The sequence below is a fragment of the Mus caroli genome, chromosome 18 (assembly GCF_900094665.2).
Source record: "Mus caroli chromosome 18, CAROLI_EIJ_v1.1, whole genome shotgun sequence".
NCBI lineage: Eukaryota > Metazoa > Chordata > Mammalia > Rodentia > Muridae > Mus > Mus caroli.
The window spans coordinates 82826770-82898858 of NC_034587.1; the positions used below are offsets into that span (position 1 = coordinate 82826770).

Sequence of the window (72089 nt, forward strand, 5' to 3'; positions counted from 1 at the left end):
AAGCCACCAAATCTTTTCTCACTTTCTCTCTCTTTTTTTTTCTTATTTTTAACCTAATAATGTGTTGATTGCTTTGAGTGTTGTTGTATTTCATGAACACCATGTAACTGCTGTAATTTTCATAAATTGGGTACTTCAAGTAGATTTATGCTCTGCTTACTAAATCCTTCTTAAAATATCCCCTTTATTCATCAGGATAGTAAGATAATATTTTATTTTGCAGAGTTTTCTCAAAATTGATATTTGCTATTCTATACAACAAGTCTTGGCTTCAATGCAGTGCAATGCCATTAAATGTTGTAAATTTCATTTTTATTTCCTTAGAAGGTAGGATGAGATGAATGCCATACACGAGCTGTCTGAAGATATGGTTTGGGCTGAGACAAAGTGATTCCTCCTCTACCCCTTGGCCCAGGCCTAGAAACTTCTAGCTTTCATAAAATGTCATCTTCCATGACGACTGCTTTAATCTGGCTTCTCTCAACTTCTCAATTAATGAATTGCTCTTCCTGGCCTAATCTTCTTGCTCCTCCTCATTCTCTGTCTTGTTCTGTCTTCACCCACATCTAGCTTGCTCTCTCTGCCACCTACCACTTTCTCTGGAGCCATGGATCTCTTCTTATATATTCTTTCGTTGGTGGTTTAGTTCCTGGGAGCTCTGGGTAGTCTGGTTAGTTGATATTGTTTTTCCTATGGGGTAGGAATTCCCTTCAGCTCCTTCAGCCCTTCCCCTAGCTCTTCTATTGGGGACCCCAGGCTCGGTCTGATGGTTGGCTATGAGTATCTGCATCTATATTTGTCAGGTTTTGGTAGAACCCCTCAGAGAAGAGTCATGCCAGGCTCCTGTCAGCAAACTCTTCTTGGCGTCTAATGGCTGTGTGGCTTTCTTGCTCTATGTCAAAAGTGCCAACTCCATGCAGCCACCCAGTCTATTGTAGTCTATCTTTTGTATGTTGGACATTTTGACAATTAGTTTCACATAAAGTATTTTAATTGTTTACTTCACATTGCCATGTGTATATGATAATTAAAAGCAATGTTGTCTATGCTGCTAATCTGAACCTTTTATACCTCTTCCTGGTTTCCTGGCATCAACTCTTTTTCTCATGTTTAATATTTATAAACATTCAGTGTTCAGCACTTTACCTGTTAGTAAAGCACATTCAGGATGAATAGCAAAATACCTGAATTTATTTAATTATATCTTTGATCAGTTTACAATTACTTGCTTATCTCAGAGGTTGTTGTAGGAAATAGCACTTAATAGTTTAATAATTCAGTTCAAATATATTCTATGTCTCTTTCCCAAAATGCAGCAGCAATCCTGAATCAGCCTAATTGCTCATTGTAAAATTTGCAAGTAGCATTGGCATTGAAGTAATTTTAGTAAGCGTAGAGTTGGATGCTCCAGTGCTTTCCTTTGTTAAATAGTATCTGTATACTCCAAACTTAGTATTTGTCCTTGTGCTGCATCTGGAAACATTTCTTTCCTAAAAATGTTATAAAAGAGTTTAGCTTTAGCATATAACACACATTTAATATCTGATTTACTTTGACAAGTATGGATTAATAATCTGCAATTTTCTTAAATCTTTGATGTCAGCTAGTCCTAGATCCTTCTAGAACAATAAGGCCAGAAACAACAGTTATGAGACAGGTTTGCACTTAAGACTCCTCATATAGATGTATGTCAACACAGAGAAATTTTTTTTTTATATTTGCAGTCATATGGAACCTACTTTTTAAAAATATCGTATTATATCCCAGAGTCAAACTATATGTTACTTACTTTTCTTTTTAAAAAGTAAAATTAGACCTAATGGCTAAAATCCAAAAATGAAGAAAATTTAAGTAAAAACAAAACAAAACAACACAACACAAAATGTTATGGGCTGGTGAGCTGGTTCAGTGAGCAGGGCACCTGCCACTAAAGTTGATGATCTGAGTTTAATTTCTGGAACCAACATGGTAGAATGTGAGAACCAGTTCTACAAGTTGTACACACACACACATACACACAGACAAACACACACACACACACACACACACAAATAAATTAATGTAAGTTAAAAAGATATTATTAAAAGCAATGTTATCATTATATTAACATCAGACAACATACTCTCAAGATAGGTGCATGAGAATTATCTAGCTTAGAATTATGACTCTATATACAAAAGTATACATGTTTGTATGTTATATTACATATACATGTAACTGTACATGAATAGTATGTTTTTTTTTCTATTTGCCATTATTTTCTGTATAGAAGTACCACAGCATGTACCACAGAGTACAATTGTGTGGAATTTGTTATCGACTTTCAATGTGCACTCTAGGGATCAAATACATGATTAGACTTTTATCTTTGAGCCATCTTGCTAGTCTATAGATAAGTTTCTTGTGATGTCAGGGATTCAGCCCAGGGCCTTGATTTCTTAATTGATAGTTGGTATAAATAATAAAGAAAGGTGGAAATCATCCACCCTGCTTTTACATCTGTGAAACCCTCTTTGTCATCTAAGCTTTGTTCCTTCTGCACCAGCAAGAGTACAGTGCATGCATTTGAAACTGTGACTATAAATGTAGACATCCATGAATGACTATTACTGAATAAATGGACTGTCATAGACAAGCATTCCTAGAAAGAGAGTTTTTAAAAAGAAAAAAAAAAGAAGCATTACAAATTATCCCAAAATAGATTACCCCCTGCATTTATCTAACACAAAATTAATGATGGTCGTGCCTGAGTACCATCTGTCTAACAAATGCCCAAGTGATACAGTTCTAAAGAAAAGTAAATATTATTGAGAGTGTGAAGTAAAATTTTTCATTGAAAATTTTCCTGTCTGTAAGAAAAGCAACAAAATGACAAGTATATAATTTATAACCAAGACTTTAAGAAAATCTGATAAACGAGAAGTTACAGATATCATTCAATTGGGTAATTCCATTTCAATGACTTAATTTAGGGCTCACGGCATGCAGTCCGTTGAGATTTAAGTTGCCATGGGAGTCGTTTATGTAACATGTCACCTGAGATATGATGGAACTGTCTGTTCAGTATTTAACATATGCCACAGATGTCACTAACAAAGTTGCTTTGTGGACTGGAGATACAGCAGTCAATTTTGATAAGTATCTGCCATGAGTTATTTATATTTTATTCTATTTTGTCTGGTGAGTTGCAAAGGTTTTAGGAGCTCATTGGGTGGCAGGAGATATTATATTGATCCCTTTTTAAAGCAGGAATGAGCCATTCATAGTTAATCATTAACCATGGAGAACTCTAAATTCTTACCATGGGCATGCAAAAAGCAACCCACGGTAACTGTCAGAAGATTCCCTGACTGTATCTCTCTGCTCCTTAAGTATTTACTCTTCTGCATTAATATGGTGTTTCCATAATAATACACATGACACAGGTCTCCAAGCTCAGGCTTCATTACCTACAAGCCACTTATTTCCTACCTTTTCTTCTCCTTCTTACTCCTTCAAATGCTTTTAGTGTACTTTCAAGTGCTTCATTTCTTTAAAGTCTTATCTACAGACTTCTTTAAAGCCTTATCTGTAGAACATGGGTCTAAGTTAGGCCATCTGGCTTACATTTCAAGCCATCAAAATGTTGTTTACGGAGGTAGACTTGGGGATTCTATTCCCCAGCCTGAAACAAACCATGAACACATACAGTAATTGTACATTAGGTAAGTTAATAAACAGGGCATAATAAAACAGTGCACACTGAACTTAACAGAGAAAGGTAGAAGCCCCAAATATGGATGCCAATCAGGCTGGGAAGAGGAAGGATGGGGAATGGGAGTGGTGCAAACAGGAAATGCATGTGTCAAAGTGCATGAAATGCATGTGTCAAATGTCATAATGAAATTTATTATTATGCATAATATACTAAAATGAAAATTAAAATGGACCTTTATGCTGATTACATGTAAGAAATCATTGAGTATATATTCCAGAAGATGTATGCTTCTAAAGAAATCAAGGAGGGAAAAAGCAAAAGTTGTATTGGGATAATTATTGTCACTAACCTTTCATTATAAATACTAAAATTTCATTGAAATAGCATCTTCCCCTAAGAAAATGTAGTGTTCCATGGGACCCCTTGTTTTTTGTTTGATTATTATTAACTTGTACTTCTATAATGTCTCATTAAGACAGCCCAAGCTGGCCTCAAACTCATGACTACTACATGCACATTCTACTGCAAGGAGGAGATGGGAGAAATGTGTCTTCCTGCCTTGCAGAGTCTCATCAAAGAAACAGAAAGAGCAGTATGGACATTAGGAGTAATTAACAGTATTTGTCATAGAAAGTGGTAAATAACACCATAGTGTTTAGTTTCTGGAGCACATACACATCTGTTCTCTGGTACTCTAAACCTAATTATGAATATGGAATGGCTCGAGTTTCATTATTAATTAATTTATTATTTAATTATTTAATTAATTAATACATTAATGAATTTAATAATTAATTAATGTTTTAATTAATTAAAACATGAATTCTAAATATCTAGAACAACTGTACAAAATAACAAGTATTTAGTTTACCAAGCAATAACAATTCTGAATACCAAGTTGTTTGTTTGACTTCTTTTCTTTGGAAATATCTATACTCCTAGTCCAGGTCATGTTTTCAATGACAGTGTACCATTATGTACTTTCAGGGTGTGTGTGGGGGGGTGCTAATTATTTATAAATAGCATTAGTTTTATAATGAAATCAACAGTTATTTGACCCATCTGAAATTTTATAGTAAGAGCTGACTAAATAAATCTCATTTACCCTTATTAATAAAGTTTGTGAATTGAAATGTCTGCAGTCCTTAGACAGCCTGTACTGACAGTTGTTTTGTTTCAACGTCTCAGACAATTCATATCAAAGATATGGATTCTGACCACAAAGATCCCATCATGAAACTTACTGACATTCATAATTTTATCTATATGTTTTTTTATGAATAATAATTGGTAAAATTAACATTAAACCCGTCACTATATGATGTTTATTCAAATAAGGTGTCCAGCATAGGCAAAACTATAAAGACAGAAAATGGCTATTAGTTATTTGGGGCTGGGAGTTAGAGTGTATTTGGGTTTAAGCTTGGATTGGTAAAACCTTCACAATGCTTCTTAAAACTGGTAAAATTATTTTAAAATATAGTGATGCTGAAAGTATTCAAATTTAGTGAGAAATATACTAGTGAGCAATATAATTTAAATAAAACTAACACCATAACATGTATATGATTATCCTAATAGGATATTGTTTTTGAAAGCATGTCTGTTTCTGCTTCATTTGTTATATCATTTTGTAAACAGAAATGAAGAGTGCGTGCCTCCTTCAGGTCCAGATCTTCTGCCTGTGCAGGTGTCCTCACCTGTGCATCAAGGATGCAGCAGAGAATAAACAATAACCTGTTTTTTCCCACAGAGATGACAGTGAAATGATAATTCAGAAACGTGCCAAACTCAGTCAGACATGTTACTGTAAAATTATTGTCCTATGGTCTGATTTCACTTTAGACAAAGTTGTTTTTGTATTCGCTTATCCATTTTCAGTGAGCTGTTCCATAAATAACTATTAAGTTTTGAATACTTGTGAAACACTCTAGCAGTGTAAGTAGATGGTTATGTCTCCTGAGGTTGGATTGGATAATTAATTAAAGCTAAAGAACAAATGTGAAAACAGAATTTGTTCTGGGTGTGAGGAAGAAGGGTATCTTTTATACAGCAGCTAGTAAGTTATACAATGCAAACTAAAATTTGCTGGCATGTTCAGTGTTACTGTACCTCTGGGCAAGGGTTTGATTGAATTTAGGTACATTCACCTGGTAAAGCAATACTTATTCTCAATATCATATTCATTATTTTATGTGATTTGGGACCCACAGAGTCTCTACCCTGTCTGATAATTAGAAACTCAAAAGGCTTTACTTTTTTATTAGAAAGACTGGGCTAGAAAGACTGTCAATGGGTCGATTTCAGAGGATGTGTTTTATAAGTCAAGAGACTGAGAGGACAATATTAACCCTGTACTACCAGCAGGCAGAACAACAGCAGCGGGAAATCCTGATCTCTTGTGGAACTAGAATGTTCTTTCTCTGTCCTTGGAAGTCAGAATGCTGAACTCTCCTGTTTCTGGACTCCAAGATTCCCATCAATTACTTGCAGTATCTTTGGTCTTCAAACCAGACTTGTAGCTGCCCATGGTCTTTTTTTTTTTTATTATTTTAATGTATTTGGATTTAGACATGACCATGAAGACAATCTGACATGAAATTTACTACTTTGTCTCAATAATTCTCTTACTAAATTCTCCTCAGATATATATTTGTATCTCCAACTATCATCTATGTATCTATGTATCTATGTATCTATGTATCTATCATCTATCTATCTATCTATCTATCTATCTATCTATCTATCATCTATCTATCTGCCTTTCTATCTATAATCTGATAGATATACACAACTTTCATTTCTATTATTTATTTTGTGTATTGCTTATCTATACTTATTATTAATTTTTCTATCAATTTTCTATAATTTACCCATATATTTGTCTATCATTTTTAATCTCTATATATATCATCAAAATTATCATGTATTTCTTCTGGAAAATACTGGATAACATACTTATTATTTTTCAAATAAATGTACTGAGTGTCAAACACTACCCATCTCACAGTGCCCCCTTACAGAGTCCCTTCCCTTCCCATAGTCCCACCCTTTTACCTCTTAGAGCATGGGGACCCCATGGAATTTTCCCACCCTGGCACATTTAGTCTGTGCAGAATTAGGCACATTTTCTGCCACTAAGGCCAGCAAAGTTAGCCATTGGCTACATATGTGCCAGGGCCTTGGCCCAGACCTTGTATGCTTTTCTGTTCACAGCAGCTCAGTGCTCCCAGTAGTCCAATGTTAGGTAGCACTGTTGGTATTTGGGTGGCATTGCTATCCCCTTCAGGGCCTTCTATGCTTCCCCTAACTCTTCCATACGGGTTTCTGACCTCTGTCCAATGTTGGGCTGTGGGTATCCTCATCTGCTTCAGTCAAGTCCTTGGTACAACCTCTCAGGAGACAGTTGTGCTAGGCTACATTCTGTAAGCACAACAGAGTATCATTAGTAGTGTTAGAGATTGGTGCTTGCCCATGGAAGGGTCTCAAGTTGGGCCTGTTATTGGATGGCCATTGCTTCAGTCTCAGTTCAGTTTTTGTCCCTGTATTTCTTTTAGACAGAACAAATTTTATGTCAAAAGTTAGGTGGGTAGATTGGTGTCCTTATCTCTCCACTGTGGGTCCTGCCTGGCTACAGAATGTGGCCTTTACAGGATCCCTGTCCCCATTGTTAGGCATCTCAGCTAAGGTCCCCCCTTGACTCCTTGTAGCCTATCCCAATCCAGGTGTCTGGAACTTTCTTTTTTTTTAATTTTTAATATTTTTTTATTACATGTTTTCCTCAATTACATTTCCAATGCTATCCCAAAAGTTCCCCATACCCCCCCCCACTTCCCTACCCACCCATTCCCATTCTTTTGGCCCTGGCATTCCCCGAACTTTCTATTCTTCAAGTGTCCCTTCACCCCTCCCCCCACAGCTGCATTTTTCCATTCATTCTCCTGATCCTGTCCTCCCACTCCCTGCTCCCACTCAGGTTCCTCCTTCCCTCTGCCTCCCTTCACTATTTTGTTCCTGAGTGAGTATTTTGAGCTTTTGGGTAAATATCTACCTATCAATGAGTACATACAATGCACAGCCTTTGGGGTCTAGATTACTTTACTCAGGATATTTTCTACTCTCCTCCATTTGCCTGTAAAAATTTATGATGTCTTTGTTTTTATTAGGTTAATTCCATTGTTTTTAATAGTACTCCATTGTGTAAATGAACCACATTTTCTGTATTCATTCTTCCCTTGAGTAAGATCTCAGTTGTTTCCAGTTTCTGGCTATTATGAATAAAACTTCTGTGAATATAGGAGAACACATGTACTTGTGGTATGTTGGAGCATCTTTTGTGTATGTGCCTAGGAGTGGCATAGCTGGGTCTTCAGGCAGATCTATTGCTGATTTTCTGAGAAACCACCCATCTTCCCAAAAGCAATGTACAAAGTCAATGCAATTTCCATAAAGATACCAACACAAATTTTAACAGACCTTGAAACAGCAATTCTCAACTTCATATGAAATTAAAAAAAAAAAAAAAAACCAGACAGAAAACCTAGGATAGCCAATATAATCCTGAACAATAAAAGAACATCTAGAGTTATCATCATCCCTGACCTCAAGCTGTACTACAGAGCAATAGTGATAAAAACTGCATGGTCTTGGTAAAGAAACAGACAGCTTGATCAATGGAATAGAATCAAAGACTGAGAAATAAACCTATACACCTGTGTCATCTCTTTAAGACTGTGTTAATCTCATAAAAATGTAGTAGGTGTTTTTCTCTTCCAGAGATTCACAATCCAACAAACAAATTTTGTCATTCAATGTAATCACAAAGCAATGAGTTTTAAAAATTCCAAGGGAGGGACACACAAGTTTACTTTTAATGTATAACTTTTCAAATTAAATATTTATTTAAAGACAAAGATGTGTTCATCTCATGAAGATGATATTAATGAGTTATAGCATGGCAAACCCAGACAGCTCACACTGGCTGTCCTTTCGTTATACACTTCATAGAGAACAGAACCTGCTGGTCGTTTCAGTCTCCTAATGCTGAGGGAATTACTCTGTTGCTGAGGACTGTCTTTTCGAAAGCCACATACAACATCCACTACAGCTTATAGTGCTGTGTATGGCTTGTGTTCTTCTCCAAACAGTGACAAGTAATACTCTTAGCAAATGTTGACATGGACTTATAGCCCTACAAAGATGGGAAAATTAGAAATTAGCTTTGCTTTATGAGTGTTCAAGATCAGAATTTAATTCTTAAATGAAACAGATGGATGACTGCCCATGGTGTCAGTATTCAGAATTCCTCCTAAGTGGAGAGCTTCCCGAGTTGAAAGGGTGGCAAAAAAAAGGCAAAAGATTCCTCATTCTTGCTTCTTAGATGAGTTTAAAAGGTTCTTTAGAACTGTGCGAATCTGAAATTATGCTACAGAGTGGTCTTAGGAAATTAATCAAGTTTGATTAGAGTGTTTCTTTAAAAGAGAAAAGTAATAAATTAACTCACAAATCTAAAAGAAATAGAATTTTATATGACTTTAATGCTACATTTCCATAAAATTGTTCACCCAAGTATCAAAATGTATGATATGAATTTAGACAGTTTATTTCTTTTGTTTCTGTCAGTCTTTCTACATATTCACCTCACTCATGTTGTCATGGAGACTGCATCTGGAGATCACATCACAGCTGAGAGCTTCTATTCTACTTCTGATCTCATCACTTCTTCCAATTTAAAAAGAGTTGGGTAATTTAAATATATGTTTGCTACATTCCCAGACTGAAAGTATAGTAGAATTCTTTAAATATCTAAAGTACATTGTGAAAGTCAACTTACATGTTAATATTTCTTGACAAATATAAATGTTTATAGGCAGGGTATTGCCTAATTTCCTTGATGTCAAGGTTGGGAATTACATGTTTAGTAACTTGTCATTTCCAAACTATGTACCACACTTGAAATGGAGGCACATTTGACATTATATCCAAAATTGTCTCAAAGGATGGGCACAGAAACTTTCTCTATTTCTCAGAAAAAATAAATCAATAGTTTTCTTTTAAACATCAAGGCTCCTGTTAGAAAGGAATTTAATATCAGCACTTACAGATCTGGAAAAGTATTTTCTGTTTCCTTAGAAAAAAGAGCAATAGGACTGCCCTTTGAGATATAAAGTATAAATTTAGATAAAATGCAATAACAGGAGGATCGGCAGTTCTGCTTTGTAGGAAACACAAAACCGCAGCAGCAGCAGCGGTAAGACAATCCTGCTTTATCTTACCAGGAAGATGTGGTGATCACTCATAGATAATAACTCCCCCTTAAAATATTAATGCGCCTATGGTGCTCCCTGTCCTGGAAATGCCCAGGAAGTCAAATTGGAGAGCCAACATCCACTTGTTTATGTTAAAAGAGTGAGTCATTTCCATGGCTGTTGGTGATTTTCCACATTTTACAAAAAAACAAAACAAAACAAGAAAAACTCTTTTAATCTTCATGTAATTTAACATATGGTTCTTCAAATAATTGTCATTATCTACTAACTTTATCCAAAAACTGTGTATGTGCATGTGTACATGCACTGCGTGTATGTATAGCACGTATGTGCAAGTACTGGTGGAGGACAGAAGACTGTTGTAGATCCCCTGAATTACAGACAGTTGTGAGTCACCCATGTGGCTGGCTCCTAAGCCCAGCTGCAAGTGCTCTTAACTTATGAGCTATCTCTTCAGCTTTGCCATTGTCCTTGATTTGTCTACTCTTAGAAGATCCTGTAAGATTTCTGTAGGACTTCTATAATAGAACTAACTTGGGTGGCTTACATAATCAGAAATGAATTCACTAGAACAGTTTATGTCTAACTGCAAGAAACACAGCACATCTCTTACCTTCTCAAGCATTCTTATATTAAGTTTAACTTCTGTACATATAATGGTTTAGAGTCACTTCTGAGTGTAGAGCTTTTCCCGTATTTGATAAGACCTGAATAGAGGCGAATTAAACAAGGAAAATACAACAATCAGTGACTACAAACTCCTGTTTATTTTACTTCTTAAAAATTTATAAGAAGATATTATACTGATAAAGGTAACCCACAACAAAAAGATAAATTCTTTTATTCTCTCCTATTTGTGATGCTAGCTATGGAATTTTAGACACAAGTAACCTTGAGAAACTGCCCCAACAAGGAAAGTAAAAGTACCATGGGAAAGAACCTCTAAAGGGAGCCTGAGAAGCAGGAAATGGAAAAACTGGAAGAGAGAGATTTAACTGGAGAAGAAGACAGAGGACAGTGAAGATAGAAGAGGGATAAATAACACTAAGAATGTTTTAAGAATGTTTTAAAAGGTATTTTATATTTATTTAATACACACACACATAATGTCTATGGGTATATGTGAACATATATCTATATTGATTTTATCTATCTATAACCTTTCTATCTATCCATCTATTATCTATCTCATCCATCTACCATCTATATCTATCTATCATCTATCTATCATCTATCTATCTATCTATCTATCTATCTATCTATCTATCTATAATCTATCTATATCAGGGTGTGTGTGTGTGTGTGTGTGTAGTCAATTTCTGCCACTTGTAGTGTTAATGTTCCCTCAAATAACTACAAACTATCTAACAAAAACTCCAATGCCAGGCAATTCAATTCCCTCTTTGATATGATAGTCAGAGGAGCCAATGAGAACCCAAAGTACTAAAACATATTGTTGAAGATAATGGCAAGCATTTTAAGGAAATGTAAAACAGAAACTGAAAAACAAAGGGTAAACACATTTTACAGATTTCTTTCTTGAGTAGAAATATTCCCACAGTTTCTTTCTCAGAAAAGTTCATCAAATAAGTTGTTTCCCTAGATATACTTCACTATAGTTTCTCAGAAGGCAATATACCCATGTTACCAAAGGGCCTGGATGTTAGTTGAGCTAGAAGCACCCTTTGAAATTTCATTACTAGTATTAGGAGTAAGTTTGTATTTTGAGGCATGTGAAATGCAAAAAAAATATGGGATCATCTCATCTTCCATCTAGATATCAAAGAAAAGTATATGCTATGAAGTGTAATATAAAGTTAGTGCCCATGAAGCAGCCCATAAAAGGGTGATGTATGAAGCTCTTCCAAGGAAGCCTAAACTGCACTTGAGATCGGTAATGTTGAAGATGCCAAGAACACAGCTCATTCTGATAAGGAATGTCTCGGTCAACAAACAGGACTGATGCAGGAAGGAAGCTATTTGAGGTACAGTGCCAATTGCAGTGTCAATGCCCAGGCTTAAGTACCGTTCACATGAAAATGCCATGCACACTGGGCAAGACATGAATCAAGAGAGATCGATGCTTTCTCGTCTAGGGTTTGGATCTTAGTTTGGGATCATCTCTTTTCCATGCCATTTCTCCCAGCAGGAATTGAGAAAGTACCATCAAGTATTAGATTTACATACTATTTTAAAGAGTTTTTTCTTTAATATTTATGTGTGTCGGTGTACGACATCTCTGTGTGGGGCTAGAAGGGGGCATTATATCCCCTTGTGAGTGACCTGTTAGTACTGGAAACCCGAACTCTGGTCCTCTGGTAAACAGCAAGAACTCCAAGACACTGATCCAACTCTATTGCCCCTATACATTTTATACTTTACAGGCTTACAGCGCGCGCGCGCGCGTGTGTGTGTGTGTGTGTGTGTGTGTGTGTGTGTGTGTAAGAGGATACTTTGGATATGGAGTATTGTATGTTTTGAGAGCTGGTAAGGTTTTTAAGGCACTGGAGATGGGAGAAGTGCGCTTTGGTTCTATAAAGTAGGCATGAACTTTTAGTATGAAGTATTGCTATAAGCCTTTTTGATGAGCAGTTTGCCTCTAAACAATTGTGAGATTCTAATGGACATCAATATTAATGGAAATCATCATGGATGTTTCTACTCATGTTTTCCTTGATGTCTGATTTCTCCTCCCTCTGTTCTTCCATCTCACATGAGGAAATGAACCTCTGTGGCAGGTAACTTCCCCCATGATATTCTGTCCAAGAAGGTAGCACCAAGAAACTATGGGTTGCACCTTGTGAGAGCATCCAATACAAATCCTTCAACCTCTATACGTCTGTCAGATATTTTGTCACAACAAAGAAAACAAACAGAAGAAACAAATACAGCAACAGTAGCTACATCATGGAATTTTACCTGCAAATATTTCTCCTAACTTGTACACAAAAGACAGTTTATAGCTTGATGTATGTATGAAAACAATCAGAAGGATGGCTCATTCTCACAGCAGTTAGAAAACAAGGCTCTTTTCCCCTAATAGTTACATTTCAAAGCAATCATCCCCATGTATTAAAGAAAGTTGTAGCTTGCAAGTCAGTCAAGATGCTTCTAGGAATGATCATATTTAAAAAACACAAAGAGCCACATTTGCAAGAAAAAATGCTTAGAACCCTTATGGAGGGCATCTTTGAGGAAAAAAGAAAAGAAGGGAAAAAGCCAAAGGCAGTAAAAGAAATTTGAAAGCTTAGTCCAGTTGCAAGGATGAGGTGAGTGGATAATATCTTCCTTCTTTTGAGACACCACAGTTAAATGCACCCTGCTGCCACTAAACTCCAGAAATTTGTGGATATTTGCTTAGTTTTACATTTATTTGTGATGTTCATTATATTTGTCTCTCTCTGTGAGTGTAGCAGTGCACATGTGTAAATATATGTGCATATATATTATATGTGTTTATGTAAATGTGTGAAATATTGTGGACATGTATGAATATATATATATACACACACATATATATACATATATATATATACACATATATATGTGTGTGTGTGCACAAGTGTACATGTATATATACATGTGTTTATACATTCTATATCTATAAATGCAAATATGTATATTCAGACATGAATGTACATATATGTATATGTGAGTGTTTTTATATATATATATATATATATGTGTGTGTGTGTGCATATTTACCAGTTTTATAGGAAAAATATTCATGAAAATTTTGTCTACAAAATAATCAAATAAGTGCAGATATAGTATGTTATAGCCTTGGGATAGTGTACTGGCTGGTTTTGTGTCAACTTTATACAAGCTGGAGTTATCACACAGAAAGGAGCTTCAGGTGAGGAAATGTCTCCATGAGATTCAGCTGTAAAGCATTTTCTTAGTTAGTGATCAAGTGGGGAAGGCCCCTTGTAGGTGTTACCATCTCTTGGATTCTATAAAAAAGCAAGCTGAGCAAGTCAGGGGAAGCAAGCCAATCAATAACATCCTTCCATGGCCTCTGCATCAGCTCCTACTTCCTGCCTTTTGTTAGTTTCAGTCTTGATTTCCTTTGGTGATGAACAGCAGTGTGGAAGTATAAGCTGAATAAACCCTTTCCTTCCAAACTTGCTTTTTGGTAATGATGTTTTGTGTAGGAATAGAAACCCTGACTAATACAGGTAGGTACTAGACAAAGTGTACTAGATCTCTGTATGTTCAGGGTTAGAAAATGATGTAAAATGTCTCTTGTGTTGGCAATATTATAGAATAGATTGTGACAGTGGTTTAAAAGCTGTTCTAAAATTATCAACTGTATCTTAGACTATGCAGTTTGAGTGGGTGAATTCTGCAAATCATGAATTACATCTCAATCTTTTTGTAAGTGAATAAATCTAAAAGGTGCTCATTGAATTCAGATCAGATGAACTGACATCTCAACTTTTTCTGAAAAGTGATGGAGCTCTTATAGCCAAGGATAAAATACTAATTCAATACCAACTATTTGCTTTCTGCCCAAAAGAATCTTCAGGCATACAGCTATCAAGTCGATAATGTGCTTAATGTCTTGGTACTTACAATAATATGGAATCTAAATAGCTGTAAAATATTGATTTATTGTTAATAATTACTATATAATACATAATATGTATAATATCTTATACATAATAAAAATATATAATAACCTAATGTTAGTATCTCAAGAAATCTTAGAGGGAATTTCTGAGACAGCTGGACATTATATTAATGATAGGAAGAATAGCATAAAATATGTCAGGAGAAAGGGTAATCAGTATCATCACATGACATAAACAAACAAAAGTAAATAAACTGTGCAAACAAGTTGTGTGAGAAATAGCTTTAAGTTGTTGGAAGACATCTGAATGCTGTACCTACACATTGCTACCTGTAGGAAGGATATGATAGAGGCGTTTCAAATAACAAAAAGGCTTTAGCTGGAAGCCAGATGGGAAAAGTTTTCTCTATGTAAAGACTTTTCAGTAAATTAAGCAGGAAGTAAAAGGTGCTTCACTGTGATAAGCTTTTGTCTACTGTTCAATTAACACCCACCATGTCATCGAAATGACATCCTGCCACAGGTGATCATCATGCTCAGCGTCTTGGTTTTCTTTGGATGAAAAATGAAAATCATCCCTTTCCCGCTTCTGTTCATTCATCTCCCATTCCCTGAGGATAATTTTGTTCTAACCACGACTTCAGGGACAGATAATGGCAAAGTGTGGAGAATTTCCCAATGATATTAAGTCAAGGTGATTGGTGGATGCATCTGAGATGACTGCCATTTTGTCCTGGTGCAAAAATCAAAGCTCTCTATTTAAGGAACATAATAGAAAGCCTGTTCTGGAAGCAAATATGAATGACCACAGACCAGGAATACAGATTCAAATTCCACATTCCACTGTGGAGTTGTAGTAACTGGAAAAAGAAAATCATTAAGTCAAGAAGAGATTCAAATATATTGGGGATAATATTAAGTCGGTAGGTCACAGAAAAGCAGAGAAATCTCAGCCATAACTTCAAGCACTGTCTTATGGCAACCTTAGCCTTGTGGTTAGTGGGAAACAGAGGTCAGTTTGTCCATTCCAGAGAAGTTAGCTACTTTTAAAAAGAAGTTTAGGTCACATACAAAGGGGATACAATGAATGACTATTAAGAGGGCTAAGGATGGTTAAAAAAAATAATGCTCTAACTAGACAAACAGCATTCATCTTCCCTCCATTACTAAAGTATGAGCCCTACAGAAGATTTGAGGTAAGGCTTGGTTCTTTTAAAGAGCTTTCATGAGCATTGCAAAGACTCTCTTGAGCCACTTGCTGAGTCATTGTTGTGATTATTGTGAAGTTGTATTGTTCACGTGTTTTTCTGCAGTGCCTGGCTGAGTATTTGGCTTTAGATTTGATGGAGTTTTCATCTCCAGATGGTATGAATACCAACTGGACTCATCTTTGTTGTTATTGTTACAGAATCCTGGGTTTTAAAAGTAGGTAAGTAATCACAACACCAGTTGTAATGAGATAAATTATCTTTGAATAGCTCTGCTTTCTGATGTTTAAATCATTATTTGTTGTCAGAAAAAATTAAGAATCTTAGAAAACATTTTACAATAAAGTTGGGTAAATCTTTGAGATTTGCAGTTTGCATGGATTCACATGTTAAATACATACTCTTGTAGAATATGAGGAAAATCCCTCCCCATGACTCCATTTTTATATAAATTATCTATATCAATATAACATTTTATCAATGACGTTCCATAATTTTCAGGGTTAGGCATAATTGGTCTGATGAAAGTTGAAAATACGACAGCCATACCAATGAGACCAATGTATAAATGTAACTTTTATTCCCCTGTAGTAATTGTTTTCTCAGAGGCGTCCTGCCTCCCTCTGCTAAAGTAGTCCTAGACCTAGAAGTTTCTAGTCTCCATATAACCTAGTCTCCATATAACCTAATCTAAGCCTCGAATCTTTTCAAACTCTGTGACTGAGTGCTGAATAAGTTCACCTTTTCTAGTTCTTTCTGAGATCTAGCTTGCTGGATGTTCTTGTTCAAAACTACTCTCCAAGCTGACTGATCCAAACTGGCTTCTTTCTGCTTCTCACTGAATTGCCCTGCTTGGCTTCAACGTAACTCTAGCAATCTGTTTTAATCTTCTGGCTCCTTCTTATTCTCTGGATCATTCTGTTTTTACCTGTGTCTAGCTTATTTTCTCTTCAACCTACCTCTGTAAAACTTGCTGCAAAACTGCCTCTGAATTCCATGAGCTAACTACCATGAACTTAACTCCACTGCATTTTCTCTCAACTCACTGACTCGCCTCAACAGAACTGACGAGAACTTAAAGATCTGCATGCCTCTGTATCTTGAGTGCTGGGATTAAAGGTATGTACCACCATGTCTCCTAAACTTTTCTTTTCCAGAAACTTGTTCTCTACCAGGCTAGCCTTGAACTCAAGAGATCTGCTTACCTCTGTTTCCTGAGATAAAGGGCATGTCTGTATTCCATCTGGGTCACACAGCCCATGAAAGTCGTTGGATGTGATCTTTTGCCAGAGCAGTCTAAATGACTTGAATTGTAATGGAAACTCTGAAGGTATTGATTTAATGACAGGTAGTATGCTAAAAGTGAACAGTATGAATGGTTCTCATTCTTGACTGGGTTAAAATTTCCTGCTAATCCAGGAAAGGATGCAGAGCTTAGTTACACAATACATTTTTCTACCCATATCTCCTAGTGTTGGGGCTTCCCAGAACACACAAGAAGCAAAAGAGAAATCCAGCCCAGTCTAGCAAAGCATACTAACCAATCATTAATCAGCTTGCATACTGACTCATAGCACTCTGCAATTGCTCAGCAACTTACAGTTACAGCTATTGCTGAGGGTCAAATCTGCCTGCATAAAAGAGGAATACTGATCCCAGACATGGCATTATTCCCCACCTAGCAACCTGTTATAAGATGGATTGTAAAAGAAAACTTCCACAATGAAGGGGACAACAGTACACTGCAATAGATACTTTTTCTGGCTAGAAGTTTGGCTTTCCTGTCTGCAATGCTTCTACCAAAACCATCACTATTGAAAACTGAATGACAGAATGAATTTTTATGGTGAGTTACTGTCCTCCGAGGAAAGCAACTGCCATCTTAGAGCATTCAGTTGTGTTTCCCTTCAACAGATCATACCAGCTGGGCTTGTTGACAGTTTATATACCCACCCACCCCTTCCTTGTGTAGTAGACAACTGCTTCCTGCTAATACTGTACATGCCTTGGGAGAGGGGCTAAGATGCATTGTGCATGTGTGTGTGTGTGTGTGTGTGTGTGTGTGTGTGTGTAGAGTATATGTGTGTGAATGGGTGCTCTATCTGTGTGTATACAGAGAAGCTTCACTCCTGCTAGGTAAACTTTTCAGTTTTAGCTGGTTTGAGGACTGTCCATACCCTGCTAAGTAACTTAACAATGCACTGCAAGAAAGCCCAATGAACTCATTGGCTCCCCAGAATTTTTACAGAATGCTGCTCATTTGTTATTTCGACCATAAAAGAATGAGTAGACATTGCTTACGTCACCCTGGGAAAGAAGTTTAGCAGTAATTATCCTCCATCCTGATCTTCTATACAACACTGTTTCTAACAAAGGAACCCAATTCAGTAACAGAACTGTGACAGTGAGCTTCTGGCATTGTAAGTATTGGTCTTAGCATGTGCTTCCTTGTCCTGAAAATCAGCAAGCTTGACAGACAAAAGAGTGGAATGTCCTTTTAAAGATGCAACTAAAGCAGCAGTTTGGTGTCAATAGATTGAGGATGCAGCACAAGGTTTTATATGCTTTGAATTTGTGTCCAATAAAAAGCTTGGTTCTCCTATAGCCAAGATTCAGGGGTCCAGGAATCAAAGGAGTAGAAATGGTCATGTTATCACTATCTGCTGTAGTGACCCACCCAAACAATCCTGCTTCCTGTTGCCACAACCTTGTTCTGTGTAAGCCTAAAAGTTTTAGTTCCAAAATGAGAAATGTTTCCACCTAGAGGCACAATAAACATTCCATTGAACTGGAGGACTTCCTCTTGGGCCTCCTGAGTTCCTGTTTCCCATGAGTAAAATGCTTAAAGAAGAACAGTCTTAGAAGTTGTGATTGATCCAGCTACCAGGGTAAAAATGGAGGAGTTCTGTACAGAAGTAAAAAAGTGTGTGTTTAGAATGTCGGTAGTCCTTTGGGAATCCCTTGTTATTAACAACCCATGTAACCGAGTAATCCAGGAAGGATGAAAATAGCCCAGCTCATTCAGAATGAAGGTAAGAGCCACTCATCAAAGTGAAGAACCAAGACTCATTGAAATGCTTTTGAGGGTAGAGGAAATATAAAATTGGTATTGCAGAAATGGAGTTAGACATACCAATGAAGGATGCAAGATCATTTACAGAAATGATTGCAACTGACATGAATATTTTAGTCCTACTTGTTAAGAATCTTGGTGCATCTACTAGGTTGATATTTATGGTTTCATTTCTCCTTTTTTATATTTATTTTTATTTAAAAAATGAAGTTCATATGGGTACTGTATTAATATATATTTCCCCCCTTTTCAGCCTATACATGTTTCCACCCTGATCTTGAATTCATAGCTTTAAAGAATGTGTGTGTGTGTCCATATATAAATATATCCTGCTAAGTCTAGTTAGTGCTGCTTGAATATTTATGTTTTTAGAGCTGACCACTTAATACTGAATAAATAATAAGGGACTCATTCCCTGGGGAAGACATTCCTCTCTAATTCTGCCACTCTGTAAGTCAGTAATTGCCTTTAGCTCTTCACCTAGTGTTGGGGTCTTATGATACTACCCCATCCATAATGGTATGTCAACAGGTGTCATTGTGTGGGTCTTGTTTAGACAATCATGTCTATTTTGAATTCATGTGTGCAGTATCCCTTTCATATACAGAAGACAACCTCACATCACATGACCTGTCCTTTGGCTCTCATAATATTTCTGCCCCTCTGCAGAGGAAACTTCTGGTTTCTTTGAAAAGTTATGTCAAATTATGTTTTGCTGGGGCACACAGGTGAAAAGATGTCTTGCTAAAGCAAACACATGAAAGACTGTTTTCCTGAAGCAGACACAGGGGAAAGAGTGTTTGGGCACAGCAAACACGTGAAAGGACGATCGATGCAGGAGTATAAATAGACAGTGGGCGATGATCACTGAGTCTTGGTTTGATTTGCTCTGCCTCTTTATTCTTTGCTGAGGACACACATGTAATGGTTCACCTTACATAGCACTGTTGAGTTCAACTTGTGATAACTCCGACACTGAAAGAAACTTGCCCAAGAACTGCTCGTGAGGTTCCTGCAGCAGCTTGCCACTTCTGTGGCCTAACCTCAGGGTGGTTGGCAAGCCTGGTTGTTTCTTCAGGATTGAACTACAGCTGCCTGGTGTCTGTAGCTGCTGAATCATATTTGATGTTTGCTATGGGACTGAACTGCCATCAAAGTTTGAGTTCTCCCCAAAAGTACTATCAATGAACAGGCCCACTGCCCCATATCCTAGGAAATGTTCTGTTCCACTGTTTCTGTTTGGTAGTGCGCTAGAAGAGAGGTTGCACTATTATTAAAAGTAGGTGCCAAAAATTTATGCCTACATATCTCTTCCATGATTTTCCCCAAGCCTGAGGTTTAAGGATTCTGTTAACATGTATCTACTGGTGGTTAGCATCTCTGTATTTTGACTACTGGTGGGTCTCTGTAATTGTCTCCATGTGATGAAAAAAAGAAGGCTCCTTGTTAATAAGTGAGATATATAGATATATCTGAATATTTGAGGATAAATATTGAGAATGTAGATATCAAACTGATTAAGGACAATGACTGTAGTAGATTCTATTCTAGATTCCATGGCTTCACCACCCTTGGGATGTTTTATATTTATTTTTCAGAAGTATGCATTTTCAATTTTCCTTCTTACATCTTACGTTAAACCTAGAAGGTATTTATGGCATGCTACTCATATATGTTAAGCCACATTTTTTTGTATTGTCAGATTTTCCTTCTTACATCTTACGTTAAACCTAGAAGGTATTTATGGCATGCTACTCATATATGTTAAGCCACATTTTTTTGTTATGTCAGATTAACAATTACCAACAAAAAATTACAACAAAAATAATAACTCCTAACACTACCACCACCACTGACTTTATATATATGAATATGCTGACATTTATATATGCTGATAAGTGAGAGTTTTAAAGCAATGTCCATATACTTGAATATGTGTCATAAATGAAGAAGAAACAAAACACAGAATGATATATAACACATTATAACTGAAGAGACATAAATTGAGTAGAAGTACATGATCTCAATGCAGGTCACCAACAACAACCACAAAAACCAAACAGGTGATTTGCATGACATCATAAGAGAGAAAATCCAGAACAAAGAAGAGACTGTGTACCAGGTTTGAGGATAGGAGACACTCTGTAACTTACTTTTGCAGAAGTTGAAGGTTACAGACTGACGGAAACCATAAAACTAAATGCTTAGACCACGTCCATAAAGAGTTACTAGACTATAATGAACTAAACAAGAAAATATAATTTTATAGGGGCATTTCATGTTAAATCTGAAATAAACAAGACTTTTCAGCTTTGAATGTTTGCTCCCCACACCCCCCACTATGTGTGTGTGTGTCTGTCTGTCTGTCTGTCTATAAGTCAATAATTGCCTTTAGCTCTTCACCTAGTGTTGGGGTCTTATGATACAACCCCATCCATAATGGTATGTCAACAGGTGTCATTGTGTGGGTCTTGTTTAGACAATCATGTCTATTTTGAATTCATGTATGCAGTATCCCTTTCATATACAGAAGACAACCTCACAGCACATGACCTGTCCTTTGGCTCTCATAATATTTCTGCCCCTCTACAGAGGAAAACTGCAGAGTTACAGAGTGTCTCCTATCCTCAAAATGGAACCTGGTACACAGTCTCTTCTTTGTTCTGGACTTTCTCTCTTATAATGTCATGTAAATCACCTGGTTGGTTTTCTTGGTTTTTGTTGGTGAGCTGCAGATCATGCACTTCTACTCAATTTATGTATCTTCAGTTATAATGTGTTATATATCATTCTGTCTGTCTGAAGATCAGAATGTAGTGCTTAGCTGCTGTCCCAGTGTCGGCCTTCAAGCCATTGTGCCTCTCTTAATGGGGGAAGGTGAGAACCAATTCCACAAAGTTTTCCTCTGACTTCTATACTTCTATTGTGGACCACATCTATTTCTTCTTCTTCTTCTTCTTCTTCTTCTTCTTCTTCTTCTTCTTCTTCTTCTTCTTCTTCTTCTTCTTCTTCTTCTCCTTCTCCTTCTCCTTCTCCTTCTCCTTCTCCTTCTCCTTCTCCTTCTCCTTCTCCTTCTCCTTCTCCTTCTCCTTCTCCTCCTTCTCCNCTTCTCCTTCTCCTTCTCCTTCTCCTTCTCCTTCTCCTTCTCCTTCTCCTTCTCCTTCTCCTTCTCCTTCTCCTTCTCCTTCTTCTTCTTCTCCTTCTTCTTCTTCTCCTTCTTCTTCTCCTTCTTCTTCTTCTCCTCCTCTTCCTCTTCCTCCTTCAACTTCTTCTTTCTCTACCTTCCTCCCTTCCCCCTCTCTCTGTGTATATGCATGTTTGTATATTCATATGTGTGTACAGCACACTCCACATGCACACAGTACTGAATTTATTTTAGGAAAAATCTAATACAATATTTGCATCCTCACAAACATTAATGGATATGCTCAGGTAAAAATGGAGATCCATGACTCAGATTCTGAGTGATTGACCTGATTCAGGTGATTCAGGTGATGACCTGAGAATCAGGAGTCTATGAAGACCCTCGGCTTGCCAATTTTACATTCAGAATAGACTCCCCTTAATTCTGGAGAATTAAATATTTCTGTTCTTTTAAGGATTTCCAGGGAAAGTGTGAGGGCTGTTAATATTACAAGGCCCCATTGCTTAGAAAATTAATCACATTTCAACCATGCCTCATAGAAATACCTAAAATAATTTTGCCTATATCATTATGCATTCAGTATTTCCTTGAGCTTGAAATATAAAAGTGACTCCCAACACAGCATTGTCATTCATTTTAACAGCTACAGAAACAGCCCTAGGAAGGTAATGTGCCTGGTTCACAATCACACAAGTCTCTTCAGTATACGCAGTATTGGACATGGTAGTTCTACTCTCAAAGGATAAACTTGCCATAACCAACTCTGTTCCTTTTATAGGATTTTCTGGTAACTGCTAATGACATCATGGTATACTGATGAGTCCCATTTAACTGATAATCATAAGAGGAATATCAATTTCATTTGTATTTATTGAACATCTGAAAAAAAATAATTTTTCATCTCAATGTTGAACTGGTCATGTCTATTCTACTTCATCTTCATTAACCCACTGTGCTACGCTTTCCGGTCGAGTCAACTGGACAAGCCGAGAGGCTTAAAAGTCACTCATGAGGCAAAAGAGTTTCAAGGAAGCTCTCCTCCTTGAGTCTAGCGTTCCCTACCCATACAGTAATTTTTCATTCCCGAGTTCCATTCCCGCGTTAGTCTAGTGTATGGATCCACGTGCTCTCTTTCAGTATTTTCCTATTATAAGTGCTTTTTAAAACTGAATTATGACATGGCTAAAGCCTTCCTCCAGGGTTCCAACAGTCCAAGGGCGTCCTTGACCAAGATCAAGGGCTTAGAATTCAGTAAGATTGTAAAAGCTAAGTCACTCCCTTACACAGGAATTTACCATCACTAAGGAAGAAGGAAGTTTCAGACCAAAGGAGAAACCAGGATACTTAGAACTACAGCAGAGTTACGCCCATACACACGTATTTACTATGGCCTAAGGGGAAGGTGGACTATACAAGAGACTAAAATAGAAACTATGACAAGGGCGCGAAGCCCTTGACCCTGGCTTCTAAGATTAGTGAATCTTAGGTGGAGCCCTTGTTGATCCCAGCTGTTATCAATGAATTCTATCCCAGGTGGTTCCTGTTTGACCTTTTGTGTTTGCATTCCTCTGTTTTATGTAAGATTCTGGTTACCTCAATTGTACCTTGCGAATATGTCACCCAACTTCCTTATTGTCCTCTGCATAAAAAGTCTGATGCTCGAGTTGTAAAATTACACTCAGATTCCACACAAACTCTCCTGTGTCTGTCTGTTTGTCGCTCATCCATGCTTTGCCCACCTGTGTTGAGAGACCCCGTTTCCACGCAGACACAGGGACCCAGAGGGTCTGCAGCAGCACTGCACTGTATTTATTCAATGCCTGTCACGAGCAGTGGACACACAAGAAAACACTATATGCTCAGGTTCTTACCATAGTGGAACAAGAAGGGTTCAATGGACACTCTATATTGATCTGTTTTACTACTAAGAAAAATAAAGTCCCAACTTGTATGGCTTATAAGAGATCTTGGTGAAAATTAGAATAAGTGTGTTGACTAACAGGAGAGGTTTTTTTTGTTTTTTTTTTTTGTTTTTTGTTTTTTTTAGCAATGGAACAAGAAAGAAAAATAGTATAGAAAATGGCATATTTCAAGGTAAGGTCAATTCAGCAGTAAATTATGCATTCTTATACAACAAATGGACATTTGGTCCTGGTTTTTGGCTTCCTTTTGTTGAATTTTACATTTTACCTGCAGCTAAGTCTATAAAGTCAATGTGTTTTACTTATAAATTTAGGTTTTTAGCACTTTTTCAAAATATAAATTATCACAAATTGTTCACATATAAATTTAGGAGTAACTGCATGAAAGTAAAATAAAAAGTGTGTTATTAAAATAGATTTTATCTACTTGACCACAAAATAATATGTAGTCATCTATTTTCCTATAGTAAAATAACATTTATATTCATATTTATTCTATTTATACTCATTGCAAAAGAGTTTTTTTTAAATTCTAATGATTATACTATTTTTTGAGTGTGTATCTTTACTGCTCAAAACAAAATGGCAAACAACTTAAAGAACTATAATCATCCTGTGAAAGTCTTTCTGGGGCATGATTTATTTAGTTCTGATAGCTAGGAAGCATTAATTAATTCATCACACATTACTTTGATATGAACTCTGACATAGATGGTCTAATGTAAATTCACAGTACTTTGATATGACCTCTGACAAAAAAAGGCCTAATATAAATCTTGAAAAACAAAAATTTAATAAAGCTAGCAACTGACTGGACCACATAAATGCAGTAATGAATGCCATTTAAATGTTTCAGTGAAAGATAAAAATTCATTTTTATTTGATTATTTTTGAGCACTTGACGTGTATTGCAAAGCACGTTGGTATTGAGCTATCCAGTACCTATTATTTTATTTGTATTAACTGAGTTAAAATTTATATTGATAAAAGCTTTCCCTTAAGTCCTCACTTCTATAAGTTTTGTCAAACATACACTATTTTAGTTCCTAATGGTAAAGCACATTTCATTGCCACATTTTTTTTTTTTTTGTGCCCTTTGCAATTACTGGTCCACACTCCATTACTTACTCTGAGCCCCCAGCATTCGACACACTCTGGCCTGGCATCATAGGTAAAGTTTTCATCTTTAGGGTTTTTCAGGTGAAGACTAAAGGATGTATACTTGTTTTTCTGGCTTCTGTTGTGATATGCTTTCTTTCATCCAAGACAAAATGTGCATGAGACCTTCCCATGTTGTTTAATGTCTCCAAATTAGGATTTACTTACCCAGTTCTAGGAAACAAAAACTTAGGCCTACTCTCCACAACTGCCAGTTTGCAGACTGTCATGGAGTCAGCCTGGCTCTCTAACTCTGTCATCTCAAACCATCTGTCTCTGGGCTACTTTTGGTAAGTATCTATGTAGAACATCATCCATTTTGTTTAGTTGTTCCAATTCTGTGGAGTACAGGCATTTGAAGCAAGGCCTAACAGTTCTTTGAATTTCCTCAGTTTCTGTTGATATACCTCTCTTTTCATTTCTGATTTTGTTAATTTAGATACTGTGTCTCTGCCACTTGGTTAGTTTGGCTTAGGGTTGTCTATCTTGTTGACTACCTCAAAGAACCAGCGCTTGGTTTCTTTGATTCTTCGTCTTGTTCTCTTTGTTTCTAATTGATTTCAGCCCAGAGTATGATTATTTACTAACATCTATGCCTTTTGGGTGTGTTTGTTTAATTTTTATTTCTAGAGTTTCCAGGTTTACTTTTAAATCATTAGTATAAGAGGTCTTCAATTTCTTTATGAAGGAACTTAGTGCTATGAACTTTCCTCTTAGCCCCAGTTTCATTGTGTCTCACAGTATGGGTATGGTGTGCATTCATTTTCATTGAATTCTAGAAAGAATTCTTTTATTTTTTCTTTATTTTTTTTTCTTTGACCAGTGGTCATTGAGTAGAGAGTTGTTCAGTTTTATCCCTGGTGATCTGATAAAAATGCAATGGGTTATTTCAATCTTGTATCTGTTGAGTCTTGCTTTGTGACAGATTCTATGGTCAGTTTTGGAGAAGGTTCCATGAGGTACTGAGAAGAAAGTGTATATTTTGTGTTTGGATGAAATATTCTGTAGATGCTTGTTAGATAAGTTTGTTTACAACCTTTGCTAGTTTCCTTATTTTTCTAAGTTCTGTTTCCATGTCCTGTCACTTGTGAGAGTGCAGTGTAAAAGTTTCCTGCTATTAATGTCTAGGGTCTGATGTGTGATTTAAAGATTAGGTTTCGGTTCAGGGTCAATGTTAGTATTAGTGTTAGAGTTAGGGTTAAGGTTAGGGTATGGCCACTGTGGGAGAGGATACACCTACCCCTGCAGAGACTTGATGTACCAGGGTAGAGGGATACCCAGGGGAGACCTCCTCCTTCTCAGAGAAGAAGTGGGTGGAGTGATTGGGGCAGGAACCATGTGAAGGAGGTTTGGGAGGAGGGGTCATCTTTCAGGATTTAAAATGAATGGATAAATAAATAAAGCAATATAACTAACTACTAACTATACTATGTCTTTCATAGACAATATATTTTATTAAAGTGGAAAGTAAAAAAAAAAAATCATGCACACTTTCAATGATAGACATTGACAATCAGATGTGTCTCTGACAATAATGAACAGAAATTTCATGGAAGTTGAAAATTCCTAACAATGGAACAATATTGCCACACACTAAAATACTATTTTAAAAGAAGGTTCTGCATAAGCATGTGTTTTAGTATCTATGAGTGAGCACCTCATTGACAACTGTAGACTGATCTAAAAGCACAATTTGTCAAAATTATCGTGATTTGCATTATCTCCTTACTTCCTTCTGCTACTAACATTATAAAGCAAACATTTGTGCATGAAGTCTACCATTACCTTCAATATAAATGTCTTCATTAGGTAAAGAAATTAAGGCTCTACCCAGTACTTGCATCTAGCCATAATGTAGAAAAGTGGTAATATTGCTTGTAGTCCTAGAAAAGGATGTCAGGCTTCAAACTTTACACTTGTGCAGGAAAGGAATAGCAAAATTAGTCAACTTAGATTTTACATCTATCTTAGCCTAACACTCTACAATTTGTGATTAAGAACCATACTACACATGAAAATAAATGCCTTTCCTTGATAATAACACTAAGTAACAGCTTGCCTAAAATTGTAAAAGAGAAATAAAATCCAGGTTAGCTTTCTTTCCTTCACTATATTTGATATTATTCTATCTCAGTACAGGATATATCACTGTTTCTAGTGGAGTATTACTATAATGATCTATATTTATGTTTCAACATAAATTAAGTTGGCTGCTATTAATTTGGTTATATTTCTTTATAAATTTTTAGTCTATTTAAATAATATTTACTCCCAAATATATTCAAATTACTATTTCCTCTCAATATTTAAACATTTGGCATTTTGATTTTTTTCTGTTGTCATATTAAAATACACATATTTCTTACAGAGAAAGTATAGTTTTTATACATTTAAAAGCATGGGTTCATGTCTCTAGCTTCATATGTAGCAGAAGATGGCCTAGTCAGACATCACTGGGAAGAGAGACCCCTCTGTATTGCAAACTTTAGATTCTGCAGTACAGGGGAACACCAGCGCCAAGAAGTGGGAGGGGGGCGTAGGGAAGCAGGGCAGGGGGACAGTATAGGGAACTTTCAGGATAGCATTTGAAATTTGAAATGTATACAAAGAAAATATCTAATAAAAATTTAAAAAAGCATGGGTTATGGTAGTGCGTATTGTTGTTCTTCCTTCAACGGTTTTAAATGTCATCTGCTGTGTTCTAATTGTAAGTTAGAGAAGATAATGCTAATATTGAAGCAGCGTAGACTATATTTGTAATGTTGTGTAATCATGTTATTTAATGTTGTGATTGCATAAACATTTTAGAGGTGCTATTACACAATTATTTCGGTCTTATTTGCTTTCCTATCAAACTGATCATTCAGGAGCTTATGGAGCACTATGAAATATCTGAATGAATTAGAAAAATTAGGAGCTGTGCACAGTTTTACATAATATTACCTGAAAAAGTACACCACACATGAATGTCAGTCATAAATCAAGTTTTTCAATATGCCTTAAATTCTGAAGAATGCATGATAAGGATCTATGCACGCAAACTCTCTTCCACACCATCTAAGGGCACACTAACCATGTAACAAAGCAAGTCTAATAACAATACTTAGGGATTATTAGAATTCTCATTGAAATTCACTGATTCTCCACAAAATGGATATATGGAAAAACTCTGAATCAGTTAGATGTCATTTGTAAGAGAAATGAAAGATTCTAACTTTAGCATTAATGGTGACAGAGCTCTGGAGACGTTCACTGCAATGAACAGTGTGTTGTTATCGAGGATCTGAGGATCTATGTAATGTAAGTTATTGCTTTTCCTTACATAACAATAACACTGTGGTTGATGCTGATAGTATTATAATAGTAAAGAAATCTCACATTAACAATTGGACCCAGGCAAACATTAAAAGTGTAGGCATGCATCAGGGAAGGGATTTTTATTCTAAGACATAAAAGCAGACAGCAAACAGTAGTTCCAAGATGCTGTTGTAATGCTTTATATTATTAGCCTCATTTTTGTTACAGTTTACGTATGACAATTTGAAGCTCACATAAATGTTTTCCCTTAAGTTTTGAACTTTAATAAATGACACAGGGATGTAAATGCAGTGCAGGTCTTCCTTATAATTAGACAAAGAGAATGGTTCTGAAGGCACTGGAAAGGAATAAAGGGTATGGAACAGTGAAAGAACATCCCAGTTAATCAAACTGCAAAATTGCCATTGGAAATAAACATAATATTTGTAGACCAACAAAGTAAAACAAAACCACAAAATAACAAATAATATAACCTCTCTCTCTCACCTCCATACATACACATATATAAATTAGCATACAAATATGAATATACATGTCACTTTTAGTGGTATGTAGTCTAGAGAAGAACAAGCACTGGTGACCCTTCAACACACACACACACACACACACACACACACACACACACACACCATCTATATGACTCTCATGAAGACAGGCTAAAACATGTACACATAGTACTTTTGGTTAGAAATATCCATGGAAAACTTATAAGAATATTTTGATGACTATCATAGAGGTCATCATGGACTAGAAAATGATAGCAAATTTAAAATACATGAGGTTACTTACTTAATTTGTTTCTAGAAAAGTTTCTTAGTCCAAGCACAGAGGTCCAGGCCTCTCTTAGTATGACGACAATGATTATGGTGTCCTTTTTTTTTTTTTTTCCCATATTATGGACCTGTTTCCTTTAATGCCTGCATCCACTCTGTGGTGGAAAAGATACTGAAAATATAAAATGTTTTTGCTACTTTGCCTGGGTTCTCTGAAAATGCCAACCAATGGGTCAGTGCTTCATGTGTGTTTTATGGAATAGACATAGAAATATAGTTGAACTTTGCATTTCTAGTGGGTTACAAAATTTCATGAGCTCCAGCTATCCATCATCTTCTTAGTCACTTGTTCTAGCACTCTTTGCTTCACTTCCCCCATAACAAGAGCATCTCTGCTTTATCACTTGTCCCTATCATGATCCCCTCCCTGCCACAGTTTGGATACAACTGGACCAGTTCACAATGGATTGAAATCTCTTAAAGTGTGGCTCAAAAGAAGTCTTCAATACATGGTATGAACTCACTGATAAGTGGACACTACCCAAAATCTCCAAAGAACCAGGATACCATTCACAGACCACATGAAGTTCAATAAGAATGGAGACCAAAGTGTGGGTGCTTTGGTCCTTCTTAGAAGGAGAACAAAATACTCACAGAAGCAAATATGGAGATAAAGTGTAGATCATAGACTAAGAGAAAGCCCACCCAGAGACTGTCCCACCTGGGGATTCATCCCATATACAGTTACCAAACCCAGACACTATTGTGGATGCCAAGAAGTGCATGCTGAAAGGAGCCCAAAATGGCTGTCTCCTGAGAGACCCTGCCAGAGCCTTACAAATACAGAGGCAAATGTTAGCCATTGGACTGAGCATGGGGGTTCCTAATAGAGGATTTAGAGAGGGGACTGAAGGAGTTGAAGGGGTTTGCAATGTCCTAGGAAGAACAACAATATGAACCAATCAGACACCCCAGAACTCCCAGGGACTAAGCCATCAACAAAGGAGTACACATGGCTCCAGCTGCATATGTAGCAGGTGATGGCCTTGTCATGCATCAGTGGAAGGAGAGGCCCTTAGTCCTATGAATGCTCGATAGATGCCCCGAGTGGGGATGTGGGAGCGGGTGGGTGGGTGGAGGAACACCCTCATAGAAGTAGGGGGAGAGAAGATGTGATAGGGTGTTTCTCTGAGAGAGGGAAACTGGGGAAGGAGATAACATTTGAAATGTAAATAAAGAAAATATCCAATAGAAAGAAAGAAAGAAAGAAAGAAAGAAAGAAAGAAAGAAAGAAAAGTCTTCGTGTTGACTTTTCTCAAGTCCTAACTGCAGTAAAGAAAAGCACATGTCCCCTGCTCAGACTTTATTTGCAGACCTTTTCCTTCCTTATTTCCCAAGTTTAGAGCTATCCATCATAGCACTGTCGATTGGAGCTATAGTTGACACACCCCTGGAGAGAGGGTACTTGACAACAAGGCGATTTAAGGATGCTCTTACCTATGTGGCCAAAAAGTTATTATTGGCATACAAATCTCATAGAATTACATTCAATTAAATATGGCATGGATGCCAGTGGCACAAGTGAATATGCTTGTTTGTATACTAACATAAAACTGTAATTAAACCATCACAAGTGTAAAAGAAATATGCTTTTTATCTGTAATATATTTAATAATCTGGCAAGAGCTCACAATGTCTACTTTTGTTTTATAAAATTACTGTAGAGGATGCACAGTTCAACATTGCAGTCAACAGTGTCATCTGATGAACCAATGCCTCTATGCCCTTAGCTCACACTGACAGTTATTTATTCTGGGGATAAAATCACTGCCATTTCCAACCTACAAGCAGTGTCCAAGTTTATGAGAGAAAGCAGAACATCAGAATACCCTCTCCAAGAGGTTTCTATTTTCTTTGAGAAAATAAAGTATCCCAAATTCCTCTTTTAACTAATTTTGGTCCTAGATTGTTTTTAGAGCCATCTAAGGAAATTAAAAACCTCCCTGGGCCTCAGGAGTCTCATTTGCTTACCTGGAGAAATTTAACCTTGATGAACTCAGAAGCTGATCACCTCCTCTTGCTGTTTAAGCATATTGGTATCTGTTATCAGAGCAGGGAAGTGTTGGAGAGGATATTTTGTCATCTGTGTTCAACTCATGTTTGTCAGTCATGTCAGTGAGACTTTATGGACGTACCTTCTGAGAGATGCAATCTCTCATCTCTGATCCTCTGGGTCTTACAATCTTTCTAAATCTCTTATGCAATGTACATTAGTGTTTATTAATATATTTAGCTCGTATCATTACTGCCATCATTTATGGCCTATTGACTATACACTTCTTAGTCCTATAAGCAACGGGGTAACACTACCTTTCATGTTAAAGCAGTGTTTCTCAACCTTCCTAATCTGAGATGCTTTAATGCAATTTTTCATGTTGTGGTGACCCCACTCATAAAGTTATTTTCATTACTACTTCACAACTTTAAATTTGTTAATGTTAGGAGTTGTGTCATAAATATCTTGCATGCCGGATATTTAATATATGACCCTATGAAATAGTCATTTGGCTCCAAAACAATTGCTACCCTCAAGCTGAGAACCATTTCATTAAAGTGAGGCAAGTTTTCCAAACTTCCCTTGCATTATGCTCTAACCCTGCATAATGAGAGAGATGCTTTTCCTTTCAGTTTTGAACAAGCTCACATTAATGTGCCTTTCCCCCTTTGATGGCTGCCCCAATTCAGGCCTAGGTTTGTTGGAAAATATTATCCTCATCAATTCACCCTCTCTAGTTGTACAATGAGACTTCCTTGCAAAATCTGTCCCCATGTACCTTGCATTATACTCATGCTAGCTTCTTTAGGACTTTATTCCCTACACTTTTCAGTGCAAAGTAAGCTATTCTACATTGCATGCACACAAGTAAAATGCCATGTTGTGGTTTGGGGTATCAAGCCTCCTTGGTAGCCAGATACATGCTGTGGAGATGCCTGTCCACCATAATGCACAGTGCTTTAAACTGATGTACTGTGAGAATTAAAAATGAACCTAGACATATATGCAGGATAGTGAATGAATTCCTCCCAGTAGGCTCGTTTGTAGAGATTGTACTCATCCACCCTGCCTGTCAGAACAATTGTGTTTTGTTGAAAGAGGAAAGAGCCTGATATAGTTTTGTCCCCATTTATAGAATACAAATCAACACTGACTGTAAAGCTGGAGAGCCCTGCAGGGCTACAGGTTCACATCCACAAGACTGGCTCCTGTGAATAGAGGGATCAAGCCACTTGAGACGTCTTTGAATAAATTTTTGAGGAAAAAAAAAGTCATCACAGATTTTCCTCCGAAATACTTTTTATTTCACCTCATGTTAGTTGATAACTCTCAAATTCATTCCATTTTACTTTGAATAATGGCATTCAAAGAGCCTCACAATTCTAAAATGGAACACATCTGAGGCTGCCCGCTATGGGGACAGAACATGAAAAGGCATCTGAAACGTTTGAAATGGAAAACGAGGAGGAAAAAATAAAAACCTGTGCAGATCAAAATGCATTTCATGTTCAAAATTTTCCAAAGAAACAGACTTCCTGAAACTACTTTCCAGTTAGTTTTAGGTTTCCATTGGTCAGTATGAGATAGATAATAGAGGCAGTCATCATAAGGCTTTCTGCAGCTCTCAGTAAAACAAAGAATAAGAACATAACAAGAGTGCTATTATTTTCCAAATAATTCTGTTTGTTTATTATTTTTGAGGGTCACTCTATAGCCCAAGTTATCCTTGAACCCACTTCATACACCGTGATCCCTTTCGGTGCATGTCCATCCTTCTGCCTCAGCCTGTATCTCAATCTGATGTCCCAAGCGTGGAGCTCATCTCACGCCTGCCTTACCACCTTTGTCATCACACTTAGTAGCTTCTGTTTCTGACCAGCAGAAAAGAGAGACGACACTACATTCTTCTCAAAGCAGTTTATTCAGGAACTTTTTAACATCATGCATGAATCTCTAGGAATAGTCTCTTGTGTATCTCTATCCGCCCCAATCGCAATCCCTTATATAACCCCTCAAACACGCTCCATCAGGCCAGTTCGCGTAACAGCAGTCCATTGGCCAGAGTCATCACTTGTCATATGGTCTGATCTTGCATCATGGTGCACCTGCGCAGTTCACCCAGTGGACGTGGCTTATTTTCAGGTGTATGAGAAAGTCAGGTGCAAGTCATAAGACTTGGCTGCAGTCCTGTGCGCCATCTTGGGACTGCTGCCACACCCGCTCCCCATAACACATTGTTACAGAATGTGTTTTAATCATTAGTGTCTGGGAATTAGCAAATAGTAGTTTATTTAATAGAACATTTGCATACCCAAGTGATTACAAATACAAAGAGAAAAGTAGAAGTCCAAACACTGATTTCATTTATTTAAAACAACATTTTTTTTTTAAATTCGTGTGTGTGTGCCTTCTTGAATTTATGAGCAACACAAAGCATAGGTATTCATGTAGGCTAGATGAGAGTTAGAATAGGAGGCACATGTGATTGTGAAGTGAATGACATTGGTGCTAGAAGCCCATGATGGCTAATCTTGATTAGCAACGTGACACACCTGTGAAGAGGAACTCTTAGTTGAGTAATTGCTCCCATCATGTTGACCTCCAGGCATGTCTTCAGGGAATTCAGGGAATTCTCTTGCTATCTATCTATCTATCTATCTATCTATCTATCTATCTATCTATCCATCCATCCATCCACCCACCCATCCATCCATCCATCCATCCATCTATCTATCTATACCTCCATGGCTCAAGCCCTCTGTAGGTGGAAATGTCCCTAGCCTGAACTGTATAAGAACAAAAGCTTAACAATCCCTGGAAAACAATCCAGGAAGCAGTATTCCTCCCTGACTGCAGAAAACAAGCTTGGATAGAAATAGGTACCAAAGTTTGGGTTATCACTGTGAAGGAAATGATAATATTGGGTAACTGGGAGGATTGTGTAACTGTTTGGAACTTTGGGTAAGAGCACAATGAGGGTGATTCTATGGCACTTAGTTGATATGAAGACCTAATGAAATGCAGACAATGGAGGCCTGGTTTGTGAAATTTCAGAAGATAGCAAAGACTCTGTGTGGCTGTTCATGTGATACTTTTAAACTAAGAATCTATGGAAGTAAACATTTGTTTTACTGGCAGTCAACTGGGGCACACTATGTAGACTATACTGGCCATGAACTTCCAAAATTCTGTCTGCCTTTGTTGACTTCTGAGGGCAGAGCTTAGGTCCTCATGCTTAGAAGTCAGGTATTTTAACAACTTACCCGACTTTTAAGTCCCCTTCTCATGAATTTTTATGTATACCTTAAAATTTTTATATTGTACAATAGCTCTCTAGACCTTAAGAATTTGTTAAACTTTATCCTAATTGAAGCACTATGAGCTAAAGAATGGGGAGATGACCAGGGTCTCTAGCTCCTCAAAACCAACATTCCATATTCTGTTTCTGAAACGTTTGTAGGTAGATAGATGTGTAGAGAAAGCATGACATGTTTATAAAAGAATGTCACTCAACTTTAATCACTAAGGATCTCCATTCATGAACAAGTATTAAAGATACCACAGTATGTTAAGCAAATATGACAATGAAAAACAATTACTGTTAAAGTTCACTTGCATAGACAACTTCATTATATTTTTAAATTACTAAACAGTAAGGTGGACATTTAGACATCCATATACATATTAAAACGACCAAAGATATTTGTAGGGATGTTTAGACTTAATGATCCCAAACAGTTCCATCAATTCAAAGTGCATTCATCCATTCTCATTTCAGTATATTCTGATATTCTGTATTTTGTAACTGTGTCACTGTTAATTTTTTGAGAATTGTATCTACATTGAAGGATAAGAGGTATAGATTTACTTTTTTTCCTTTTTTTTTTTAAATTGGATATTTTATTTATTTGAGTTTTCCCCTTTCCTGGTTTCCCATCTGGAAACCCTCTATCCCATCCTCTCTCTCCCTGCTTCTATGTGGGTGCTCCACACCCACCCACTTCCTCCTCCCTGCCCTGGCATTCCCCTACACTGGGGCATCAAGCTTTTACAGGACCAAGGGCCTCTTCTCCCAATGATGTCCAACAAGGCCACNCTCTGCTACATATGTGGCTGGAGCCATAGTTTACTCCATATGTACTCTGTGGATGGTGGTTTAGTCCCTGGGAGCTCTGGGGAAGTTTAAGTTTTCAAAACTGGCTTCTTCCTTTCCTTCTAATATTTTTTATATCCATCCATATTTTATTCATACCCACAAAGTCATCTTTGTTGAGTGTAATTACCATGTAAATGCTGTATACAGACCTATAAAGAGGTTCTATTAATAACTGAGGAGTTTTCTAGTTCATGGACCTACCATAGTTTCATGAGCCAGCCCTAGGTAAAAAGACATTAGTGTCCTGTTCACGGTGGCTATGACTGGACCTTCAGCAAATAGTGATATATGTATTTTCATGGGCAGTTTTGATGCACGTGGAAACACTCCATCAGAGTGATTATTGTTGTACATCATATTTTAAGTTTTCCATAATCAAATCAATCATAGCTAAATAATGTTACAGGGTAATCTAATTGTCCCCATTCTTAGCAGTTTACTGTAAGTTTCTTTGATAATGCATGACTGTCTGTTCTTGGGATTTGTCTGTTATTTTAATTGCATTGTAAGGTTTGCAGTAGGGTCTTAGCATGTTTAATCTGAATTCTGATTGGTTTTACTCGTTTTTATTTATGTATCTGGAAATGCATCAGTGTGACCACTTGCCATGGGTGTATGTGTGCCAGTAGGAGGCAAACAAGAGAGTCTGTTTCCTCAACTTGGTATTAAAAATGTTCGTGAATGTTTCTAAATAGGGTCTGAGTACTGAGCAAGAATAAGAGCAAGAAGTATTGTTAAACCCTGAGCCATCGCTCCAGACACAATCATCATGTTCTCCTTTGCTGTCTTTATCTTTTTAGTCATAATGTCTAGTCAAATCTTTAACACTATTTTAATGTTGCCTCTACCCTAGCACTAAGTTTTAGCTTCTATATGACTATAATTAGTTTTCAACATGTGATTTGCAAATATGTCTTTATAATGCATAAATCAAGTATTCTTCCTCTTAATAGTGTATCTTATTCACCAAATGTTTTTAATGTTAATAAAACCCCATTTGAAATGTATTTTTCACTTTTGAGTCCCACACTGCTTTTCAAATCTAAAAATATTTTACCTAAATCACTATAATGGTTTTTGTTATTATTTTTTTAGCATTTTCACTCTTATTTTAATCTATCTTGAAATATTTTTTTTTTTTTTTTGGCCGGAGGAGAGTGCCATTTAAGTTTTGGTTATCATGTTTTGGTAGATAAATGTCTACTTTTTTTGTAAAATGTAAATTGAAACATTTATCCTTTCCATATTGAAATGATTTTGTCAACTATCTAGGAAGCTCTCATCCATATCTGTGAGTCTATTTTGGACTGTGTTCTGTGCTATTAATTTGCCTGTCCATCCTTCTCCAGATACACAATGGCTCAGTTAGAATGGCTTCAGAGGAAGCCTTAATATTGGGCAATGAGAGCCTTGGATTTAATTCTCCATTTGAAAATTGTCTTGGCTGTTCTGATTACATTTCCCATCCATATCAAATTTATAACTATTTGAGTACAGCTACATTTTTTTGTATGTGCTAGAATTTTGATAGTAATTAAATTTGTTGCCTCAAGTAGGGTTTGGAGGGTTTCTGTGCTGAATCTTATAACTCATGAACCCTGAAGGCATCTCTAATTACATAAGCTTTTTGTGATTATTTCATCAGAATTTTGTAAGTACTCCAGGACATAGATCCTGTATGAGTTTTGTTGGGAAGGAACTCAATTCTTTCCTTTTCCTTCAAGTGTTTATAAATGATTCTGCTTTTAGAAATTAAGTATTAATAGCTTACTTCTAATATGCAGAGATATAATTGATTTTTGTATGCTGCCCTTGTATGTATCCTGAATGTTTTACAAGTTCAGTTATTAGTTTTATGATATTTTTATAGATGGTTTGAATATTTTACATACACAATTGTCTTCTAATATGGGCAATGTTAGCACCTCGTTTATAACTAGTACATCTTTTATGTCTTTTTCAGGCCCTACTTCACTGTGTGACCTTTCCATCTCAGGCAAGTACAGTGATGAAATGGAACGACCTTGACTTAGTATCACATGATGAAGTCATCTGGTCATTCCCCATTAAGTACCAGATTGCCTGTACTTTAATTGATGCTTTGTGTTACATTGAAGAATTTCTTTTCTATAGCTATGTGCCGAAGGACTTTTATCATTAATGGGCACTGAAATATCAAATGGTATTCTTTCATATTGATGAATGAAGGCACGTGGGTTTTACTACTTATAAAGTAAGTTGAACCGATTAACTCTGAATAGAAAGGCTGTTATTTTGAGATATATTCTAATTGGTTGTAACATATGATTTTATTAAACATGGATAAATTTTAACTCTTAATTCATTGAGTTTTTCTCATGTTCTTGGAAAATATTTGCCTGACTTTCTTTTTTGAACACTGTCTTCAGATTGGTGTACAATGATGAAGTTTATGTGTTACTTTAGAGAGATAAAAGACCCTCAGAAACTCTTAAGATACCACTCCTGGGAATTGTTGAAGGTATTTATGCAAAATATTAGTACACAAATTAGTAGACTATGTTAAGACTGATCCTTATTAGCATGACAGGGGGCATCACCCAATCAATGGAGAATGCTAGTACAACGAATGACTTATTTTCCTCTGTCCTCTGGTTAGAATGCCTGTCTTCTCTTCAAAAATCCAAGATCTTGAATAGGAGACCTTTATACTTGAACTAAATTAACTCCTAGCCTTCTTGGATCCACAACTTATCAAAGACATCTTATACTCTAAATCACATGAGGCAATTTCTACAAGGCTTTTAGAGATTCCATACAGTTTAACCTATTGATTTTCTTTTTTAGAATATTGACTTATAAACAGAGTAATGGTGACCTCATAATTCGCCTCATATAAACAACTGCAAAATATCATGTGTCCTGTTGACTGGAAGAGGTTGTGAATAGTAGGGGACATTCTTAAATTGTTCATTAGCAAAAATTGTTTTGTAACATTATGTAGGCTCAGGATCTAGGTTATTAAAGAATTAAAACTCTAAATTTATCTCATCCATTACTAGTTCTACAACTATTCAAGATATATACTGGGCACATTTTAAGTCTTCTTGGTTAAGTCCAGTTATGTGTCCAGATTTCATGCCTAGAGATTTTAGTAACATCTCTTCATTCATCTTCGAATACTAATGATGACTGTCATAGGTTTACCCTCTCTTTTAAAAGTTATTAATTTCCTGGTTAGAGTTGGGGCAAGTGGGAGGGAACAGGAGGGATAGGGCTGGGATAGGATGAAGGGAGAGAGTACTAAGATAGACAACTAGAATTGGGGGAATTTTAGGGGCAAGATAGAAATCTGGCTCAAAGTAAACTCCCAGGAATCTGTTAAGGTGACCCTAGATAAGAATTCTAGTAGTGGAGGATACAGAAACTGAACCTACCATCTTTTATAAACATGCAAGCCTTCCAGTGGAGGTATTGAGACACTAACTGAGTTACATAACCTTTGTCTACAATTTGTTCTGCCATCATGGTGTGCTGAGGTAAATAGAACTTGTGGAAATGACCAATCAATGATTGATCTAACTTGAGACCCATGCCAGGAGAGACAGAGCCCACCCTTGACACTACCTGGAGAGTTAGGAAGCAGAGGCTGATTATCCTAGTGACCGAGGATAGAACTAAACATGACCAGAAAATTGGAGGGGGGGGATAATGAAATGATATTTAATGATATTCTGCTATACTAATAAACAGGAGCCCAGAATAATCACCACCAGAGAAGCTCAATCCAACAATTGATGGAAACAGATGCAGAGACCCACAGCCAAACACAAGATGGAGCTTGGGGTATCCACCAAGAAGAAGGGAAGGATGGATGGTAGAACCCAGAGGAGTTAAGGACATCACAAGAAAATCCACACAATCAACTAACCAGGATTCATAAGGGATCACAGAAACTTGACTGCCAACCAGGAAGCCTGCATGGTTCTGAAGTAGGCCCTCTGCATAAATATTATGGTGGTGTAGCTTGGTTTTCTTGTGGGACTCCTAGCAGTGGAAGTAGGGTCTGTTTCTGATTTTCTTGCATGCTTTTGGGACCCTTTAGCTTCCTCTGGGTTTTGTTATCCAGCCTTAATATGAGGGGAGGCATTGAAAATTGTTATGCCATGTTTAGTTGATATCCCTGGGAAGCTTGAGGTTTTGTGAAGGAAAATGGAGGAGTAGAGGATTGAGGGGAAGAAGACATGTGGAGGGAGTACTGTGAGGAGAGGAGGAAGGGGAAACTGTGGTCATAATGAAATATATGAGAGGATAAATTTTAAAAAACCCCAAAATTAAAAATTACACATTTAATACCATTTCAATGAAAATGTTATTAGATGTTTTAATTGTTTGAAATATTTTCATGATTTTACATTTTTATTCATTATCTAATTTTAATGGCAAATAAACCACTTCTATTTAATTGTTCACACACACACATACATGTACATAAATACATTAATATATGCATACTTTTATCTTGTTCCCTCAGTTTTTGGAGAACCCATTTTTATCAATGTGCACCTCCACTCATTATCAAGCAGGGAATGATACTGAACTTGGGATTGTTGTGCTGCTATGGCTTGGTGCAGGGTTTACAGGAACATGCTTCTGCAACCAGATTTGTACAGTTTTGGAGACTTAAACTAGGGCTTATTGCAGCCTACAAAGTGTGCACTCCATCAGCATAATTACATCCTCAAAGATTTCAGTTTCTATTTTCCTTTTAATTAAGTGCACACCTGTGTTTCTGTGTATCTCTGTGTGGGTATTTGCACATTAGCGCAGGTGGCAATGGAGAGAGGAGGCATCAGATTCCGTGGAGCTGAAGTCACACATGGCTGCTATCTATAGGATGTAGTTACCGGTTCTGAACTCTGGTCCACTGCAAAGCAGAATCAAGAGAGTGCTGAGCCATCTCCCCAGCCCACTGTTTCTCTTTTCTAACCCTGAAAATTGCAACATTCACTTCAATTTTTATTGTCATTTAATAGACAAGATTTATTTTACATATACGCCCTATCATCACACTTGTATCAACATTTATTTCTAGTTTTATTCCACCTTTTCTGAGCCTGGAAATAAAAAGGGGGGTAGTTTTGATCAAAATTTTTATGTTACATAGTTATAATTCAGTTTAAATTAAACAATCATGCATTCCTCACTGTGATTTCTCCTTTCACCTAAATGCTATTAGATATATCTTGTTTACTTTAAAAATAATTTGTATTATTTTCTTGTTCTTTTAATATCCAGATTTCCAACTTATTTCCTTTGTCACTCACTGTAGCTCAATCTTTGATTTTTTTTTTTCGAAAAAGTTAGCATATGGACTAGAAAATTATTCCTAGATACATATGACACCTCCTATCATAGGGGAAGTAAGACAGTTATTGGTACTTTTTAAAAACTGTGCCTGATCACTGAAACCAACAAAATTACCAGACATGTTTGAGTTTAGGCTTGTAAAACTCCCTGCCTTGTCTTAGAGGTCTCTATGCTAGTTGCCTTTTGTGTGTCTACTATAATCTTCATTTCATCATGAGAGATACAGTTCAGTATTTGGTTTTTGTCTTTCTCAGTCAGAATATTAGATCAGAAACAGAGTCTAATGATATGGCCTGCATAACAAAACACCTATTTGTTTCCTGGCTCTAACCATGGGGTTTGTCACATGGGCAACTGTAAATGTGTAGTATATCCCTTTCCCTGCCTTTGCAAACTTTCTGATCCCCTTCCCAGACTGAAGTAAACAGAATCCCTTACTGACTCATTGATCATTCTACAGCTCCTTCATATTATTATACATTAGCCAATATGCCAGATCTAAGTGTATTTGTAGGTAGAGCCAAGTTTTGGTTGACGTTGAGTTAGGATCAGTCTATAATTATCCCAGAAAAATCTGCCATCTTTCTTATGACACCAGAATGATGACCTATTTAAAAAGTGACCGTAAACTCTTTCTCCATTCTTGAAAGGTTCATGAGATTCTGATGACTTAAGTAATGGTGCTATCTGTTCAGATAAATGAATTTCTTAAAATAGCCTCTCAGTTCTTATCCAATCAGAGTGCTTCATTCACTGTCACTAGTTTTGAGAGGACTGAGTTACCCAGAACTAGATTGGCTAACTCTATGACAGGCTGCAAATAGGCAGCTTGGGAAACTAGGACTAAGTTTCTTTTCCTAGAAATGAGAACCCAGATCCAAGAACCTGTGGTCAGCCAACCATAGCCACAGGCAGCCAATCTGAGGGCACCTTGTCATATGGCCTGAAGTAAGAAAGGCACCTAGAATGAGTAAGCAACCTGGTGGGAAGTCTCAAGAGCCTAACCAATTGTACAATCAGTCAGACTACTCCACTGATCCAGAGATAAAGCTAAATAAGGTAAAAGGGCACATACCTCTCCCTGGAATTCCCCTAACTGATGAGAAAAGTTGGGCCATCCAGTCCACTCGAGGTCTCTATTCCTGAATGGGGAGACCCCTGCATGTAGGAAATTGAGCTAAATAAACATTCTTTGCTTTTGCATACTATTTGAGTTTGTATTGGCAGGATGTGGAGTCCATTGTTAGAGCTGACTCCTGGGATTTACCCTGCCCATTCCTTCTAGAGACCTAGCTCTGCAGCAGCCATATTCCCGTGGCTTTCATTATTGTTTTCTGAACTTAGACCTTTTCTGCATGACAAACACCAATGATGTTTACTAAAGAAGGTAACTAACACAGAGCCTCACAGCTGGAGAATCAGCAGAGAAAAAGAGACCAATCAGACATAAATGGGATGTCTTTAGGAAACACCTCCTCCAGGAGCTCAGGTAGCCATGCAGAAAAGGAGGTAGAGATTGGTAGTCAGGGGATGATTGACACCAAGGACAGTGTCTTCAAAACAGAACTATCCTAACACACGAAATCAAAGAGAATGTGTCAGTATGCACAAGTCCTGTACAGGTTCAAGCCAAAGGTGGCCCTAGTTCTGAGAGGGGAAGTGGACACAAATTCTCATCCCTAAGCAAACAGTTATATGTAACTGAAACCCATTTTCAAAGAAAAAATTAGTTTTCTTCAATGAGTCTCACTGGTTATATTAACTACCTTAAGGGTAGGACCCATGCCCAACAGTTGATAGTCAAACAAAATAAACTCCATGGGTTTTTTGTTTGTTTTTCATGTGGCTTTGAGTGGGCATTTATTATCTTTCTGATTTGTTTGTTTTGTTTGTATTTGTCGTTGTTGTTGTTTTGCTTGCATAGTGTAGCTTCAGATTTTATGTTTGTATGGGGTTTGTTTGTATACATGTGTTTCTTGTTCTTTTGCTTTTTTAATTTTTGGTTTTTATTCATTTGACTGTTTATTTTCTAAAGAGGGAGAGAATAAAAGGGCATGGAGTTGGATGGGTGGGGAAGGTGGGAGAGGAGCACTGAAATAAAAATATATTGTATGAAAAAATTATTTTCAATTAGTATATACATATATATGCTTAATAAGTATTTTATCCTAATACATTCTGTTCCTTCCTTCTGTTTTTCCTCCTAAGTCCTTCATAGACTTGAACCAGCACCTGTCTTGCTGCAGACATTCCTTCAGACATTGTCATTCTGCTTTTCCATGTGTTATGTTTGAACAGTGATATTTTATATTGTTGCCAGAGAGCTTCAAAAACACCTGTCTTCATGGATGTAGGTTTTGTAAACCGACCTCCAGCAACTGTTTTCTCGACACTTGTAAGCTGAGCTTTCAAGAATGCAATAGTAAGTCATCATTTTCGATAGAAAAGTTTTATCCATAATCATTCCTTATGGGAAGAAGGGGATATGCATGGAAATGAGATAAGGGAGAAACTGGACTGTTCTATAAGTCTCCTTATCCTCCCCAAATGGCAGGGACTAGGGAAATAGTTATCTATCTAAAGGGTGGAAATTGGTCTATCTGTGGATGGTATAGAAAGATCTTGCAGTGGACCTGGGTGGAAAATTTAGTGAACACCTTGACTGCTGTGGTTTTCATTTGTTTCTAAAACATTCTTATTTCTAGTTATCATGGTTTGATTTTCTTTGAAGATCGACGTACTGTCTACATGTTGGTGTCCTTAACTATTTTTATCTATAATCTTTGATTTGTTTATGGTGTGTTTTTGTAGTAACTTAAATATCATCAGCCACATTTGACATAGTATGAGTTTAATGTGTACACACTCACTCTTCTCCAGGAGGAATCAACTTCTGTGTTTTAAAAAAGAACTTTAACAACCACAGCATTCACTGTTTTTTATGTTCTGGCCATATACATAATTCTTCTCCCTGAGACTTTATTTACTATAGCATTTCATATGATAAAAAAAAATTAGAAAAGCATGGTTTCCATTTAAAGGTGTTGGTTTGTATTTACCATGAGACTTCCGGGGTGTATTCATCAGTATTCTTGCACTGAGACATTTCCTGGAGTTATATTCCTTCATGGCAAAGCAAACCTTTATGAGTTCCTTCGATGAAAATAGAATCGTGTTAAACCCTCTCAGTTTTTCTTTCTTCAGGAATGTCTTTATTTCATCTTAACTTTATAAAGATAATTTCTCTAGCTGAGCAGTTCTAGGCCAAACAGTTGTTTATATCCTGAACCCTGATAGAATTATTGCTTTGCCTCTTGGCTTTCACTGTTACTGCTGAGAAGTAAGCCACTGTTTTGAGGATATTTGATTTCTATGAAATTCTCCTTTATGTCAACATCTCATAATTTTAGCACAATGTACCTGTATATAATTTTATTTCTCTTTAATTTTTTTATATTTTGAAATTATAATAGAGTTGCATCATTTCTTTCTTTGCTTTCCCTTCTCCAATCCCTTCCAATCACCTTCTCTCTCTCTCTCTCTCTCTCTCTCTCTCTCTCTCTCTCTCTCTCAAATGTATAGCTGGTTTTGTTTCATCTAATTTAGTTGGGGGGGTGGATATGTGTGTTTCTTAATACATAAATATAACATTGTGCCTCCTAGAAAAGTCAGAGGACTTTGTTTCTTTTGCAGTTTTAGTACTCTGGAATCACTACCCTCACTGGTACTTCAGCTTCGTATGTTTCATCAGCTCTGAAATATTCAATAATTAATTCTTTACGGACTGACTTTTGGAACATATGTGTTATTCATCTATTAGAGTAACTTAATGCGACACATACTAATGCTAACCACTGAAAATATAATCTCATTTCAATACTGTACTCATGAAAATTATTCTATAAGCTTCCTTTCTGTTTGTTCTTTAGTTCATTGCTTTCCTGTTGAATTTGCGTCAAGGAAATTTGTTTTTAAATTTTCAGGTGTCGACTCTTTGTTGCAGAGTTTTTATGTTGTTTAGTTTAGGTCTAGTTTTTATGTTGTGAAAATAAGTACACTGTAGCTGTCCTCAGATACTCCAGAAGAGGGCATCAGATTTCGTTATGGATGGTTGTGAGCCACCATGTGGTTGCTGGGATTAGAACTTGGGACCTTTGGAAGAACAGTCGGCACTCTTAACCACTGAGCCATCTCGCCAGCCCAGTGTTTTAGTTTTAATACATGCAGGTATTTATTTAAAAAATGCAGGTATTTATAAAAAGAAACATGAACAGAAATAATTTCTCTGTGTCTTGGTGTTTCTAGACTCTATCAATGTTTTTCCATTCTATTACAGATGTGCTATTCATGTGTTTGATGATGATACACAGAAATTGATATATTTTTTTTCTCTTGACATATGAAAATCCTGGAGGGAAAGTCATAGGGTGTTTCCGTGCAGCAAGGATTTGATATTTTCTGCACCCAGGCTAGATGGCAGATCCGCTCAGGTGCAGGCATCATCATGATTGGAGTCCTCCCTTTCTCCATCGATCACCTCAGAAACATTCAGTCATCATCCAATAAATAAACCTCTTCTTACTGCATCTATCCTGTCAGAACTGGTCTCATACACTGATTCCAGTTCATGTTTTAGAATTACGATTGTAGATGTGTGTTGGAACAAGCACACCTGCCTGACATGTTGTGTCAACTCACAGATGTTTTCTAGTGTCTCTTAAACATAATAATCTCCCCCATTAACATTAATGTGCCTTTGGATTTTTTTCATTTGTCTGGCATATTGTCTCACCCATGAAATCTTCACAAATCATATTATAAATAAACCGGTTCTCTAACGAAACAGATGCAGATATTCTAGGCAAGTACTGTAGTACTGAGCCACAGGCCCAAATCACAAGAAGAATTTCTACTGAAAGAGCTTTACAATTACAGCAGCTCTCTCGGGTTAGGTCAGGAGCGTATATTTGTTTCTTTGTGATATCCTAGTTCTGTTTAGTTGCTTTGCAGGCCACAGACTCTTCCACAAACTGTTCTTGATTCAAATATTTCCCAATTTTTTTCCCTCCCCTAAGAACCACAAAGGTTGAAGGTTCTAAGGACTCCATCGTAGACATCTGTCTATTCTTCCAACTCTGCCCTATGTGATCACATCTGTTCTCATGGTGTCAAGCGGTTGGTTCTCTCGAAAGTTCAAAGTTCAGGATTTGCCTTTGCACCTTAGACATTTTCCATGTAGATTAAATAAGGTTCGCGATCTCAGAGCGTCTGACACATCGTTTAGCTTCCCTAAACTTGAACTATAACACAGTAAATACACTACAAATTTATGCTTCGGTAACTTGACTTCTCTGAATAAACACTGAATCCAAATCAATGACTATACCTTACAGTTTTCCTCACAAATATCTACCAAAGTTCTTCACTTTGCTTCTGCCACAGCGCTGCGTGCCCAGGTAGCTCCCTCCCCACTGTCACTCAGCTCATTACTTTAAACTGTGCTGCCTTTTTATTTCACATTGCATTAAAAGCACATTAAGTATGCTGATTTTATTTAAATGAATACTTAATCAGATAATCTCCCTCTTTAAGAACTGCTGAGGGATTTCTAACTCTTGTTTAATGTAGTTCTGAATTTCACCACAGCTTATGCTTTGGATGGGTTTCTCTCTTAGATACCAAAGTCCATTTTGTTCTATACTTGTCTCATTGATACTTTTTATTTTGCACTTTCATTTAATGATCACTTCCTCAGAGAGGGCTTTTCTCTATGATATGATGTGGCCGTGGTCGCTGTGTTTGAGTCAATATTTCTTTTTCTTTCTTTCTTTTTTTTTTTTTTCCCTTCATCTGCTCCCCCCCCCCTCCCCCCCCCCCCCCCCCCACACACACACTACCACCACCTACTGGTTGATGAAGGGAAGAAAGAGGATTGTAATTTACTGCGCTTATTTCTTAACCTCAGCAGTGCACCAGCCCTGGTGGGTAATTAGTTGTGAGTAGTTTCCCATACAGTGTAATATTCAGCAGCAGCGACGGCCTCTGACCACTAGGTGTCAGTAGCACCACCACCTCAGTTCCCCAGGGGTGCAGACACTGCCCATAAACCTCAAGGGGGGGTTGGGCATTTCTTACAGATTTAACACAAAAGGTTATTATCCCGGCATATTGGTATATTGCCTTATTTATATCCATATCTCCGTTTATTTCTCTAAAATAGGGCAATTTTCAATATTCCTAGTAATAAACAATATAGTACACATAGCGTTTATGTCTAAATAGTTTGTCAACGAGACGCAGCATAGAATCTCTTTAAAAGTAAGTCTCTACAGATGACTTTCCCAAGTCAAATGTAAAACTTGGCATTTCTGTAAGGATCTGTATTCATTGTTAACTTATATACAAAACACAACACATTGTGGACATGCCGATCACCTAAGCAGCTAGTGCTACTCTCTATGAAAATGCTTGCCAAGTTGAGCCCAGCAGGCAGCATTCTTCCATAGGTTTTGTTTTAAGCTTCTTAGGTTCCTACCCTGACTTCTGCTGGTGATGGTCTTTGATGGGGAAATACAAGCAAAATAAATCCTCTTTTCTGTAAGTTGGTTTGGTCATAGCATCTTCTATTACAACAGATGCAAATGTATATACGAACTTAGTGAGCTATCTCCATGAATTTCTGAGAAGAGTTTTATGTAGTTCTGTGCAATGGTCTGAGACTAACTAACAACATTATGAGGTGTATGACTGGAGAAACATGAAAGTCCCAGAAAAGTCACTCTTCACCTGCTATTCTCTCTCTTTTTTATTATTATTATTGAGATTACAATTTGATTATAGCAAACTTTCCTTCACTTTCCTACTTCCGAAGGCTCCCATATACATCTCTCCCTAATTCATGTCCTTTTTAAATTTCTATTTACATCCCAATATCAGGTCCTCCCTCCTTCCAGTTCCCCCTCATTTGATATAAATTTATAAGAGGCAGAGCTGGGTCTATAATCTTGTATTTTTCATCACAAAGATAATCTTTTTTACAATTGGAAAAATAATACATTTTGTTGTTGCTTGCTTTCCTTAGTGTCTTACCATTCTATTCAAGACTATGGTTGTGCATACCAACGTATAGTCTATATTTTGCTTTAGTTACTACAGTTATAGTGTCCACTTCATGCTATTAAGTGTGATAAGTAGAATTTCAGATGCAAAACTATTTATGTATCAGAGGAAAATATGAAACAGTGCTTTTGAAGAAAAGAGTAAAAATGGCATTTTCTTGCCATGTTAACCATTTCCTATAAATTATTGAGTTTTATTTTTCTTTTCAGTATTCTATTTTATTTAGTTTTTCCTTTTTTAAAAGATTTATTTATTTATTATGTCTAAGTACACCATAGCTGTCTTCAGACACCCCTGAAGAGGGCATCAGATCTCATTTGGAATGGTTGTAAGCCACTATGTGGTTGCTGGGACTTGAACTCAGGAGCTTCGAAAGAGCAGCCATCTTGCCATCCCTTAGTATTCTATTTTAAACATTATTATGTGAGCAAATGACAGGTAACCTTTGGTTAAAAATAAATAAAATAAATAAAACAAGCATAAAAGAATTGTTTTCTAAGCAGGAGGAATGAAAGAGGCAAGTGGGTTTGTTGTTGTTGTTGTTGTTGTTGTTCGCATGCAGTTCTACATAGACAAGCTTACAACCAGATCTATGAAATGTTTCCTTCTCCACAAGAAATGAGGATGAATTTACAACCTGGCATATGGTCTACTCTTCAGTAGTGTTAAGTTGTATGCTTACTTCTGATGAGAAAACTACACTTTTTTTCATTTCACAGTGCCTAGTTTAACTGTAAATATTAAAGCACAAGCATATGATTGAGAGTATGGCATTCTAGAATTCCATTTGAGCTTAGAATCATATACCAATCAAAGTGAATAATATCCAGAAAAAAAAATTGCAAAGGTAATGGGTAAGTGGAGTTGTGAATTTAAAGGTGTCCTTTCGAGGTAGTCCGGTTTGGAAATATTTTAATTTTGCACCATGATCAAACCACATTTTGAATAAGGAAAATGCAGAATAATTTTATAACTTGAAAAAGCTTACAAGATATCCAGGACCTATTCTCAGTTCTCTAACACTTTTGTACGTACTATTTCTTGAGCTGTGTCTTTTGCAAAGGTCTCTCTGTTCTTGCTCAGGAGTGTTGATGACAAGGTGCCGTTTAAGTATAAAGGAGAGAGCCAGAGTCATGCAAAATCCATCTTTTCGTGAGTGAACCTCAGATGGCATCCAGATCAAGAGCTTAGCCATTAAGTACTGCTCTGGTTCCTCTTCCTGCCACTGAGCTCTAAGACACATTACTGACTAGATTTCATATAGAATAGAAAGAAATGCACATACACACTTGTCCTCAAATCTTTTGCAAATGCTTGTATAGGAAAATAATCTAAGTAAAATTAAATCATTCTATGTCTTTTCGTATGGTGATCACCCAGTGGAATTCCAAATGAACTCGGCTAGCATGACAAATATCAGTTCCAGAACTAATAGAGCATTTGAGTCTTCACTGATCTCAAAAAGCACCCGAAAATTATGCTGCTCACATACTTTTTTTTTTTTTTTTAGGATGTGGGCGTTTGGGATTTAATTACACCAGGTTCTCAATTCTATTAGGGAATCAGCTGAAAGAAAAGTAAAGTATAATAAAGTAAAGTGGAAAATAAACAGCACTCTATGATTCAGAGAACAACTCAATACAAAGTGTAACCATTTACAGCAATTAATATAATGGCATTTTAGTTTAAAATTTTAATTTCCATTTGTATTGTTCTTTCTACACATATGCTTTTCCAATTTACAACTCTACTTGTAAATCACATTACATTAATAATATGATTAAAATATATGAATAAATGCAACAATAACTAAGAATGTGAAAGTTTAGAAATTAAACTAAAAAAAACTGATTTGCTACTATGTAAATTGCAAATTAAATAACTAGAGATTTCCACATCTAAGTTTTTCTCTTGAACTTCTTGGACCCTATATTTTAAAAAATAATGGACAGAGCCTTGATAATTTTATTGAGAGAATGCAGTGTCCTGAGGTGAATACAGTTTATTGCTGATGATAAATTTTAGAAATTATTTAGTATAAAGTCACTATAAAAAAGGCTGTGACACAAACCTGGAAATTTTTCAGTAAACTTCTGTGGATGTTAGCAAATGGATTCTTAAAATTATGTTCATAAGGACGTGATCTAGAAGAGCTAATAGAATTCTAAGGAGTTGAACAAACTGGAAGGAGTTAGTCAACCAGATGTCAAGGAGAAATAGAGCAGAAAGAAAAGTATAACCATGTTAATTTTTAAAAAAAATGATATGAAAATAATTCAATAAATGCATAGTATTATAATAATTGCATGATCATATGTTATAGGTAGATAGATAGATACATAAATTAATAATATGGACACAGGTATCACATTTCTTTCAAAATATATCTCCAAAGCTGTGTATATCTGAGTATAATATGCATTCTAAAATTACAATAATTTTAGGATAAAATACAAAAATACCTATGTCACCTTGGGCTAGGAAATGTGTTATACTCCATAGGAAAATCATTTAACTTTAAAGAGAGAAGAATAACTTGGAAATCTGATTAAAACTCAGCTCTTTGAATGTCCCTGAGAATGAAAGGATAGAGTTTAAGAGTTTAAGAGTTAAAGCCACATAACCATCCAGATGAAATTGTTTAATCAAAAGTAGGCAAGAGATTCTTAGAACTCAACTTCAAAAGTAAGAAATTAAACTTAAAATTAGGTTCCAGTTCCAAAGAGATTTTTAAAATTAATTAATTTATTTATTTTGCCAGAGAAGACACACATACTTATTCTAGAGAAGCCCATAGGAAGATGCTTAACATTATTCATGATTAGGAAAAACGTCATAATGAGAGCATGATTGAGATGCTATGATGCATCCATTGGAATAGCCGAGGCAGGAGAATTGGCACTGCCAGTCATTCATGGGGTACAGAGTCATAGAAACTTTCATTCATTATTTTGGGGGATGTGAACTTGTGTTGAAATTGTGGAAGTCAGGTTGGGAGTTTCATGCCATACAGAAAACTCTTAGCCATCTTAGCATTGCACAATATTTTCATCAGTGATTTTAAAGTAAATTTGTATAAGGGCTTGTAGGTACTGTAGTTTTACTTACAATTGATGAGTACAGAAATTCAATCAGTGGATGCACAGAGTTTGGAATGCCCATACTATAAGAATGAGCTGAAGGGGTCTGCAACCCTATAGGTGGAACAACAATATGAAGTAACCAGTATCCCCAGAGCTCTTATCTCTAGCTGCATATGTAGCAGAAGATATGTAGCCTAGTTGGCCATCAATGGGAAGAGAGGCCCTTTGGCATTGCAAACTTTATATGCCCCAGTACAGGAGAATGTCAGGTCTAAGAAGTAGGAGTGGGTGGGTAGGGGAACAGGGCAGGGGAAGGGTATAGGGAACTTTCTTTTTTTTTTTTGAACTGTAATACATTTTTTATTCCATAAAGAAAACAATTTTAATTTTTACAAATAAACCATTGTTTTGATTGCAAATATGATAAAATATATTCAAACATTGAATTCTAAGTAACAACTTTATAAATATTATATCTCAACACTTGTCCCATTATTTGATATAATTCAGGTATGAAAATAGAACTTTCACTACAGTCACCGTGAAACCGAGAAACCAGGACACAGGATTACAGGGAAAGAAGAGAGTTGGGGAGCATTTCATGCTAGCCTCTGTAACGTGTCTCTTTTCCCCAGACTCTGACTGACTGCCACAGGTTACAAAATAACAGCAACATGTGTACAGTGTGATGCATTTTCACAGTTATATCTGTCCACCCACTTCCCTGTTCCCACATATTCAACAGGCAAGGAAACCATACGTTTTGACTTATGCCTTTTGTCTTGGTTCAGTTAATAATTATGCCCAATTTTACTCTCAATGTTTAAACAATAAACATTAGAGGCAAAAATTGATGAACTTAAAAACAAATTGATTTTAAAAATCAATAAAAATGACTGTTCTTTTAAAATAAATCAATAAAATCAGTACACCTCCAGCCAGACTTACCATAAGAACAGAAGAGAAGACAAAATAGCAAGGTGAGGAATAAAGAGGGGCTGCCATGACAATCCCACATAAATGAAAACAATAATAGACTATTACACATAAGTATATACTCCTAAACCAACAATTTAGGTAAAATAGCTCAATTCTTAAAAGACACAAACTACCCAACACTACTAAAAACTGCAGTTAAGTAGATCATGTAACTTTGTATGTATTGAATAAATTGAAATTATAGTTTTCAGAAATAAAAACATTCTAAGCCTATGTGCTTCACTGGCAAATTCTAGAACACAGGTGTATCTCAAATCAAAAGATACAAAAGTAAGAAACACATAGATAACATCATAGTAAAAGGGAAATAAACACCAATAACACAAACATAGATACAGAAATCTTCAACAAAGCCTTAGTAAATCTAATGTAAGAATATAGTAAAAGGAAGATAAGAACCACTAAGTAAGGTTTACTGTTAGAATGGCAAGGTTGGATCAATTATTAAAAAAAAAAAACTAGTCAGTGTAATTTGCTATATTACTGGACTAAAGAAAAATAATGTAGTTATTTTAATAACACTTAGTGAACTCATGTCTTCATTTAAAAAACAAAAAGAAAGAAACTCTTAGCAAAATAGGACTCCATAAAAAACTTAGACTGCATAGAAACTGCCTCCAACTGATAAGTGACAAATTAAAAAAAAAACCTTTCAGTTAGCCAGGTGTGATGGCTGGGAGGCAGAGACAGAAGATTCCTAATTGTAAAGCCAGTCTGGGCAACTTATAAAGAGCTGGTCAAAATCCAGACATTTAAAGGGACTTAGTGGTACAGGACTAGCTAGCTTGCATGAGGCCTGGATTAGTGCCCTGGGGACAAAAGAACATTTCTTTTTCTTTCTCTTTTTTTTTTCTTCTTCTTTCTTTTTTTTTATTATGTATTTTCCTCAATTACATTTCCAATGCTCCTCCTAGAGGACCCCCCCCATCCCCCCCCCCCCACTTCCCTACCCACCCATTCCCATTTTTGGCCCTGGCGTTCCCCTGTACTGGGGCATATAAAGATTGTGTGTCCAATGGGCCTCTCTTTCCAGTGATGGCCGACTAGGCCATCTTTTGATACATATGCAGCTATAGTCAAGAGCTCCGGGGTACTGGTCAGTTCAGAATGTTTTGTAGGGAACTTTCAAGATAGCATTTGAAATTTATATAAGGAAAATATCTAAAAAAAAAAAACAAAAAACAAAAAACAAAAAAGACTGGGCACAAACTCCCATATCTTAGCTCTTCGGGGCAATCTAATAGGAGGAAAAGTTTCCCAAGTGCAGGCCAGGATCAGAGGCATAACCCCATTGCCAATGTTGGGAGTCCTGCAAGAACACCAAGCTACACAACCTTAAGGAATTGTAACACACATTATTTTAAGCCATTTGAAGAGCCAAGAGATAAGCACTAAGTTTTATCACTCAAAAAAACTAAATTAACTATTACTTTCTGGCTTTAACAGAAATTGTGCATCCTTAGCTTAAAGAGTAGCATTCATTTTCTTACCTTAAAATTTAATAATATTTTCTTCTATTAAGGCAGGGCCTTAGGTTAAGGGAAGTAAAAAGTATTAATAGCTAAAATTGAATGTGATATATTAGTGACTGCCATGTGGTAGAAAACATGATTTAAAAATAGAACAGAATTTACAATGAGAAGAAATTACACTCTGAAGTTGAATTATGAATTTAGTAGAATCCAAAGAAGTCCTTAAGCCAGCATTACATATCGAGAAATCATTTCTTCAACATATTATGTGGTCAGAGATAGTGCTAAATCTTTATAGGTTACAAATGGAATTAAAAGCTCCATCAGGGGTCCTGAAACATTCCTCTTGGAACATTCAGAGATTAGAGAGGCAGTTTAAAATCCATATTGAAAGGAATCCCTCATTTATGTCATATTTCCATGCAATAGGATGACCTCCTGGCTACAAAGGGCTAGGGAAAATAGAAACAATGTATTGGTGGCTTTCTGTGACTATTGTGTACTATAACAGTTTTAAAACCCTCTGTCCCAATGACACTTTCTTCTTCAGTTTTGTTTGGATGTTTCACTTTTCAGATATACCATATTTCGTTCTATAATTTATTTAAATTGAGATGTTCATTTTAGGAATAGAATGCTCTAAACTTTCTGATTTTTTTTTTAAATTTGCAAGCTTTGTCTGGCAGAGTATGCTGCTTTTCATGCTATCATGGTTGCTCTATATCATATTTTCTCTTTATGATTTAAATTTGAGAGCACTTAGAATACTGCCCACTCTCTTCATATTTATTCAATATAGTACTTGAAGTTATAGCTATAACAATTACACAACAAAAGTAGGTCAAAGATATACAAATTGGAAAGGAAGACATCAAGGTATCACTACTTGCCAAAGATATAATAGTATACATATGTGTCCAGAGAACTCCTATAGCTGATAAATAACTTCAGCAATGTTGCTGGATATAAAAACAACTCAAACAAATCAGTAGCCTTCCTCTATACAGAGGATAAACTGGCTGACAAAGAAATTAGGGAAACAACACTCTTCACAATAGCTACAAATAATATAAAATATCTTGGAATAACTCTAATCAAGCAAGTGAAAGATCTGTATGACAAGAACTTCAAGTCTCTGAAGAAAAAAATTGAAGAAGACTCCAGAAGATGGAAAGATCTCCCATGCTCATCGACTAGTAGGATTAACATAGTAAAAGTGGCCATCTTTCCAAAAGCAGTCTACAGATATAATGTAGTGCCCATCAAAATTCCAACTCAATTCCTCACAGAGCTAGAAAGACCAATTCTCAACCTCATATGGAATAACAGATGCCCTTAGTCTTTGTCTGTTATATTTTTAAGGATTATATTTTCTCATATTCAACAGTATCTTATGGAAAAAAATGATGGCTACATGGTCAGAACAATGGCTATTTCCAACCATATTCATCCTGTGACCAAACTATTCCAAGAGAATTTAAATATATAAGTGAACACAAAAATTTTAACAGGAAACTTCTTAGAAGTGCTATCTACATTGTGGTGGTTTGAATAAGAACCACCACCTAGGGTAGTAGATGTCAATGCTTAGTCATCAGGGGTGGCAATTGTTGGAAGGATTAGGAGCTGTGGCCTTATTGGAGAAAGTGGGTCACTGTGGGAGGACTTTGAGGTTTTAGAAGCTCAAGCCAGGCCCAGAGGTTCTTGCTCTTTATGCTGCCTGTGGATCTAGATGTGGAACTCTCAGATATTTCTCTAGCACCATGATTAACACTTACATGCCACTATGCTTCCCACCATGATTATAATGGACTAAATCTCTGGACTATAAGTAGCATTATTAAGAGTAACAGTGAATATGATTTCTATTCACAATAGAATACTAGCTAATACATACAGTACAAAGAAAATAGTCATGTCCAACAACCTTTGAATGGCTAAACAAAATACCATGTATCTTTGAAAGAAAAAAAAAAAAAAAACTCATTTCGCCTTGGGAAACCTAAAATAGCACAAAATATACCATGGATAAACTTTGGAAATACCATAGCCAGGGAAAATGTTATATATTGTACATTTATTTTACAACTTTAAGAGACAACTTCATAGAGACAAAAACAAATGGATTTCAAATTGCCTGGTGTTAGAAGGTCTGGATTGCAAGGTAGGGCAAGACTGGCTGTGGTGAGGACACTGAAGGTGCTGTGCTGCTAAGGAGTATGAGATTTTATTTTTTTCTGAATGATGAAATATTCTCAAATTGATTGAGCTGATATTTGCCCTACTCCACCTTTACTAAATATCACTGTGTAGCGCTGATTAAGTAAATGTAATACATGACATAGGACTTAAATCTCATTAAGACCACAAGCATAATAGTGACAAAAAGTATTTATGGAGACAGAGCACAAAAGTAGCTCCATCTACCGAGGAAGTGGAAGTTCCTCACACTTCCAGTTAGAAACCCTTACCTGTCCTTTAACAAGCTCCATGTTCTCACATTCCTCTTCTCTGATCCATCAAAGCATACTCAGTGATACCATCCTGGCATAAAATCCTTCAATTTTCTCAAAATAGGAAGGACAGAGGACAAAAGTAAGACAATACCTATAGAAGAATTTTAATCCAGCAACATGGCTGTTCTGAAAAGGGATCATATCCAATAATCTATGTGATCTGGTAGGAATATAGGCATGTCCTTAGTACACACCTTCAGACTCAAACAATGATATCTAATTGAGGGGCAGACAAGGCTAGGAATCAAGGGAAGATGTGAGAGAATGAATCAGAGTTAGTGTTTTCCCAACTCTCAAGAAGAGCGTAAAGAGAAATGATTCAAGAGACGCACAAGGAAAGAGTAAGTCAGATGGAAGTCAGTGTAGTGAGTGTAGTGCAATAGAGTTTGTTCATGAGTTTCTCAGACTCCATTTTATTCAGTTCAGTACAATTTGTAGCAGTTCTTTTCCTAGAGTTCAGAGACAGTCTTGCCAAGCAAAGCAAAACCGTCAGAAGCCAACAGAAAATGCTACGCATCAGTCAGCTTAGAGAAAATTTTGAGCCAGACAGTTGAGTTGAATCAGCCAGTTAGAGTTCAGAAGGAACTAGAAAGATTGAGTTTATTTAGCAGTAATCCTCAAAGACAATTACATCTTGTAAATAAGAGTTATGTTAACAAATACATAAGACTTCTGTAATATACAACATGCATTTGGGAGGCTGAAGAACATCATATGTAATCCAATTATTTGTTGTTAATTAGAAATGACATATTGAGAAAAAGTAGCTCTGAGATATACTGTATACTGGGATTAACATAGTCAAAGCTTTGAGCACAAAACATGGTGTCTACCTCACTTTACCTCATAGTTTTGGTGGTTACCTTATGCATTTGGTATTGCTTCTACATAGTACAATAATAATGCAATTGACACTTTTATAGGAACCGCTATTTCTCTATCAGTTTCTTATTGATATTGCCATTTGTAAAACATACTTTCTCTCCAGTAGGCTTCTATGACACTGCTGGACAAAGTCAGATATCAACATTATAAAATTACATACTTTTTTAATAAATCAATTTAGAAAAAAAAACTTTCATATTAAGCAAATGAGTAATGAGGTTGAACAAATGGTAGCTTCCAGCATTATATAGATGAACCTGTTAGCATGTAACTAGATGAAACCCACCAAATACAAAGGGATGTGTTTGCTAATAGGGGATTTATCCACAAGCTACTTTTAGATCTCAGAAGAGGGCATTTGCATTTGGAAAGATGCAAAACCATTGAAAAAATTATTGGTTCTATTTAGCTATGCATTTAGGCATTTTCCCTGGAGGACTAATTTTTCAAAAAAATTCACCATAAATTGTCTTTTATTTTTTTGCAACTTTACAATTAAAGTGCAATTACACCATTCCACCAACCGTTCCCATGTCTCCATTAACTCCCTTTCAAAATCCATGGCCTCTTTTATTGAATACATTTTTTTCTATTTAAAATAATATTCACAACTATATTTTCTTCTGAATATGGAAATATGCAATACTAGAAATAAAATATTTAAATAAAAATTACATATGATAAAATAACTAAAAATTATGGCAGAAAATAATTTGTAGCAGGAGATAAAAATAATTCAATGTAAATAAATTATTGAAATAAAATGTATTAAGAAATTTATACAATGAAAATGTGGCTAATGAAACTATAAAAGTGTTAAATATGTAATATTCACATAGAGGGAAAGCCAAGACTTTACATTGTTGAATTTAAAACATGTTCATAAAAGAAAATATTTAGCTGGGCAGCGGTGGCACATGCCTTTAATCCCAGTACTTGGGAGGCAGAGGCAGGTCAATTTCTGAATTTGAGGCCAGCCTTGTCTACAAAGTGAGTTCCAGGATAGCCACAACTACACAGAGAAACCCTGTCTCAAAAAAACCAAAAAAAAAAAAAAAAGAAAGAAAATATTTAAAATTATCAACATCTATATGGGCATGGGGCTTTAAATCTGTAATTTTATCTCCTGGGCAGCTGAGGCAGAACGATTGCCATCAGTGTTAGACTGACTGTGCTACTCAGTGAATTCAAAGCCAGTCTTATTTATATAAGACCTGTGTGAAGAAATAAAAAAAAAAAATACAGAAAAACAATCACAACAGCAATGACAATTTAAATTGGGTGTCTTAACATAGTTTGTGAGTGATGGGACAAGAGCTGATTCACAGTCTTTATAGGTTATGACGTTAGATAATTCATACTGCAGAAATGGTCCTGGTGAAGGCCTTTTGTTTGCTCTGAGTAACCTGTGAGTCAGGTCAATTTGAGAGAAGGCAGTGTGGGGGATTTTCCGGGAAGCTGCCAGCTCAATACCTAGTGGCAGATGCCTGGGCATGAGGGCTGGGGAAGACTGAACAAATTCTTCCATTTCAATCATCCTCCAGTGCCCTTATTGGGTGAGGAGACCTGAGGATACAGGGTGGCTTAGCAGGTCTTAAGACTCTGAGTTTCTAACCAGGCTTGATTTTCTTCAAATCTTGGTAAATATTTTACAAATTTTGAATTCTTTTTTTGCGCACTTTTTTTTTAAACTGCAATTTCTGTTTCTATGGAGGAATGTTTATTTATAGACTAGTCCCTTATTTTTGTGGACAACACTGATAGTACTTATCTTAAGATGTGCTTCTGACTTAGTTAATGACCCATGATGCTAGCTGCATATGAATCAGAAGATGGCCTAGTCAGCTATCAGTGGAAAGAGAGGCCCATTGGTTGTGCAAACTTTATATGCCTCAGTACAGGGGAACGCCAGGGCCAAGAAGTAGGAGTGGGTGGGTGGGGGAGCGGGTGGGGGAGCATGTGGGGGACTTTTGGGATAGCATTGGAAATGTAAATGAAATAGATACCCAATAAAAAAAAGAAAAAAAAAATAGATACCGAGAACTCATCAGCATAGTGAGAGTTTATTGGGGGGAATATAGGGTGCAGAGGATGAGTCCACAAAGATCACAGTATGTAATGCAATTGGAGGCAGACAGACTTGGCACTGGAGTCATAGCTGAGAGAGCTTCCATCTTAAGATAAGAGGAGGAGGCAGAGAAAGAAAAATACTGGGAATAGTACAGACTTTTCAAACCAAAAGTGAGGTTTTCTTCATCAAGGCCATAACCTGTAATCCTTCCCAACTATGTTCACAAACTGGAAAAAGGCATTTAAACATGTGTTTATGGTGGCCATTCTCAGGCAACCCTCCACAATTGCGATTTGATGGAATAAAGTTTAATTCCATTTGAATTTAAACACCAAAAATAATGATAATGTCAAAAGTACCAATATTGGACAAAATATAAAGTACTACTTTTAACAAATACTTGAAAGTTTTACATGTAAAAGTGAAGCAAAAAAAAAAAAAGTATCAGATTTTCTCTTAGTGAAGATATAAAATGGATTTTTACAAAGAAAAAAAATCATTGAAAATACACAATAGATTCTGAGGTGCTAAAAATTCTTTCAAGGCTCTGAGACCACAGATGACTAATATGGCAGAAAGAATAACAGTAATGAAGTGTTAAGAGACTTTTGTATCCTTGGCAATCATCATGCTTTTGCCTGATTTGGGAGCCTTGTAGACATCCCTGAGCTGTAGAGGAAATGATTTTTGCATATCTCAAACACACTAGGGTAATGTAGATTCCAAACCTAGAAATGAGTTTCTGATCCCTAGGGTTTGAATTCCATTTACAGCTGGCAAAAAAAAAAAAAAAGTACATTTCAAAAGAAAAGAAAACATCCACACTCCCACACCCCTCCCCCGCTATTCGAAAAGCCAATCCCTACTATCAGGGGGCATCGGGAGAATGTGATAACTAGTCTTTGGAAAGGTCTTGGGCCTTCATAAGCCTCCCAATCAGAGTTCAGCTTTCCACGAAGACCACAAGAGAACAGGTTGTACAGTGTACAATACGAAATCTGGAAAGCGGAAGGGAGATGAAGGTGGGACAATAGCTTTTATAAGGCAAATCTCCCCTTCCACATTAGCTTATATTTTATTTAAAGTCCAAATCACTGGTGACATGGCTCAACTTGTCAAGCGTCTGGTCACACATGCCTAGTAACCTGAATTTAGTACTCGCGACACATGGTACAATAGAGAATGAACATCCCACATTCATCCTGAGATCTCCTTGTTCATTCTGTGGCATATGCCTTCCTCATTAATAAACAATTGCCTATTAAAAAGTTGTGCATGTGCCTTGCTGCCCTCGTTTATTAGCAGAAATTGAAAACAGGCATAATAGATAAGTCAATAGATTTGAAAAGTATGGAGAGTGAAAAAACGCTGTTATTCCTTTATCTTCGAGAATGACACTATTTCTGGAGAAAGTTATTAATACAGAAATTGTAAGATCTGAAAGGTGTTGTTTATCCAAATTCTCAATGTATTATATCGTTACATATTATGTATTATAGTCATATTAGTATATTACATATATTATAGAACACTAAGTGCATAACCATTAGAAATGTCAAACCATGTCATTTCTAACAACAAGCATGATTCTAGAGATCTTTGTATTGAGATTAGCCAAACACATGAAAGCAAGTACCACAAGGTGTTAATCACATGTGCAATAAGAGATCCAATAGAAAACTGACAGAGCTTACAGAGTAGAAAGTATGATAGGGAGGAACAGAGACTGGGGAGTTTGAGATAATGAGAGAAGACACACTGGGAAATGTGTGAGTGTTTGAGCGCCCGCGCACACGCGTGCCTGTGTGTGTGTGTGTGTGACTATATGTGTATATGTCTATGTCTGTATGTGTGTATGTATGAGAGTGTGTGCTAGTTTATCAAATATTTATTGCATGATGATAATTAGTAACATTGACAATATATTTTATTTTAAATATTGCAAAGACTGTTAATGTGTTCTCAGAAAAAATAAAGCTATGCAAACTGACGTTTAATACAAACACATAGTTTTGTCTCTCAACTAATAAAAAAAAAAAAAGCAGTTTTGGTCACCGAAAAACTTAATCTAGTAAAATTTAGGTAGTGAAGTGTTGCACACTTTGAAAATACAAAGCAGTTTTTTGTTTGTTTAGTTGGTTTTGTTTTGTTCACCAAGAGAAATGACAGAGTGGAGGCAAAGAGATCAATTCACATCCAAGCAATCAGCTCCTAGCTAGAGATTTGTGTAATTTATTTTAAATACACTATATTTAATTTGTAAAAGCCTCACTTCAATTAAGCTGTTTATATTAATTGAATAATTACTTTAGAATCTTTAAATATAGTTTAATATTTTATTAATGATTTATTATTTGTAAGTGTGAGACTTATTTCTTCCAAAAGAATTCAGTGGATTTATGTAAAAATGAGTTTCCTTATGAAAATCAGTTACTAAGCCACATAAGTAATGGACTTTGGCCTAGTACATTTTATATGTACCTGGATGCTGTCCACTGGTGTTGACATCTGGATTCCACAATTACACAGAGAAGCAAGTGTATCTACACTTATACACATGCATAACACTCACCTCCCAACTCACACACCAGATCCATTATTTTTTTTTTAAATCACTATGAATTTAAGAAAATGAATGTAAAACTGTTAGAGCCTCAGTTTAGAAATTATAAAATATTTTCATTTATGGAAGTTAATAGAGGAATTCTTCAAAAGAAAAAAACATCTTGAAGACATATAAAACAAAGTACCTAATAATAACTTTACTCATAAGCCCAACATATTAAGTTCATATAATAATTTACTATAAATATTTAATCAGAGAAGTTAGGCCATCCTCAGATATGTAGCCAATTTTAAGACAGGATAGGCTACAAGAGACACATTCTGGAGAGATCAAAATAAAACAAAATTAAAAAATAAAAACTTAATAGCTTCCAATAAATGCAGAAATGGACCTAAACATAGTAAATAATGATTTATCTGAGATGATGTTCATCACTTCCTACATGAAATATCAAGAAGTCCCAAATTTATGTTACCAGTATTTATTAGGTACAGAAGTAGATTCTATAAAAATACTATTAAGTTTTAAAAGGGAAAAGAAAACAACCACTATGTTAATTTTTAAATGACAGTTTGGAAAGTTAGGCATGATAGCACACACCTGTAATCCCAACACTTAGAAAGTGGATTCATGAGGATCTATCTGTTCAAGGCCTGTCAGGGTTATATAGGCCAGTTTTGAGACATCTTGAGTTCCAAGACAATGTGTCTTTAAAAGATATAATAAAAACAAAGAAAATAAATAAGGGTAGTAATTTATGATGGCAGGCTTAGGCATTGCCTTGGTTCCCTCAAGGAACAAATTAGTTTAAGCATTAGCTGCTTTAGCTGAGCATGAGACACATAGTGTTATGCCTTCAGCCAAGATTGTCTCTGGGCTACTCCACAGTCTGGTATAGCCCTGTGTCTAAAGTCTGACAATACCTGTCTACAATGGGCACAACAGCCTTTCGTTCCTTTTCCTGTACTCAAAGTAGCCTTCAGTTGTTGATTTTTCATTCATATTTTCCTACTGTGATTCAATGTTCTTCGAAAAGAGTGTTTGCATCAAGATTAAAATAATAAGAAATGTTGGGCCTCCATACAGACCAGGCAGTGAGAGTCGAGAGAGGAACCATCTAGGGAGGAGTTGGAGAAGAATGACTTCCATTATTGCACTGCCGTGGCCTGGGGTCAAATTCAGAGAAGCATAGGTTAGTGAGTGGATGGACATCTTGGAACAGACTGTTTCTAGATAGTGTCTGTTTAGAGAACATGGTTCAGAGGGACTGATAGCTTCAGCTACCTTCAATTCCTCACTTTGCCTTAGACGAATTTTTTGATTATGTGCATTGTTCCCCTTTTCTCTGCATTTTAAATGTATTATGATCTCATTCGTAAGCTACTTGGGAAAGTGTAGGTGGCAATTCACTCTAAACTGGAGACAGCAACAATTCAGGATTACATCTGTTCTGTTTGTCTCGAAGTTTAGACAGTCTCAACAAGCCAGAGTTTTGGATAGCATGTAGCATGTTTTCCAGATTGCTTGTAGTGATGTCTTTGGCAAACCCTAGGCTTGATTGTGTTAAAAAGAAAGAAAGAAAAGAAAGAAAGAAAGAAAGAAAGAAAGAAAGAAAGAAAGAAAGAAAGAAAGAAAGAAAGAAAGAAAGAAAGGAAGAGAGAAAGAAAGAAAGAAAGAAAGAAAGAAAGAAAGAAAGGAAGAGAGAAAGAAAGAAAGAAAGAAAGAAAGAAAGAAAGAAAGAAAGAAAGGAAGGAAGGAAGGAAGGGAGAGAGAAAGAAAGAAAGAAAGAAAGAAAGAAAGAAAGAAAGAAAGAAAGAAAGAAAGAAAGAAAGAAAGAAAGAAAGAAAGAAAGGGTAATTCTCTTTACACATTGATGCAAGATCAAACATGATCACTCCTGGTCTTGGTTTTGGGGCTTTCTCAACCTCCTTTTTATTTGCTTCCTTGCTTCCTTTCTTTTAATATCAACTCTTTCTTCTGAGATTATAATGCAATTACTTCATGTTGCCATTCCATTCCACTCTTAATATTTACATTTACAAAACAACTCTCATATCTACAGCTTAGGGATAATTGCAAAGGAGGGTGTGGAAAGTTAGTAAGAGTCAGAGGCTCAGGGAGATATTGCAAGACCCTTTAACCCAGGAATGTCAGACGCTGCAATCATAAACATTTATTTTTACGACTTCTGAATACAAGTTGAAGAATGACAACTACCACAGACATGGTAAAGTGGAAGAGAGGAATCATACTAAGCTTCAACCCTACACAAAGAACTTCAGGTAACTAAGAAAACATCAAGAGCTGGAGAAAAATTCTTCCCCAGGAGTGAGCAACTGTTTTTCTTTATGCCCAACTTAACAGTTGTCTCAGATATACATTTATGCCTTTTCCTAAGAGAACCAACTTTCTTATGTTTGGTTATCTTCTTTGAACTCATAGATTATTGTGATTAATAACTGAAAAATTTTTCCAACCTGTATTACCTTAATCTACATGTTCTCATCACGTAGCCATGGGCTGATCTTTCTATGATACATATTTTCATTTTCTAGTTAAAATTTATTTCTAACATTTTTTTACTTCCTAATTTCTATGTAAATATATAGTAGAATAAAACAGCCCACACCTATAATTAACTGCTTTTTAGAATTTAACATGATTTTACTAATGCCCAGCCTAATATTCAAATCCAATCCCTAGACAAATAAAAATCTCAAAATTGAATAACTAGACAAATAAAATCTCAAGTCAGGGAATAAATACAGAAATAGTTTATATTAACTTTAAAAGGTTAGAGAATATCTTTATTACCATTGTTTATTTAAAACCCCCCAGAAAAAAAATAGTAACTTTTTACATGATTTTGGCAAATTTGACAAATCAAAGATGAGAGTATAAGGATGTAAATATACCAATGATTAAATCCAATATCCAGTGATTCTGTTTCTACGTGAGATCAGGTTACATAATGCTATGTTTCATTTTCTCTTATACACGGCTGTATGCAATATGAACTTAAATGGTGCTGAAAGTTGGTAAAAACAAGCATAAGCCAAAGAGATACTTTCTTTCCCTTTGTTATTAGGAAACAAATACAAGATCAAAAGGGTAATTTTTAAATGAACATACTGCAAAGAGTTGATTATAGCCATTGAGTTTTTTGTTTGTTTGTTTTTATTTTCTCTTAGCAAAATACTTATACATACACTGCTATAACTTCAAACAATTGCATTGTATTTTATACTTTATGAAAGTCTTTTTACTCTGCCTAAATGGAAGTTGTATTTCAATAAGAGAATGTTTTTGGTAAGATCATATTTGGAAATATAACATATTTAAAAGAAGAAAGTAGATAATATTTGAACATAGCATAATTTGGTTGCTGTTGCCTACTACTTCATATAACTCAATATTTACACTACATATTTTCCTTCTAAATTAATATTTAATACAGTTGAAATAACTATGGCTTTTAAAATACACTATAAAAGTACATTTCCTTTTGAAAATTCTAAACATTTGGAAAAATCTATAGCAGGTCTTTGAAATAAATACAATAAAGATTATATGTGTTTACTGTACCCCCATTCTAGACATAGCTACATCTTCTCATGCACTCCCTGCCTTGTCCCTGATAAAGAAAGCAGTGAGAGTGAATGCATTTGGCCATATTTGGTGCTGAGTCACCAGGACTGTCTTCAATTTGGATATTTTATCCATCAATGACTCTTTTATTGACCTAAAATAGATAGTCTGTGTGTCCCAGTGTGACTCACAGCAAGCTTCACAACACTGCCAGGACTGAAATAGGAAAACTGGTCATCAATGAAAGACTGTCTCCATCTTCTAGGAGCAGAATCGGCTAGCAGGTGACTCACTCGCCAGTCTTCCCTTATTAGTTGAGTTTTCTCACTGAATGCAGAGCTCACAGACTGGACAAGACTGGCTTGCTAAGGAGCTTCTGGTGCTAAGGACCCTCTTCTTTTCCTCTCTCCTGTGCTGAAATTGCAGGTCCAAAACACAGCATCTGTCCACGCCCCCACCGCCCTGCCCCCTGGATACTTGAGATCTGAACTCATTCCTCATACCAGGCACTAGGCACATTCTTGACTGACTCATCCCTGCTGGCTCCTCTATGTCTATTTTTAAGGCAATTTTTTATTAGATATTTTCTTCATTTACATTTCAAATCATATCCCCAAAGACCCCTATACCCTACCCCGCCCTGCTCCCCAACCCACCTACTCCTGCTTCCTGGCCCTGGCATTCCCTTATACTGGGGCATATGATCTACTCAAGACCAAAGGCTTCTCCCCCATTGATGGCCAACTAGGCCATACTCTGATACATATGCAGCTAGAGTTACAGCTACGGGAGGTACTGGTTAGTTCATATTGTTGTTCCTCCTATAGGGTTGCAGACCCCTTTAGCTCCTTGGGTACTTTCTCTAGCTCCTTCATTAGGGGCCCTGTGTTCTATCCAATAGATGACTCTGAACATCCACTTATGTATTTGCCAGGCATTAGCATAGCTTCACAAGAGAGAACTATGTCAGGGTCCTGTCATCAAAATCTCTCTGGCATATGCAATAGTGTCTGCACTCACTGATAAGTGGATATTAGCCCAGAAACTTAGAATATCCAAGATGCATTTTGCAAAACACATGAAACTCAAGAAGGAAGATCAAAGTGTGGATACTTCATTCCTTCTTAGAATGGAGAACAAAATACCCATGGAAGGAGTTACAGAGACAAAGTTTGGAGTTGAGATGGAAGGAAAGACCATCCAGAGACTGCCCCACCCAGGGATGCATCCCATATACAACCACCAAACTCTATGTCTATTCTTAAACCTCTCACAAGAATAGTTGACATTTGGATGTCTACTACACATGTGAGTGATTTTAGGACCCCCTCATCCACTCACTCTCTTGAACTCTCCCTTGAATGCTTTTTAGAAAATGAGATTTCTTGGTATCTTATAATTTCTTTCTTATTTTTTATTAGATATTTTCTTTATTTACATTTCAAATGTTACCTCCTTTCCTGGTTTCCCCTGAAAACCCCCTTACTCTCCCCACCTCCCCCTGCTCAACAAGCCACCCATACCCGATTCCTGGCCCTGGCATTCCCCTACACTGGGGCATAGAGCTTTCACCAGACCAAGGGCCTCTCCTCCCATTAATGACCAACTAAGTCATCCTCTGCTACATATGCAGCTAGAGCCATGAATCCCACCACGTTTACTCTTTGGTTGGTGGTTTAGTTCCTGGGAGCTCTGGAGGTACTGGTTAGTTCATCTTGTTTTTCCTCCTAGGGGGCTGCAAACCCCTTCAGCTCCTTGGGTCCTTTCTCTAGCTCCTCCATTTTTGAAGATTTATTCTCATAATTCACGGCTCTCTCACCCATCATTTTGTTTTGCCCCTTTCTACATTAAAACAATCCTGTCTAAACCAAAAGAGTTTTAATTTTTTTCTACTTTCAAATAAGCTCCTGGGTGGGCATGCTACACTTGAGAATATGAACTATCAGTGGCAACACTGAAGTAAGAAGCAGCACTAGATGCAAGTAGGAATCTCAGTGTACAAGAATGACTTAGCTATATCAGGTAGGCCGGGGCCTAGCAAACACATAAGTGGATGCTCACAGTCAGCTATTGGGTGGATCACAGGGCCCCCAACCCAATGAAGGAGCTAGAGAAAGTATCCAAGGAGCTAAAGAGATCTGCAACCCTATAGGTGCAACAACATTATGAACTAACCAGTACCCCGGAGCTCTTGACTCTAGCTGCATATGTATCAAAAGACTGCCTAGTCGGCCATCACTGAAAAGAGAGGCCCCTTGGTCTTGCAAACTTTATATGCCCCAGTACAGGGGAATGCCAGGGCCAAAAAGTGGGAATGGGTGGGTAGGGGAGTGGGTGGGAGGGTATGGGGGACTTTTGGGATAGCATTGGAAATGTAATTGAGGAAAATACGTAATAAAAATATTAAAAATAAATAAATAAATAAATAAATAAATAAATAAATAAATATAGAAACTCAAAAAAAAAAAGAATGACTTAGCATCTGCATGATTCCCTGTGTTCTGAAGCATTTTTGCATTAAAAATTTCAGTATCTGCAATCAGAAGAAATGATTCAAAGAATATGCTAATGCAATGATTCTTTTTTTTTTTATAGAAACGTTCACATTTCTGCAGAATCTTATGAGAAAGCACCAATTTTATTTAAGTTGTTCACTACAGAGAAGCTAAATTGCAAGAACCATTGGAGTCCTCTCATTGTTTAAAATGCTTTAACATTTAAAGATTAACTAATTATGATGAAACAGGGATATTTTGACAATCTTTTATCCGTGTAAGGGTGTAAGCTAAATTTTATCGATGGCATAGCAGTTGTTAAGAGTTTAGTAATGTTTAGGTAAGGGCTACTATGTAAATTTGCAATAAGTTGCAATAAGCAATGCTGGACATATAATTGTCATGATTACTATTTTTGTCATCATTGAAATTTATTCCAGGGCTTTGCAGAAGACAATCGAGCAGTCTATCAGTCCTTACTTTTGGTTTTGTTATTGTTTTTTTTGTTGTTGTTTTGTTGGTGGTGGTGTTTTTTTTGTTTGTTTGTTTGTTTTTGCTTTTTTTATCTTTTTCAGAGACAGACACACACATAGCCCAGGTTGCCTCAGTCTCAATGGTCTCTTGCCACAGGTTCCCAGGAGATGAGATAGTCCTTGTAAACTACCACCCCCAGCCCCCTTGGATTTGAAAGTAGAATAACAATAAAATTTTCATGAAAAGAGCAACATTAACTGACATTTAAAGCTCTTTAGGAAGTAGGAGCCTTGCAGCATGAACTTTGAATCTGACTTCAAAGCCTGTGTCTGGACAATGCCCCTTTTCATGCCCTCAGTAGCCTTTGACCCCCGCCATTTATGTAGCCAATTTCCAAGCAATAGAACACTAGATCAAAGGCAGGAAAAGGTCTGCTCTTCCCTGACTCCTCTCTTCTGGGTTCCATGCTTTGCCTTAGAGCCACTCTGGACTGTTCCACATCTCAGTTTCCTGAAAGTAGGAGTTCATAGTTTTCTGAAGGATCAGCAATTTTTTTTGTCAGATAATTCAGATCACAGAAGCAAATAAGGAAATGAGAAGAAAAAAATCTCTCTCTTGAATCTTTCACTTTGTTACACACCAGCTGATAATTCTGGCGTTTAGTGATGAAAGTGGTTAGTTGAACTTAGTGACAAAATGTTTTCTTTTCTTTTGATAGAGAATGATAAGCGACCGAATGAGGTTCAGGTTCCCAGGCAAGCAGCAGGAGATTGACGTTAGTTTTCCTTCTTTCTGAGCTACACTTTGGGAATGAGGAAAGAGTGTTTCTCAATGATACTCTTACAAATCATGATTGTTTCTTCTTATGTCAGGACTCAGAAGAAACCCTGGAAATGATAGCTTTACAGATTTAGGAAATAATGAACAGAGCCTCCAAGAGAGGGGTCCCATGGGTAATGTTTGCTCACTTTAATGATGGCATTTGACAGCGGGTTTTGTTTAGCATGAGGTTTCCTTGGCAACTCTTTCATTGGAAAATGAGAACTGGTAGAAAAATGGAGAAATATTCATTTTTGTTGAGAGGGTACTGGTGATATCTCCTTTTCTCTTTATGTATTCATCATTGCTCCTTTTATGTGTGACATAATCACTTGACAGAATTAGTCATTTATCTAAAATTAATTTCTGCAAGAACAGCTATATGTGTAAGCTATGAGGTGATTTAGGAAATGTGTTGGCTTCTCTTCCTTATTTTGACATGCATGATTCTTCTTTAGGATCCGAGGTGTCATGTTAAGAATGGAATGTAACACTTCCCTGACTTCCAATTGCGAGTACATTGACACAGAAAAAAGTTTCATCATTGCCAGAGTATATATTCCAAATAATAACTATGAAATGAATGTGTGAAAGAAAGAAGCTGGTGTTTTTTAACACAACAATCAGCTAGTTTTCATACAAAGGAAAAACCAACAGAATATTAATCTATTTAGTGAGTAGTGAATACAAGTGTCACATCATGAAAGATGTCACTATTTTTTTTTTTTGTCTGCATTAGTAGCTTTTCAGGGACACCAAGACAGAAAGTAACAACGAATGATCAGTTATAGAGTATATAAATTCATTTTTGAAGAACTACTTATCTTGTTATTTGTATATGTGAGTACCTGCAATCAAGTATGTCCAGTACATGTTTGCCAAGTTCCCATGGTAGCTAGAAGAGGGAGTTGGATCCTCTGTGAAACTAAACCCTGGGCCTCTCCAAGACCAGTAAGTGTCCACATAAAATTGAGCTGTGTTTCTGGTCTCCTACTTCTATTTTTAACAAAATATTTCCAAATGAATAATATACTTGCTGATGCCTGAAAGAGACCAACTTGCAATGTATATAGAGGGCTGGCCAGAATGCACGTATCCTCTTGAATGGAAACCTGTTTATCTTTTACTTCTCTACTCTATCAGTTGACTCTGAGAAATGCCTGGCAAGGAATATGACTCCCACATGCCTGTGAGGCAGTCTCTAGATTGGGTTAATCGTAGGGACAACACACACTGAATGTCATGGCACCATGCCTTGGGCCTGAGCCCTGGACTTAATAAAAGAGACAAAGTGAGCTGAGTACCAGCATTTATTTCTGTGGTTGTGAATACAACAAACCAACCACCTATAGTCATGACTTCCACTGCAAGTTCAAACTCAACTTCCTTAAATTGCTTATTCTGAGCATTTCATCATATCAGTGAGAAAAGAAACACCCCTTTGATGTTTAATCAAATGATATGATATAGGAAATGTGTTGGCTTCTCTTCCTTATTTTGACATGCATGATTAATCTTTATGATATATGGGAACATAGTAATGAATTATCTCCCCTGTATTCTCAAGATATGCTAACCAAGCAAACAAAATACCAAAATACTGAAAAGAAATTAGAAATTTTAATAAAATTACATATATGTTTTCCTGTGAAATTAAAATAATTATTTTGGAACATTCAATTATCATGCATCATTTGTAATAGGTAATTCCTCATTAGATGTAAATATTTTGGACAAAAATGTAAGTTAACTTACATTGAGACCTCTAATTTTTAGTTTTTTATTTAAGTTTGGATTAGCTGTTCTGAAGTCTAATTAGCATTACAGACACAAGCATAGCATACATGTAGAACAATTGCAACTAATGATTACCCCAAACTATTTTCACAGCATGCACATAACTTTATTCTCCCCCCCCCCCGCCGCCCCAGTCCTTCAGGAAAAACACATATGTCACTTCAGCATAGATGACATTCCATCCTGAAATTTTAATGTAAGGAGTTGTAAGGCTCATATTTTTGTTTGGCATCTTTCTTAGAATGTAATCATTTTGACATTCACCATGATTCTGTGTGCAACAGTGAAATATTCATTATGGACTTCCTGTAGATATTGTTTGGTTGCAGAATGTGTCCACATTGTGCTGTTGGTTTATGTTTTTTCGGATTTACTATTGTAAATAAGCTTAACTGAACATGCATGTGAAGTTTGTATAAGTCACATGCTATGAATATTCCTAAGCAGATACTACTGGACTGTGTGTGATTTATTGGCATTTGAAATGTAAAGAAATTTCCTAATAAACATTCACATTTTACATTCTCAAAGGAACACATGTATTCCTATCCCTTAGATCCTTGCTACATTTAGTAAAACATGGGTCTTTAATATTAGCTCTTCTAATTAGATGTAACAGGTCTTCTTGGTCATTAATGGCAGTGAGAACAAATTTCTTGTGCTTATTTGTATTTGTACACTTCTCATAAGACAACAGACCATTTTTATGCCTGCATTATGATTGATCTTGCTCTTATTAATAAATTATATTTGTTGAAATGTAGTGACATCACTAACCTCTTTCCTCTCTCCAATCCCTTTCAAATCCCCAACTCTTCTCTAATTAATGGCCTCTTAATTCTTTTAACCATTATTGTCACATACACACACACACACACCCCACACATAACCATACACTTGTTAATATTATCTGCTGAGTCCATTTAGTCTTGCTGGTATGTCTATGCTTTTAAAGCTGACAACTTGTTATGAAAATGACTACAGGCAACTAAGAACTTCTGAGAAAGAGAGAATTAGTCTTCCCCAGGGGTGTGCTCCCTAGTTAGTTACTAGTGAATTTTACACACTCCAGATTTAAAACTATCATATTTAGGTTGCAGTGTTTTTCTTCCAGTCTTTAGTGTATATTTTTCATTTAATTTTAATGAAAGCAATTAAAAGTTTTCATTAAATGTTTAATTTAAAAAATAAGTTTATTGTATATAATAATTATATTATTCCTAATAATAACGAATTTTGTTTTGATGGAGTATAACATGTTCTGTCCTCTCTGTAAACATTCTTCATTTTAATACTATTTTAAAGAAATATTTGTCAGGGTCTAGAAAGATAACATAACAGAGAAGAGCAGTGGCTGCTCTTTCAGAAGACCCAGGTTTCATTTGCAGACCCAAATGGCAGCTCATAAACTTCCTTCTCAGCAGATCTGACACATTATTCTTGCCTATGTGGGTAATGTGTACAGGTAAAGCACACATATACATAAATCAAAAAATATGTAAAGAATT

General features: G+C 36.3%; 1 long non-coding RNA gene across 1 annotated transcript; it reads left to right on the top strand.

Annotated features, from left to right (window-relative positions):
* The first annotated feature begins 37765 nt into the window (after positions 1-37765).
* On the top strand, positions 37766-43109 carry LOC115029852. Its single transcript, XR_003835409.1, has 3 exons — positions 37766-37848; positions 39081-39319; positions 42906-43109. It is a non-coding gene; the product is annotated as an uncharacterized LOC115029852 (long non-coding RNA).
* The last annotated feature ends 28980 nt before the right edge of the window (positions 43110-72089 follow it).